General features: G+C 42.1%; 1 protein-coding gene across 1 annotated transcript; it reads right to left on the bottom strand.

Moving 5' to 3' along the window:
* Positions 1-273: 273 nt before the first annotated feature.
* SALL4 (spalt like transcription factor 4) lies at positions 274-19,207 on the bottom strand. The gene is made up of 4 exons (XM_065414574.1): positions 19,126-19,207; positions 3,060-5,585; positions 2,095-2,402; positions 274-696 (listed from the first exon to the last, which is right to left on the bottom strand). The coding sequence occupies exons 1-4, from the start codon at positions 19,205-19,207 to the stop codon at positions 274-276; spliced, it is 3,339 nt and encodes a 1,112-aa protein (XP_065270646.1).
* Positions 19,208-60,948: the final 41,741 nt, after the last annotated feature.

The following is a 60,948-nucleotide window of genomic DNA, read 5'->3' as shown; positions in this document are numbered from 1 at the left end:
ATTTCTGTAAGGCTGTACACATTAAAGTCACACATAACAAGGAATACTTTGCAAGACCCGCATCTTTCCAAATAAGAGGATTTTTTTTTTTTTTTATTACTACTACTTTTGCAAAGCAACATCATGATTGTACTGTGGGCAACTCTTACAAAGACAACCATAAAATCATTTGCATGTCAATAGGAAAATAGGAGGTCGAGATGGAATCTCTTAAAAATATATGTTTGTATATATATTTGCTCTTTCTGCATTTCACCTTCACAAAGAGTTTTTCTAACTAACAGCAATTTTGTTCTCCTCCATGAAGTGAGGGAACTGGTGTTTTGGCACATTGTCTGCAGCAGCACCACCAGCTTTCTCCATATCCGAGCTAATTCCAGACTGGGACCCATCTATCTTGGAGACTGTTGCAGTATTTATTGCAGAACCACCCCCGATGGTGACAGGAAGAGAAGGTATGCCACCACTCTGGATCACTGAAATCTCATTATTCTTCATTGCCAAGCCATTGCTGAGTACCGCAGCATACTGGTTCCATACTGTGGGATCAATGTTCACTGAAGGAGGCACTATATCCTTTGGAAACATTTCAGATACCTTCTTTGGATCATTCCCCAACAGAGCCATGGGATTATCAATGGATAATCTTCTTCCACGCCTGGCAGAGTTATTCCACATGTGAGTTCCAACATGGACCTTGCAGAAGAGGGGGTAGGAGAAGTTAGAAGATGAGAGCTATCATAATTCTGAGCTCCTGTCCTAGTCTATCCAAGTTCTTATACCTCACCAGCACTATGGTATCTGAGCCTCAAGATAAAGTAAAGCCAAACATTCAGAGGAACATTTATGTAGTTTTGTACTCAAACTACAGCAAAATCTTTGTTTAGATCTTTGTTACTGTAGAATGGCTTATATGCCCTACATGTTCTTGTTTACTTTCACCTGAAGTAGAACAAAAAAGAGGGAAAGCAAGAACAGAAGTAGTCAGTTACTTAGTGCATGGGAAAAGTTTATTTTTTCCTCTACACAATTTAAGATACATTGGTTCTTAAGAATAGGCTACAGGGAATATTGGCAAGTGGTGCTGAATTAAGGCAAGGCAGGGACTTTAGAAATGGTTTTACAAAAAGTCTAGCATTAATAGAATTTTGGCAGCTAACACACTCCCGTGTAGTTGGAAAAAAACACAAATAGCATATTACTGCACAAACATAGAACCTCCCGAAAGACCACCCACCTACAAACAAGCAGCTATCCGCACCCCAGTCTTCATTTTATTTTCTAAGTTTGAGCATCTCTTTTCTCTCTCCTCCTCCACTCTGATCCCTCCTTATAGAGTGCTTATGCAAAGACTGTTAGAGAGGAATAGTCTTGAAGCTCTACAGTGTCAAACCATAGTGTGGGTGGGGGAAGCTAAGTGTTCCTTAAAAGACGATTAATCTGATAACAAACAGGAGCACAAGGGGCAATTTTTTGTGCTTAACTGAAATCCCTGAACATTGTTTGGTGCAGAACTTTGCTCCAGTGACAGCCATTTCAACAGGGGACTCTCAATGTGCTCCAAGCAATAGTGGAGTCTAGAACATGTTCCAGTAAGGTGAACAATGATCATTGCTTAAAAGTGTTGGGTTTGAAAGAATCAGATTAAATACAGTTTTGTTTTTTTAAACAGGGGTTTTTCCCTGCGTGCTGAGGTATCATCTAGATATGGGCTTCAGCTACTAAATTCAGATCCCAAACCCACACCATGGTTCAGGAGCATTTGGAGGTAGGGTTGCTAAACAAAGCAGTTAAAAGTTACAGTTCTTCCCCTACAGTTTTTTTTTTTTTTTTTTTTTAAGTGGATTTAGGCTGATCTCGAGGCCTACTAGAGAGTTGAATGTATGATCCTTGCATATTGAGAAACTATAAGAAACTGTCTTAAATGACCACCCAGAGGGCCAGGAGAAATTATTAGTGGTCAACTTTAAAGTCTGGATGATTATATTAGAAGGAATAGAAGCATTTTAGAGGGGTTGTTTAAGAGACTTTCCTAGTGAAGGTGATTCCAAAGGCAGGCATCGGTATACCTCAGCCCCCTTAAGAATTGCTTACCTTCAGGTTTCCTTTTGTGGTAAAGGCTCTCCCACAGATGGTGCATGCAAATGGCTTTTCACCAGTATGGGTCCGTTCATGAATCTGAAGAGCACTTGCAGAGGAGAAGTTCTTCCCACACGTAGTGCAGATGTGCTGTTTAGCTGGACGGCAAAGCTTAGGCCGTGGCACCAGGAGAGGGGGAACACCAGGTGATAAAGTTGGTGGGCCAATAAAATGGCTAGTGCCAATAGGACGCTCACTAGACATTTCCACTTTTATGAGGGCTGGTGGTGCCCTGACAAAAGCAGCATGAATGCTGCTGCGACCTGAAGAGAAAGAACACACACATTAGGCTACCACCACTACACGTTTCAGCTCTGTTTAAACTTTGGAAGCAAGATATTGGGTCCAGATTTTTGAAGGTGCATAAGCCCAGCACCCAGTGCACATGCAAGCTGTAATTTGCAGGCACACAGACAACCCATTAGCACCTGTTTGAGGCGAGAGGGAGACGGGGTTCTTCAAATATGTCCCTTTGCATTCAGGATTTAACAACTTTCTCCCTGATCCAAAAAGCTCAGACACAGCATTCGCTATGCTAGCTTTACACTTCATATACTAGTGCTGAACAGTCTGTTCCATGGTTTATCAGCATTGAAGTGTCTGGTTTAGAGAGCTAATTAATAACTTTAGGACAAAATGCAAGATCCTGAGCACAACTCCCATTGAAGTAAATGGGATGAGTGTGTGATCACTTGGCAGCAGGAGGCTACAACTTGAAAACTTATCCATTCTGTGTGTATGACTTTACCTTCAAATGGGAATTTGAAATTAGGAAGGAGATTTTCAGTGGCTTGCAGAGCAACAAGCACCATGTTCCTTTTGAAAAGGAACCAAACCAGCAGGATAAGTGTCTTACTCCCACTGGTCCCTCTAGAGGGATTTGTTAGTTGTGGGGACTGCAGCTACTGGTTATAACTCACCATACTCTCCATTTGGGAAGTGTAACCCAGGTTCTTCTTTGATGACCTTTCGACCAATATTGCCGTAAGTTAGATCCAAAGCGCCAGCCCCTTCCATCTCTGCAAGATGGTTTTCAGGGCCCTCAGCTTTATTTCCCATGCCAGCATCTTCCTGACTATTGAAACCTGGTGACTTTGACCTAATGCTTTCAGATTGGCTATTGGTTGGGGACAATGCCTGGAATGAAGCAGATTCAGAGGCGGCAGGACTCCTGCCATTTTGATAATCTGGATCACCTGCCACAGAGGAAGAATCATTCGTCATGCCATCACTTTCTGCCGAGCCATTGTCACTAGACTTCAGGCTGCTTTGCCGTTGCAAGTTCAAAGCTGAATTTACCATTTTCATTTGGTTCTCCAGAGCTGCAATCCCAGAAAGTGCTGTGCCTGGAGATTCTGACTGTGCATCATATGGAATTGGTGGTTTCAAAGAGCTGCTAGGGCCATCCTGAGAGTCTAGGTCTTCTTCCATCTCTATGCTTTCCATGTTCTCACCTGGGCGAGTCAGGTCTCCATTCTTCTCGGTCACAGTAGGATCCACATCAGTATTATCACAAGTGTTTTCCGGCATAGGTGTATTGGGAATTTGTCCCCCCATATGCATGCGAATATGCTGCTGCAATACAACTGCATTTGTAAACTTCTTCTGACAAATTGGACAGGAATGTTGCATCTTTAGGGGGGTGTTTGCCCGGTGGACACCATAATGAGTCTTAAGGTTACCTTTTGTTGAGAAGGCACGGCCACAAATTTTACACTTGAATGGCCTTTCTCCAGTGTGAGTACGGTAATGCATTTTGAGTGAACTCTGGCAGCTCAGCACTCTGTGACAGATGAGGCACTCATTGGGGTCTGTGGTGGACTTGTCAATATTCTCAACCAATTGCTGTAGCTTAGATGTTTCTGAACCTTGCTCACTTGCTCCGCTTACATGGAAGACACTCACACTGCAGCTAGCTTGCGGTGAGCTCAGGCTCTGCTCAGTTCCCGACTCATGACTCGCTGCTCCTGATGAGGAAGAACCACCTTCGCTTTCTGGAGAAGGCCTTGGCTGCATGTCACTTGAAAATGTGCTGGCAAGAGACTCCTTGATGCATGCTAGATTGGAGATATTCTGAGGCAAGCCAGTGCCTACTGAGGTAGGCAGTGATGTCAGAATAGGCTTGCTGTCCACAATTAGGTTAGACTCATCCAGTGGTACAGACATCCCATATGGGATTCCACTGCTAGTGGGCACATTGTCCAGATGCTCAGGTACTGGATAGGGATTCATTTTAATGTGAGGGTACTTATCTTTATGACGCTGAAAATGCACTTTAAGGTTTCCTTTGGTTGTAAATCTGTTACCGCAAATGTTACACTTGTAGGGTCTTTCACCAGTGTGGGAGCGGAGGTGTATCTGCAAAGCACTATCGTTGCCGAAGACCTTGCCGCAGAACTTGCACTTATGTTTAAAGAAAGGTTCTTCAGCATTTGGTTTGCTTTCAGACACGCTGATATTGGGGGGCTTCCCTTTCCCTTTCTTTGAGGGATCAATCACTGAAGAAACTGCAGAGAGTGGGTTTTGGAAGATGACCGAGCTGGATGATTGAGGTAGTAAAGGGTTTGGAAAACGAGACATAGAACTTGGGAGGCTTCTGTTTGCTTCAGGCTTCAGGGAGAAGGAAGAAGAAAGCCCACTGGCTACCGAGCCAGCAGTTGGAATGACCATGTTAGAATGAGGTAGTTTTCCATGCTTCAAGGATTCCAGTGATAGGCTTTGGCTTCCAGCTTTTTGTCCAATTAAAGCAACAGCAGCAGACAGCTGTTGAGACATCTGAGCACCCAAAGCTTTTAGTGGATCAGTAGCAGCTACTATTGAAGGATGTAGGGCATGAGGAGCCATCATGGCAATTTGGATGCGGATTTGCTCTGTGAGCTGAATTTGCTGGAGTTGCTGCTGCTGCAAGCACACGAGCTGTTCAAGGATCATTGGAATAGCATTAAAACTGGCTGCTGAGGAAGAGATGGGGTCAGAAGTACGCTGATTCACAGCCACTTTAGTGCCACGTATTGTCTGCAAAGTCACATTAGTGTTTGGTACTTTGGATTTTGGTAAATAGCTTAGCCCATGAGTTGCAGGAGTAACAGGAGGTTCTGTTTTTAGATACATTCCTCCCACTACTTCAGTCTCAACTTTCCCCTCTCTCTTCTCCACAGAACCAGTGCAACTCTTTGACTGACTGTCCTTGGCTGCCTGGCTATCCTGTCGATCATTTGGAAAGCTCTCTGTAGAGGCTCCAGGGAAGTCTTCAGGGGGTATTGTTCCTTCACTATCATTCATGATTAGGACAGGTGGATTTTTAGTGCAATTTTTCTTATGCTCAAGAAATTCAGAGAGATCAAAGAACTCTGCACAACATTTCTCACAGATGTTGGTTTCCTCTGTTCGGCACCTTTTGGAACTCATTTCACCATCTCCATCACCTGGGGCGTTTTGTGGACTCCCTAAGTGGGGAGAAAAATAGAAAAGTCAAATATTCCCTATGTATACATAGATCTAGAACATGGGTAAGTTTTTTTCAGGTTAAGGCTGTAAGTAAGCCAAAAATTTGAAAGATATAAATGCAAGATAATGGGATCTTAGACACATGGACCAAATGCAAACCTTGGAGACACGATTCCAAAGTCCTACCCCTAGCTCTGCTACTGATTCACTTTGTAGCTTGCTCAAAGTCACACTACATCTCTATTCATTTGTCTGTAAAGGTGGTATACTTTCCTACCCTCAGCCTTGTGAGGGAAAGAGGAATGGTGTTTTCCCCATTTGAATTAGGAGGTAACTAGTTCACTACAAGTCTCTTTACACATGTAAAAATAGAAATGAGTGTTCTAACTACTCAAAAGGCAAGAAAGTGATGGAGGGCATAGAGGATTGTTTACTTCATATTTAAAAAATGTATAATTAAGTTGTTATTTAGAGGGTCAATGGCCAAATTCTAGCAAAGCCATATGAAGCTGTGAATCACTAGAGTTAACACATCGTAACTGCCTTCCATTTGATAAAGATTCCACTGAAGCACATAACCACTGCAGATAGAAACAATGAAACTGCAATTATTCTCCCATATTACAGTATACTAGGTAGCTTATGAAAAGGGTTGATAGAATGAATAAGCCTGGTGTTATAGTCCATATACTAGAAATCAATGAAGAACTAACCATGTTAAGTAGATTACAGCTCTTCTAATAAGACTTTTGAAACCACTTCCTTTCAAGCAAATCAGACTGTATAAACACAAGACAAACCTTTGTGTGAATACTAGTTTGTTTAATGTAATGCTACTTTTAAAGGACTAATAAAGCCTACATTTTTAACAGTCATGTGGAACAACTTTAAAGCTTCATCTTGTTCTAAGAAAGAGCATAATGACGTTCTTTAAAAAAAAAGAAATGCAAAAATATACTATTTTAGCAGTCAGCATATACCAGGAGTTGCCAAACTGCGGCTCTTTTATAGTTAAAGTGTGGCTCGCAGAGCCTGCCCCCTCGCCCCTCCCATTCTCCACCTACCAGACTGGGGGGCAAACGCTGGGCTTCTGCCCTGCAGTGGGGTGGTGGGGCTAGGGGCTTCTGCGCAGTGGGGAGGGGGCTAAGGGTTTCTGCCCTCCAGGAGGTACCTGCTGGGGCTCAGGGCTTCCGCCCTGCTCTTGTTGAAACCCTTTGCACCAGCAGATACCTCCCACAGGGCTGAAGCCCTGAGCCCCACCACCCTACTGCAGGGCAGAAGCCTGGAGCAGGTGCACCCGGCTCTCGAATTTCTGAAGATCATCATATGCGGCTCGGAGGATCAGAGAGTGTAGGCCAGGGGTGGCCAAACCTTAATAGAAAGGGGAAGAAGTATAATAATTTATTGCCTGGATTCGAAACTGTTAATTTAACACTTAGAGATCTAGAGTGGGCAACTCACTACAAGATGGATTTGCAGTGTTGTTGGAACTATGCTGGCCTCAGATCATTGGTGAGACAAGGTGGGTGTTCAGTGTCAAATTCTTTCAACTTTTACGACAACTCTCAGGAGATTTGGTATATACAGTGTAGTTGTAGCCGTGTTGATCCCGAGATATTAGAGACACAAGGTGGGGAGGTAATATCTTGTATTGGACAAACTTCTGTTGGTGAAAGAGACAAGCTTTTGAGCTAGACAGAGCTCTTTTCCCACCTTGTCTCTGTACAAGGTGGGTTGCAAGATAAGCATTCTACTGTAAACTACACTCACTTTGGGATTTATGCAACAGCACTCGCCTGTCAGACAGAGTCTGTGGGGAGCAGGAAGCAGAAAGATTATGTTTTGTAAATTAGACAAGAACCCAAGTGTAACCACTTCCCCCTTCAACGTGTCAAAAGCTGAAGAGGAATTTTCCTGTTTTTCCAGACTTTTCTGGTTCCCCTCCCCCCCAAAACTACATAAAGTTTTAAAAATTCTGCAGAAAGATTTGAGAGGAAATTTTTACCTTGGTCTGAAAAAGGTGACCAAATGACCCTGATTTAGAGCCTTAAGCTCCTTAGGTCAGCGGACACCCAGGAGCCACTCATCATCAACTCACCATTGATGAGTTATGTCACGTTTATTATCCCAACTTTAACAAGAGATCCCACAGTAATCGTATATGTCCATCAGTTGTGTTTTCACCTCAGAAGGCGGCAGCCCTATTTTATTCGTTAACAAGTTCCCCTTTCCTGCCACCACCTATACACACAGCATTCAAGACATTCTATCTTCTTCCAGGAAACTATAAAGTGCCCTCTGGCCACACACTGTGTGACCCTTTGATCATAGAGGCACTTTGTTTGAGTTCCATCTTTATAGGTCAATGGTGTGGAGGCCTGACACATTATGGCTTCAGTGGGAGTTCAGGGTGTTCAGCACTTCACAAGATCAGGTCCAATAATGCCAATAACCCAGGGAGCTGAGTTATTTCAGTAGTATCAGACGCTGCATTTTTATTAACTAGACTATAGAGTAAATGGTTATGATCATCAGATATTGTTATAAGCTTAATTTTCCAGCTTACTTTAAAAAGGGTTCAACTACAAAATAATTACAGCCCCTATACTAGAGATATACATGTTACCAGGCTGCACAGCGTACATCTTGTGCATGCAAGTAGAGGATTTGCATGGACAGACATTTTTACACCTACAACTCAGGTGAGTGTATATAGTTTGGACCAGAATAATTTCATGGGGGAGGATATGGCAAACCTTGACATTTGGCTCAAGTAACAGAGTCTCACACACACTTTTCTCAGCAATGAAAATGCAAAAGTGTTTAGTGTTGAAATTTGTAGTTGCCCACAGAAAGGCTTTGAAGGAGTTTCCTTAAGGTAGGTCAGGTTAAGAAACATTCACAGCAACATTATAGTGGAGAGAGATATAATCTCTGCCTTACAATAGCTACCAAAACAAGGCCTGTATAAGAGCAACTAAAGTAATATGTGCCTCAGTGTAAGGGGGCTGAAGGGGCATATAGACTAGGAGGTGACCTCTTGGGTGCCTTCCAGCCCTACATTTCTGATGAGCAGAACTGCACATCAAACACTGAGGCCAGGTCTACACTACAGACCTACATTGGTATAATAATGTCCCTTAGGGGTGTGAAAAATCCACACCCCTGAGTGACAGTTATACCAACCTAATCCCCCATCTAGACAGCACTATGTAAACAGGAGAAGCAGCTACTGCCTCTCCGGGAGGTGGATTAACTACCCTGAGGGAAGAGTTCCTGTTAGTATAGAAGTGTCTTCATTTAAGCAGTACAGCTGCACTGATGCAGCATTAAGTGTAAACCTGCCCCGAAATACACAAAACAGAGCCCCCCCTCCCAAAAAAAGAAAAAACACAAACCACCACACAAAGCATCCCCCCCCAGCAACTCTCAAATCATTTTTTAAACCTAGTGATATATAGCCAAGCAGTCCCCTAAGCAAAAGGTAAAGTGCTAGATCACGGTGACCAACTCTCAGTGCTGCACCCAGTACATACAATCGGAACTCCAAAATAAGAAATAAACCACTGTAGCTAAAAACCCATTTTTCATTGAAAAAAATTTCACTCGGAAATAGAAGTCTCCTAAAATAGTATACGAGGCCCAACTTGATTCAGGACTCTGTCAACAGAAATGGACCAACTGAGGTCAAACATGGAAATTTTAGGAGTACTTGTGGCACCTTAGAGACTAACAAATTTATTTGAGCATAAGCTTTCGTGGACTCAAATAAATTTGTTAGTCTCTAAGGTGCCACAAGTACTCCTGTTCTTTTTGCAGATACAGACTAACACGGCTGCTACTCTGAAACATGGAAATTTTAGAACTCCATAAAGTGGGCGTTTAGTTCTACCCTTATCAATGATGAGGGAGAGTAAAATTGAGGTTTTGTTTGTTAATTAGAAAAAAAACCCACTTTCCTTCCTGGAACTTTAAAGTGCATGCTGACTCAAAAGGCTTTTTAGGCTCAAAGTTTCACAGGAACGAACTCACTCCCATCCAATACATAACCCACAAAGTTGCAGGTTAAAACACCACAGCCTTTGTTCCAAATACTTGCAAATTTGGGATTAAGGCAGTGAGGTTTTTTTTGCGCCTTCAAAAAAAAACAAAAAACCAGAACACCTCCCCCCCAAAAAGCCTCAAAGTTTACTGATTTAACTCTACTGGTTTAGAAAGATAAATTGGAATGGGAGTATCCCCCTTGTATTGATAGTAGACTCATTTTGGCAGATGAGTGCCTTGCATCAATTGAAATTAAACTGGTAAACAATGAGAACCTATGGGCCTAATCTGTAAACCCCCTCACACATATCCCAAAAGGTGGAACAAAAACATTGAGATCAAATTTTTTCACAAAATGGGAGATCTTGGTTTCTGGCCAGCCCTAGTTAGCATCCCTCCCGTAGCCATCTGATATTCTTGTTGTCCCATATTGTTCATTTGTTTCCCTATTTTTGACAATCTCACATTCACTGGGTCTCAAAAGATCTGAATTCAATTCCCAATATAGACTCCTGTGTAACCCTGGGGAAAATAGTGAAGCACAGCTTCCCCCCACCCCCATCCCCAATCTCCTCCTAACTGTGAAACTGAGACTACTTCTCTGCCTCACAGGGGCAGAGAGTTGAGTATAAATGAATCAATATTGGCAAGTTGCGGGACATAATGTCTTTTTTTGGACCAACTTCTGTTGGTGAGAGAGAGACCAGCTTTTGAGCGCACACAAAGCTCTTCTCCAGGTCTGGGAAACTTAGGGCTAGTCTACACTGACAGTGCTAAAGCGCTGCCGTGGTGGCAGCGCTGTAACGTGCCTTGTGTGGTCGCGGCGCAGCGCTGGGAGAGCACTCTCTCAGCCCTCTTTTTTTTTTTTATTATTAAAAAAAAAAAAAAAAAAAACCAAACACAACAACACCACAAACAAACAAACAAACAAACCCCCCCCCCCCACACACACACACACCCCTCTCCACGAGGAGCATGGCTCCCAGCACTGGGGCACTGTTTACATTGGTGCTTTACAGTGCAGCAATTTCTGTACTATGGGGAGTGTTTTTTCACACCCCTGAGCAAGAAAGTTGCAGCGCTGTTAATTGCCAGTGTAGACAAGCCCTTAGGCCAGGTGTACATCACACAGGGGTGTGGCGGGGAAAAAAAAAAAAAAATCTACCCCCGAGAGACATAAGGCTATGTCTACACTGCGCAGCTTTTAGCGACATGGCTGTGCCGCTACAGCCGTGCTGCTAAAAGGCGCAGTGCAGTGTACCCGCAGTTTGTCAGCAGGAGAGAGCTCTCTTACCGACAAAAAACTTCCACCCCCAATGAGCAGCGTTGTCTGCAGGAGATCAGTCCTGCCAGCTGTTCACACCGGTGCTTGTTGTCAACAAAACTTGTGTCTTTTGGGTGTGTATGTGGGGTGTTTGTTTGTTTTTTAAAAACACTGTTGAATAACATAACATGTCTTTCACTTGCCAGTGTAGACAAAACCATAGTTATACCAACCTACCTCCCAGTGTACACAGTACTACAGTAACTCCTCACCTAACATTGTAGTTATATTCCCAAAAAGTGCTACTTTAAGCAAAAATGATGTTAAGCAAACCAAATTTCCCCATAAGAATTCATGTAAATAGGGAGGGACAGGTTCCAGGGAGATTTTTTTCACCAGACAAAAGATATTATATACATATACAGTACCAAGTTTTAAATAATTTTAAACAATGTAATACTGTACTCACCAATGATGTTTGTGAAGTTTGGTTGAGGCAGGGGTGTAGCAGGGCTTGACCCATTCTTCCCGCCCAGCGCACCTGTCAGGGAGTGGAGTCGGGGGCCCCCCGCTCCCCGGCTGGAACGCTAGGCAGAGAGGGGCAAGCCAAACAATCTTATAATGGAACGTAACGCAACTTTAAATGAGTATGTTCTCTAATAGATCAGCAACCTAACAACAAAACAATGTTAACCAGGATGACTAAGTGAGGAGTTACTGTATGCCAGGAGACCATCAATATAGCTACTGCCTCTCGGGTGCAGTGGATTAACTGCGCCAACAGGAGGTCAGCGTAATAGGGCTTGTCTACGCTGGCAATTTACAGCACTGCAACTTGCTTGCAAAAACACCTCCCTGAGCGCAGCAAGTTTCAGCACTGTAAAGCTGCACTCCCGGAGCTGGTAGCTAAGCCCCTCATAGGGGTAGTTTTTTTAGAGCGCTGCAATCACATAAGCCCAACCACATAAGCCATGTTAAAGTGCTGCTGCGGCAGCACTTTAGCGTTGCCAGTGTAGACTAGCCCATAGTGTCTTCACTAAACACCTTGCATCATGGTGTCACGTATCCGTGTTAGTCTGTATCCACAAAAACAACAAGGAGTCCAGTGGCACCTTAAAGACTAACAGATTTGTTTGTGCGAAAGCACCAGACTCCTTGTTGTTTTCACTAAACACTGCTGCAGTGGAGCAGCTGTGCATTGTATGGGAAGACAAGCCCTTACTCAGAGTGTCACTGCTAAATGCAAGGTATAAGATTGTTTAGCATAAGTAGTCCACACATTTCAAGGGACCATTTATGGTAAAGTGGCCCATTAAACACCCCTCCAGTCATAGGGAGGAAGGGGGTGGAGTGTTAGTGGATTATAGATTGTTGTAATAAGCCATAAATCCAATGTCTCTATTCAGTCCATGGTTTTTAATATTTAGCAAAGTTATGAATTTAAGCTCCCAGGCTTGTCTTTTGAAAGTATTGTGTATCCTGGGACCGACACAGTGACAATGGTGCATTCAATAGTGGTAAAACAGTTGAGTACTATAGGTACTGAGACCAGAGAAAGATGAAGAGTGATGAGCATCTCTCTCACCAACAGAAGTTGGTCCAATAAAAGATATTACCTCCCCCATCTTGTCTCTCTATTATCCTGGAATCAACATGGCTACAACACCAACACCACAAACATTTGAGATCCTAGACAGAGACAGGGGGGGGAAATCTGAACTATATCTTTAAAAAAAAAAAAAAAGATTCACCAGAGATCCTTGTTTTGATTTCTAGCTGCCACCTCCTCTTCCCTGTCTTGTAGGAACACTCAAGTGATTGCAATCAGACCACCCCATTTACCAAAACAACATGCCTTGCTCTACACCTACCCACCCTAGAAACAGTTATCAGTGACACATACTTAAGAGTCTTAAAGAAGTAAATGTAAGTTTACTTCTGTGCAAAGAAAGCTCACCATGCATGTCTACATCTGTGGAGAACTCTGTCCAAATACTGTAACAGTATTTGTCAAGTAGCAAGGGAGATCTGTTAGAACAGTTACTCATGCACTTAAGTTAACCCCCTCAAAAATGCTTCACAGGGATCGAACCTCTACCATTTTCTATTCCCCCCTCCCCACCTCCGAATTTCAGGAATGTTATCTCTCAGCATCTAGTTATCCAATAAGTTAGAAGAATGCAGTAAACCCAGCAGGGGTTTTAGATTCAATCACTGCCAAATGGATTTTTTTTGGGGGGGAAGGTCCACTATTGTGTAGGATAAGGTGGTAATTTACAATAAGGTCTGATGAAATCTTTAGACTGAAATTTAAGTTTTAAAAAAAAGTTTCCTAAAGACAATTAATAAAATACCCCACACCTTTTACCTGATTTAATTTGATTTAGTGGGGAGCTATTGGAAAGAAGAAAGAGGTGAGGAGGGTGGTTGGTCAGAGACCATTAAACTAAAAACAAAAACACCCACACTCCACATTTTAAAGGGTCTACTTCACAGTAACTGAAGTTAATACCCAGTGAGGCTTCTTAATTTTTTACAGAAATTTGATCAGTTTATCTATTCTCAGTCACTTTCCCAATAGTCACTGTTAAGAAAAGGGTGTATGATTATGTTACTTGCTATCAGAAATGATTAATTTTAAATAATCAGTTTAGTAATTTCTAGTTTTGAAGGCCTCAACTAGCATTTAAAAAAATTAGACTAGGTACTTTGTTTGCAAGTCTAGCAATGTCTGCAACAAACTCAAAGTGTGCTATTTTAAGCCTATCAAGAAAAAAGAAAAAAATCACAAGCACTGCAAAGAAAAATAGGATTGAATAAATGTGTCAAAACAGCTAACTACCAAGATCCATCTGCTTTAGTAAATAAGTTTGGCTCCCTTCTCAATTTTAAGAAATGCAGGTGTTTTATTTTAAAACATTTGAAATTTCCAATAATGATTGCAGACAATGTAATTAAATCTCTCACAAAAGAATTCAGTCAATACCAGTTTCCAACTCAAGAATAGCCAGACAAGAGACTTGTTGTGTCTCATGATAATAATTCACAACCTATAAACAAAGTGTCTTCCAAGGTTTTAAGCTAACCTTGTTAACAACAAACCTTTAAGAGTACTAATTATGTTAACCCAGAATATATTAAAGTTTCACAAAAATTGCTTTGAAAATCTAAAGGTGCCAAATCATTTAGACAAATTTAAGACTCTAGCTATCCTCACAATAAAAGTAGGATTTTTGTAAAAACAGAGATAGCAACTCTTAAAAAGTCTTAAGACTAGACCTCTAAATTCCACGTCCTTGCATGATTAACCTTCTGGTGTACTTTCAAAGGGCTTTAAAAACAAAGTTGCTGAATGCCATGACAAACCCCTTTAAAATGTCTGCAGTTACCTGCTGAGGCTCAAAACTGAAAGCTTTAGCAAACACATGTTCTGATGCTGCTATTAACAACTGAGCTTAAAAGGCCGAACAGTGGAGGGCACTCATGTATTCCGGGAAGGCAGTTTAGCTAGATCAAAAATTACAAAAACCTTCTACTTTCTCCAGAACAAGAGATTGCAATTTAAAACAGCAGTAGCGACAAACATACAACTAAAATTCATTCGTTATTGGTGGCTGGAAGAACGACTAACAAATTAATCATTCCCTAAGGACATGTAAATAAGTAGGTTACCATCTGCCCCCAAACTATGTTAATATAAAAACAGAGGTCGAAAAGTGCAGTGCTTAAAATAGGCTACAAAAGCTACCAACATTTTTGATTACAAGTTGCAGATAAACCCGAATTCTTGGGTTTGCGGAGCGAAGAACATTTCTGAACCTAAGTTTAAGGCAGACAGACAGAGAGAAAGAGTTACTGCAACACCTAGTTATTTAATTTTCCCAGTGTGGAAAGAGCAGAACAGGAGACTCCAAAAGCCAATGAAACCTGCCTGGATGCAACACCTCAGAGCGGAGGAAAGTCTTTTGCTCTACTTGACCCACCACTGTTTCTTCCTCAGCGCTCAATTACTTCCACCAGCAAGTCCTTCGTCCATAAACAAGGCGGCCCTAGACCACACTTAACACTAGTACAGTGTTTAAGACCAAGCTAACCGGCGCAAACCCCGCTGCCAAGGTCAATTGCATGAGAGTCCTAATTGTAAGCTTGACATCAACTTACCACCCACAGCAGGCAGGAGGAGGCAAAGGTTAGAGCAGCAGCTCTGTCAAAACGTCACATGCTGCAGGGTTTAGCAAGAGGACTTGATCAGTACAACCAATATAATGTTTCACTTACGTAAAAGGGAAAAAACAAGCAAGATATTTCCCCCCTTCCAGTCCGTCAGCCTGCCTTACATGCTTCACCCAATGGCTAGAATTTACAGCTCTGCAAAGGTTAGCCAGCACTAGCACACCCCACAGCGAATAGTGTCATCCCTGGATGCAGTCACGTTGAATGAGCCACCGTAGAGCTTCGTTCAATTCAAACAGCACTAACTAGCTGTTAATTTAAACCGCAGCAACGGGCCACTGAAGGCGTGTTCAATTCTCAAGTTGGGCCGCACTGTTGATACAATAATATTTCCCTCAAATATAATCTGACCCGTCTCTGAGCACCTCACACCGATTCAATGGACAACTTTTGTAGCATACATCATGTTTGCACAAGGAGTTCTGGAATCGGGCTCACATTTTTAAGGGCTCGTTAACTGACTGTTTCCTGCACGAAACTCATTGTTTTGAGAAGCTACAATTTAGGAATACCTCCTTGATAGCAGCATGAGCTGAGAAAATATATTTTGATGATTATTAGAGAGCCCAATTGTTGGGGCCCCAATTTGAATGGATGCCCAAATACAGTATACAACGTCAATTCTTACCCTGGAAAGAATTTTTTTTATTTAAGAGTGGTATACTGCATTTTAAGAACCCTACACTTTAATGGCTGTAATCCAGTACAATGGGCATTTTAAACCCTTTTGTGAAAATGCTAATTTTCAGTACGTGGTATTATTCTCAAGTGACCACCTGCTGATTTTTTTGACCTGTTAATCGATCACCAGGTTAGCAAAACCATTTTCTAGCCCACTGCATTGTTCTCAGAGGTGGGTCTCGGATTGCTTTGCAAATGTTCTCTTGCAAAAGAGCGAGATAAGGGCTTGATTTTATTATTGCAATTATGCATATATTTGATCATTTCTCAGGCAATCTGGCTGGAATTTTAACTTTCTAATGGAGCTTCATCTCTTGGTATTTATTTATGGACACACCTAGGTCGGAGAATATCTAGGTTATTCTGAAGAGGAGAGATAAACTATGGTTAATCCGGAGTCCAGATTTTTTTTAATCATGTCAAGGCTGTTTTATTTAGCTAAGGGGTTCATGGAGATGGTTTAACTCCCACCCACTTCTTCTGATCGTTATCACGAACAGCAGCGGAGAGATTTCTGCAACGGTTTCTAGAACTTTGTTCCAAGCTGGTACTGTAGGAGTGGAGAAAGAGCAACAACAGTCAGGTAGCTCTGGCTCAGGATGGGCGGCCCACTAGCCCCATTCTGCGGGGGTGAGAGGAAGGTTAAGAATAGAGGGAAATCTGCTCAGAGATTCACCAGCAGGGCTCCTGAATACTACAAAGTTTGGGCGGGGCACTGGGGGAGGGAGGCAACCCGTCTGTCCACAAGTCCTTCAAGAGCAGGAGCAGTAATTCCCAGCCCTGAACACCATGTTATGCGTCTATGGGCGAAGGGGAAGCTACCGTCCAACTTCAAAAGACCGTTGGGGAAAATGTACAAAGTTTTCTTTACAGCTTGCCTAGTACTGCCAGTGACCCCTGGGTGGCGCAAGAAAGCAATGAAAGTTCCCCAATAAATTAAAGTCAAGCAATGCGCTAGATTGTGGATACCGGGCTAATTTTGTCTGTTACCGATTGACACGCACCCCCTTCCCCCCCAAAAAAATGCCCATCGAACCTGAGGTACGGTAGCCAAAGCAAAAAAGTTAGGACTCTACAAGGATTAAAAACAAAAAAACAAAAACAAAAAAAACACTCCACCCCAATCTTGGGTATTTAATAGACAGACATGCACACCACCCACCAGGCAGGTTCCAAAGATGGTGCTTTAAATTGCTGTCCTTCCAGAACTTGCAAAATCATTTAAAAAAGCCCTGATGATACCGGTTACTCTAAAGGATGAGAAAAATCCCTCTCTTCTCCCTCCCCCACTCCCTCCGGAGTAACTCTGCAGCTTCAGGAGAGTTATTAACCCTTTTGTTTCAGCACAGCCCCCGGAGGTGACTCTCCAGCAGTGGGCAGAGATTTACATGTGGAAACATCACCTCCATCCCCCCAGCCTAACCATATGCACAAAGGAAAACAGTCATGCATTAAACATGGGATTTATTGCCTTCTGGCCAGCTTGCTGTTTCTTAAGTCACCATTAACCGGACCCAACAATTGGACATTTCGGCTCAAAGAAAGAAGGGGGGGGAATAAGAACCCGAATCTCCTGCGGTTTGGGAATAGGCGGCTCCTGTTATATACATTGTTATTGATCATTTTTACCTATGGGGGGAAAAAGTGACCAAGCATTCAATTTTGGGAGCTCTTTGAATATTTGACCTTTAAAGGCATAAAAGCCGACCCACAGAATTACAGAGTCCAGGTTGCTTAGGGTTAGTAAAGTCCTGCGGACCCTCCCACCCCAAATATCTCGAGTCAGTTGGTGCTTTAATAATAATAAAATAATCTGAACTATTTGCAAAACCCACCTTCATCTCTCTTGGGGAGGATACTGAAACTGATGATTCCTAATTGAGACCAGAGAAATTCATTGATCTACATAACCAGGAAAATGCAGTTCTAATACCACCATCCCCAAGAAGTTGCAGAGGTTGCTATCCAGTCTGTCAATAGGAATTATGGGGCGAGTGGCATTAGATCCGCACCGATTTTTTTTTTTAAAGTGTAGGTTGAAATTTAAACTGAGAATTAACATTGAAGGAATCGGCCCATGTAGTAGTCTACAAGTGCTACAAATTCTCCCCAGTTTAGCGATGCACCAACAGAAAAACCCTGGGAACATATGAGAAGATGCTGCACAGTATCGATGAAACTTTCACAGAGGATCCAGGAATTACAACGCTGCCCAATTCGTTTCTAGTGGCAAACTAACCGCACTTATACTGGGTGATCAATTCCCTCCCCCCCCCTCTCGATTGCCCCCTCTGCGCACCCCGCTCCCACAGATCTGTGATAACTTCATTGCAAATGTAATTTTCTTTTCCCTTTAAAACACAAAGCTCCAGAGCATGTAACAGTGGCTCCCGATATTAAAAGCCCCACACCCCCCAAATACAAAACACACGCGCGCACACACCACGTTAGCTCACCGGAGTTATTTTAGGAAGTCGGAAATCAAAGATGGCTGGAGGTCAGGCTACAAAAGGTCCAGGGCGATTGTGATCTCCAACCAAACTAGCCAAAGCAGTTTTTTTTTAGAAATCCCCCACCAAAAAAAGAAAAAAACCTCAAAGGAAATATATCCAGAGAAACAAAACTAAAGCCTTCCCTCATGTCTGCGCTAAAGAGATGGTTTGCAACTCCTTTCTCTGTCTTCCCCCCCCCCCCCAAATCCTTTCCGGCTGGGTAGGGTTTGGGGGTTCACCTTGCATTAGGCTACAACAAAACTGGCTGTACTAAGACACGTAGCAGATCGCATCCTGCTCCCCTGGCGTGAGAAGGTAGAGAGCCCGGATCCCCCTCCAGAGCCAGCACACGTTAAACTTTAAGGGGGATGGGGAGGAAAGGCTCTCTCACACACCCAACGGGGACGGCAAAGCAACACACGGAGAGATTTCTGCTGCGATCCGAGTGGTCAGCAAAGAGCAGCCATGGGGCTGGAGCTCTGGGCAGAGCCACGGGACAGTTTTAAGGGGAAGAAAAAGAAAAAGAAAAAAAAAGATCCCGTTGCGATCTCAGAAGAAAAAGGAGGATCAGGCCCGATATCAGTCGAACAATGATTGAAGATAAGTGAGGGGTTGTTTTTTTGGGAGGGGGGGGCACATTATGGGAATAAATGGTACAAACAACGAGTGGTCAGTGTGGGGTCATGATCTCGAGCCGAGTCCAGTGTGTGGGGGGGGGAGGGGACTGAAAAAGCCACACACGCACCCACACAAAACCCCTTATTCCCTGGCTGATTTCTTTGCACATCAATTAAAGTTGGTAATTGGCGAGCCTCAGTCTCTTACTTTGCGCCTTACCACTTGCAGCATCTGGGGGCTCCTCCTCGGAGTTGATGTGCTGGGGTTTCGCCTGCTTGCGTCTCGACATGGTGCACAAGCATCGGGAGCAAAATAGTAGCAATTATTTTCTTCTTCACAACAAATTCCTAGAGTTGGGAAATTACCCCCCTTGGGCGGAATGCGCATGTCAGAGTAATTATGATTATCAATAATGCATTGCGATTTATCATGGGTCCCTGACAGCTGATTGGCCTGAGTCCAAGGGCTCACAGATTATTCAAATAAGGTCCATTGATCAGGGAGCAGAGGGGAACGCTGGGCATTGTAGTTTTCCCACTGCTGCTCCGTCCCATGCATGTGACAAAAGCGTGTGCTCCTAACACAGCTCTGGGGGAGCCAGTCTCATCATTTCCTACTACCTGATTGGATCATATTTCCTTTAAGGGGAGGGGGGCGAAAGAAGAGCATGAATCCATCTTTGAGAGTAAACAAACAATCTGGCAGCCCGATTTTCTGTGCTATCCGGGGGACAAAACCTTTGTTATCTCACCTGTCCTTTTTATTGTCTATTCATGGCTTAAAGATTATTTTTAAGTAAGCAGAACCTTGAAACAATGAAATGTGGAGGGCTAATTCTTCCGTTTGTCATTAGATATGATGGGAAAAGCAAGGCGCATGATCATGTGATTGCCCAACTGGATAAATTGGATGACAATATTATGGTATGGGAGGGATGGTATGAGGCGTGGGAGGGGAGGATTAAAAAAGCAAAACCCAGCATACAGAATAATGTGTATGTAAACTATTGGCACATTGTTTTATTTTCTTTCAAATACCTTATTCAAGACTCACTTTCTTCTGGGAGGGTCACCAAAAATGGGTCAGTCATGATAATTATTAAATAATTACAATACTGCAAAAAGTAGAGTAGGTAACAAAAATAAAAAAAAATTGGAATTTGAAAAACTACCAACAGAGAACAAAAACCTCTTTCAAAGGATATGCATTTGCCCAAGTATAATCTCTCTGCTGTTTATTTCTACCACTTATTACATCACATCTAAAGAGAGGCACTGGTCTTGCAAACAGATCCATACCAGCAGACCTGCTGGAACCATTTAGAGTCCCACTGAAATCAATGTCCCTATGTGTGGATTTGGTCACAGGATTGGACCCCCTAGTTGGAGCCCCATAGAAGTAAATTGGAGCCTTAGTTACTGATCCTACAAAGTGTTCTCATGAGTGGAGGTTGGCTGTGCCCACTCTGAACCCCACTGTCAGTGGCAGCAGGGATCTGCACAGGGGTAGAAGCTTCTGATGCAGAACTCCTTGCATGACTAAAGGCTTAAAATAGATGATAAACTCTTTAGGGCAGGGGCCCTGCCTTTCTGTTTGCGCTGCAAAGCATTCAGAACCCTTTGAGTCCCATAACCATGATGAATAACAATATTGTTATTGCTTAAAGTATTTTATTTTATAATTTGAGAGGTGGAAAGATAACCTAGTAGGTAGGGCCCTGGACTAGTACTCACACAATCTGGCATCAGTTCCTGGCTTTGCTACAGACTCTTTGCATGAGAGTGGGCAAGTCACTTAATCTATTGTGTGCCTCAGTTTCCTACCTGTAAAACAGGGATGGGACTTCCTTACCTTGCAGGGACATTGTGAGGATAAAAATCCATTGATGATTGTGAGGGGCTCAGGCCAACGTTCTCAGAGGAATTAAGGTACCTAAATCCCTTTGAGGATGTGGGTCTCAGATACTATGGTGATGAATGCCATACAATTTATAGATAGGAGAGGCAATATATATAAGAAACAATGATATATAAAGATACAAGAAAAATTATTACAGACCATTGTACAACATTAGGGTCATTTTAATAGTTCCTTTACAATAAAACCTGCAAATTTGTTTATTTCAAAACATCTTTTAGTAATACAATATAGCATTTGTTATAGTCAAAGGTTTATTATTCAAAATTTATTCACCAAAAATATGACCTACTGTACACCAGTGAACTCTTTGTGATATTTCTAGAAAGTGGAGTGTGTGTGGGACAGTCACATAAAGATTTTGACTCAGCAGACCAAGGTACACAGTGCATCATGATGATCTAATTATCTATTTATTATCTTAGGTTTTTCTTACAGTGTTTCTTACTGGGATCTTGTCTAGCATTTAGCAAAAGGTAATGGAAACCACAGAAGTAGGTTGTTGCACACAGGGCCGGCTCCAGGCACCAGCTTAACAAGCAGGTGCTTGGGGCGGCCAAGGGAGAGGGGCGGCACCTGCGGCAATTCGGGGGCGGCAGGTCCCTCGCTCCCTCTGGGAGCGAAAGACCTGCCGCTGAACTGCCGCCACCGATCGCGGCTTTTTTTTTTTTTCCAATTGCCCTGCCGCCGATCGCGATCGCGGCTTTTTTTTTTTTCCAATTGCCCCGCCGCCGATCGCGATCGCGGCTTTTTTTTTTTTTTTGCTTGGGGCGGCAGAAATGCTGGAGCCGGCCCTGGTTGCACACATTGTAACTTCCGAAGGCTGAGCCTATTACACACTCCAAAGGCTACTGCATCACTCCATTCCACCGTTCTCTCACCCTGTGGGGGGTTAGTGAACATGTAGAATCAGGGAACAGATTTTGATTTTTAGGGTGAGCAGCAGGGTTATTTTGTGTGATGTCTCCCTGACAAATAAATAATTGCTGTACACCATCCTGATCCTGACACAACAGGATCTCAGGTTCTCTGTATAATAATGTAAATATAAAATCACTTATCAGAAACACCATATATACTGATATATAACAAAAGAGATTAACTCAGATTTAAAGTTATTCTGATCAGAAAGAATCGTCGTGGAGCATTTATTCCAGTCCTGTGTAGTTGTACAAACAGAAGCTTTAGTTTCAGCCAATTTTATATTTTTAACTAACAGTTTGAAATGCTCTTAGTTTGCAAAGTGTGTCCAGAGAAAATAGATTGTTAAACAAAATTTAGATAGATAGATTAGATATTTACACTGGTGAATTTTATTCTCCCTATATATTTTTTGTTCATTACATAGAGGTGACATTACATGTAACACCACTGAGCCAAGTGACAACATATTAAACACACTATTTTATGTACCAAACTGGGGGGGGGGCGGGGATAGCTCAGTGGTTTGAGCATTGGCCTGCTAAACCCAGGGTTGTAAATTCAATCTGGGGCAAAAGTCAATACTGGGTCCTGCTAGTGAAGGCAGGGGGCTGGACTCAATGACCTTTCAAGGTCCCTTCCAGTTCTATGAGATAGGTATATCTCCATATATTATTTATTTTTATTATATTTTAAGGAAAGGCAAACTTTTGTAGTCAATCCACTGTTTAAGATAGGCAATTTATATGAAAGGATTTGTTATAAGCTTTAAAAAAAAAATGGGTGAAATCCTTATGAGCATGTGGAACTCATTGCTACAAGTTAACATTGTCAGAGACAGGATACTGAACTAGATGATTCACAGTTTTGGTCTAAGCAGGAAATTATTATGGTCCTAAAAGGCCACCTAAAAATGAAATTGATCAGGACACAGACAAACTTGACAAGTGTGCTGAACCGATGACCTCATGGGAAAAAATATATTTCCACCACTATAAACAAATATTGTCCTGTATTCTCTGCTGTTCTACTATGAACAGCTCTGCTCATTGCTGAGTAGAAAATGGTTAAAAAATATTTTTGTTGAAATCTTGAATTTCAATAATAAAATAAAATAATAATGATAAATAGGAAACAACATTTTAATGAAAAAATTTATTGGGGTAAGTTGCACTAGTGTTAGTCCCATTACACATCAGCGCAGCATGTTTACATTAGAGGTTTGCACCAGTGGAGCCATATCAGATTCACTATACTAATGCACATTTTCCCTGACGTGGATAGTCCATAAGGGAGTAATCTACACAGACACTGGTGTAATCTGCACATTGAGGGTCCTGGAGGGTAAAATGGTTTACATCTAGTGACATCTTCCTGCAGGGGCGCTGGAACAATTTGTATAGTGGGGGTGCTGGGAGCCATTGAACCAAACTGTAAACCCTATATATGGTGGAAACCACTTCAAGCCAGGGGGTGCAGCACCCCCAGCACCTATGTCTTCCTGTTACTTTTCCTGTTACCTTCCTCTCCCTAGCATGGCAACATATACATTGCTGCAACTTACTTGCTAGGTAAATGACCCCAGTCCAGACTCCTTGGGCTTACTTCCACTACACTATGTTCTGTTACCCTTTTTTGAACATGGCTGGGAAGACTCAAGTTAGCGGATATGATGCTAGCCATGACTTTGTAGTCAATGTAAACAAGGATAAATTATGTCAGCACTGAGCCAGTTGCACAAGATTAAGTCTTGAGATTTAGCCTGCCCCTCACTGAAAAATGGGTGGCTTCCAACCCAAGTTAAAATGGAGTCTAGGTTCTAACCCCCAACCCCAGATGAGTAAGCTAGCCTGGACTTAAATGCACCCCCAAACCCTGGTCAGAGGTTTTACTGTGTAGACAGGAGGGGGTTAAGGCTAAAACTCTGGCATTAGCACAGGGTAACTTGCAGTGTAGGCATACCCACAGAGGTTCAATTTCAGAAGTGGTTAGTGAGTAGGGTAAATTGCATATTGGTAAATACATGTAGCTCTAAAGAAATCGAAATCTAACTGAATCTAATGGCTTGTATACACAGGAACATTTTACCTGCTATACCGGTATAATTATACCAGTGTAGTTAACCCAACATGATTATACCAGTATAAATCCCTATGTGAACACTCTTATTCTGGTATAGGAATATTGTTGTTTTTTTGTTTAGCTCAACTACTCTGAAAAAGGCCAGAATAAGAGTGTTCACAAGGGGGTTATAACCATATCAGTTTAAATTAATACCTTAGCTTATACCTGTATAACATTCCCATGTAAACAAGCCATAAGGGAATGGATGAAAGTCCAGCTGGATGTAACTTATATAAGGAGGACACTGAAGGAAGGCATATATATCCAATTTTGCACTAGTAGGTTAGGGGGTGTGATTTTTTTTTTTTACTGATTCCAGTACAATCCTTAGTGTGGATGCAGTTATATTGGTATAAAGGTACTGCCTTATAGCAGTATAACTTATTCCCCTTTCCTATGGACCTAGTTATACCTATTTCACTGTGCTCACACTCAGGGGCGGCTCTATGTTTTTTGCCGCCTCAAGCACGGCAGTCAGGCGGCTTTCGGCGGCACCTAACTATCTTAGGAACTTTTGAAAATCCGAGACTAAAATATTTCAGATGTAAAATATTTAACAAGTCAAGTAATCAAGAGTTGCCAAATATTTAGTGGTAACTATCCTCCATATTCTTCCCATGTCACCTAATAAATGTAACACAGCTGATGTAACCGAATCATTCAAGTACATAAGAACATAAGAATGGCCATATTGAGTCAGACCAATGGTCCATTTAGCCCAGTATCCTGTCTCTGACAGTGGACAGTGCCAGATGCTTCAAAGTGAATGAACAGAACAGGGAAATTCATCCCTTTTGTCCAGTCTCAGCTTTTTGGCAGTCAGAGGTTTAGGGACACCTAGAGCATGGGGCTGCATCCCTGACCAGCTTGGGTAATAGCTATTGATGGACCTACTGTCCATGAACTAACTAATTGTTTTTTGAATCCAGTTACACTTCTGGCCTTCACAACATCCCCTGGCAACAAGTTCCACAGGTTGACTGTGTGTTGCATGAAGAAGTACTTCCTGGTATTTGTTATAAACCTGCTGCCTATTAATTTCATTGGGTAACCCTGGGTTCCTGTGTTATATGAAGGGGTCAATAACACTTCCTTCACATCATTCATTTTACAGATCTCTATCATCTCCCCCCTTAGTCTTCTTTTTTCTGAACTGAACAGTCCCAGTCTTTTTAATCTCTTCTCCTATAGAAGCAGTTCCATACCCCTAATCATATTTGTTGCCCTGCAGTGTACCTTTCCCATTTCTACTATATCTTTTTTTGAGATGAGATGACCAGCATTTCACACAGTATTCAAGGTGAGGGTGTGTCATGGATTTATATAGTGGCATGATATTTTTTGTCTTATTGTCTATCCTTTTCCTAATGGTTTCTAACATGCTGTTAGCTTTTTTGACTGCCACTGCCATAAGCACTATCGATTTATAACTAGTTGTTGTTAAATGTGAGCAGCTCTGATTTCATTGATTAAAGCTTTTTGATAAGAGATGGCTCAGTTGCTTGGTAATCAGGACTCTGTACAGTTATGCAAGAGCCCCAGATTTCATGTCCACCCCTGCTTCATAAACTGGGGTGTGTGAAGTGGGATCACATCATGCTGCAGTTACAATTTAGAAGTGGGGTTGACGTGGCTCCTGTGGGAGTCATGCCCCACTCTGCTTAGCCATCAAATTGACGACCACGTGATTCAGCCGCTTGAGAGGCAAGGAAGGGGTCTAAAATGGGGGGGATCTTCAGAATTCCATTAGGGACATGGAGATAAACATGGTAAACTGGGGAGAGCTTCTACACAAGGATGATATAGAATCAAAGAACTATAGGGTTACAAGAGTAAGTTAAACTGTTGGCTAAAATTCCTAGTTATCCTCTTAGCTCTTTTCTTACCACTCTCTCCTATATTCAAAGCAAACAACTCCTCAGATACTAAAACATTATTTTTATAACTGCAAGTAGCAGACCGTGTTTATTCTGGGTCATGTCTGTTCAGTTACACCTGGGATGAATTTGACCCATGACGTCTAAGACAGGAAAGGGTAAGTTAGGAGCTCTAGGGTTTCCATTTAAGTAAACTAAAGAGTAGCATAGGAATTGTAATATTTTGAAAGACACTCCAACTGGCTCCACAGCCAAGAGGAATGAGAAGCATGTGGGCTAGGCAGGTAAACAAACAAATCTGTGGATGTTTGTTAAAATGCTCAAGTGTTTCATCTAGGCAAGAGTAAACATTATCAGCTCTATTTCTTAGAGAATGAAAAGTCACCTAGTGCAATGTCTTCGATCAGATGGATGACGTGATTTAGATAAAGTTTAGACCCAACTCCAACCAAAACTTTACATGAGTTTGTTTTTTTTGTTTTTTTTAAATCTGGTTAACATCTTTCCCCCCCCTCCATTATTTTTCATTCTCCAGCACCTCTTTCTTAATTTCCAAGTTACTGGTGAGATTGGAGGGAAAATACTAACATGCCGCAAGTAAGGCTGGTTTATAGTATTTCAGGACCAACTGGAACCTGGCAGGAAGTCATGGGAACTTTGTGAGAAAACCTTTTTCCCACAATGTACATTGCACTTTACAGGATTGAGCCCCAATTAATGAAGCCTCACTATCCCCTTATGCAGTAAATAACGGTTATCCCCATTTTATAGGTGAGGAAATGTAGGGACAGAGGGTTATAGGAGTCATCCAAATTCACAGAGTAAGTCTGTTAAAGAAGTAGGAATAGGTATGTCTACACTGCAATTAGACACCTGCAACCTGAATTGGGCTCATGAGGCTTGGCTAAAGGGCTGTTTATTTGTGGTGTAGACATTGGGGCTGAACCTACAGTGGAGCTCTGGGACCCTCTCATCTCACAGGGTCCAAGAGCCCGGGCTCCAGACCGAGCCTGAACATCTACACCACAGTTAAAGAGCCCCTTAGTCCGAGCCCAGTGAGCCCGAATCAGCTGGCACAGGCCAGCTGCGGGTTTTTAGTTGCAGTGTAGACATACCCTAAGGGGCTTTGACTGAAAGCCTTGTCTACACTGCAAAGATGTACCATGTTTGAATGGGATTGTGAACTATTTGTTAGATAACATAATGCTGAACACAAATTAGCAGTCAATGGAGACTAAGACAAACCTGGTTCCTCCTCCTAATAGTATTTAGTATCATAGTTCAACTAAAATAATCCTTGAAGCTTGTTTTCACAGGGAAATATAATGATACCACTATAGGTAAATGGCTACAACTCCCCAAGTGGGCACTGTTATTTTTATAGCTAGAGCAGTATAATTATCCCAGTATGGTTCTACTAGTAAATTTCTCCATATAGACAAGTCCTAAGTCAGATATTTTAGTGCTAAGGTGCTTCAACTTGAGCCTACCTGAACATTGTCTGCAGTACAGCTTGCCCTGTTGCTACCCCCACAATAGCGGTGAATTACAAGCCCATTTTGGGCAATATAGACAAGGCTCAGCAGTTCTGCCTAAAGAATGAAAATTACTTGTAAGGTGTAATGTGACTTGGAAGAGCTTGAAAAGCCTGTATGGTTCAGGTCTGGCTAATTCTTACTTGCTGGGATGGATGAATGCTCTATGTGACCAATCAGCATTTCTGTGATTTATAGTAACATTATGTAGCATATGTGTCATCGAATAAAAAGTAATGTGAAAGAGAGAAGTCGAACATGAGTAATAGAAGAATAGTTTCTGGTTAGCAAGAAACAGAGTTCTTTTATCCATAGAACACTGGTGTTTTCCAGATGGCTAGCAAAACGATGCTTTGGCAGATGTTTCTGCTGACATTAATGTACATTCTCCAAAGGTTAATATATTTGCAATGAAAAAAAAAATCTGTCAATTTTTCTCTACAAGGAGTTTTTAAATCTACTCATCATTAAGCTATCTAAAGTCTCAGCTACACTACAAGTGAATTCATGTTTGGGGACCTCATTAAAACATGGATGTCTCCCCACATGATTCATGCACAGTTCAGTACCAGCCAAAATCTGGCTTCCACACAATTATAAAAGCAAGGTTATGTCCCATCTACACTGCAAAATGGTGTTGGTGGACAAATGTGTTGGAACTGGGACAAAGTTGAATTTGTAGCAAAGTTGGTACTATAGGCCTAGTCTAAAAGAGCCTGACAATTGAATTTAAAAATCTGTTTTCAGACATGGTTTATATACAGTTTTGGCCAAACAGGGCCCTGATGCTGTTTGATCAGCTACTGCTGATGGTGCCAAACAGTGTTAAAGCAGATTTCAAAGCCTATGCTTTACCATGTCTAAAGCTTGGCTGTTCAGATCTAGCACAATCCATACTGGCGGACTGCACTGTGTTAGAATCTCACTGGGCCACAGCCAAGTTTGAAAGATGGTTGGTCAGCTAGTATCAAAAGGAGTCAAGGTTCTTAGCATCCTACAATGACTGTGGCTGCAGGCATTTTCATTGGTGCAGCTCTATCTGCAAAGCTGCCACATTATCCTCTTTTGAATCTCTCTTAAAATCTCTCTCTGCCGTTATGCCTACAAAATACTTGACAAAGGTTAGGCAATCAGTGTGCTGTGACTGCTGCTTATTGCGCTAATCATAACGGTCTCACTGTCACAATGTGCTCCCTTATCTATCTCTTGTATTCAACTATTGTCTCATTAACTACTTAGATTGTAAATTGTTTGAGGCAGAGAATTTTATTTTCTCTATATATATGTACAGTGCCCAGGACAGTGGGAACTTGATCCCTGATTGGAACCTGTAGGTGATACCACAATACAAATAAATAGACAAGATTCTGGCAGCTGCAGCTATTTTAGCCAGCTGCTCAAAGCAAAGCTAGATGACATACTTGTAAAAATATTGTTGGCTGATGGCACCTTGTCTATGCTAGTGCTTGCACCATTGCTAGCAATGGTGGAAAATTTTAGCGGGTGAGAAATAAAATTCAACACCTTGAACTTTAGTTTAGTTATGTACAGTTAAGGTCCAGCTACGCTTGTAACTAGATTAAGGGACAACTGAGTTGTCACCAAGTTCCCTTATCATCTCATTTACACCACAGAAAGGCTCGAATTCTTTTTGGATTCCCAACTTGGGACTCCTTGAAAGAGACAGGTTTTCAGAGGATGGGTGCTGAAAAACACTAGTCCCTTTTGAAAATCCTGACCCTGTTTCCCAACATGGCTGCAGCTAGCCTTGGTTAAAGTTTCATGCAGACAGGGATCTTTTTAGACAATTCCACCAGGAGAATCTACACTATAGACTCCCCTCTTCGAAAATGAATAGCATGGTTTCTTAATACCATTGTAACATGGTTTTAACCAGGCTGGGTGTGAGCTGAAACCAGGATACAGCCATATGAGGCAGTAACTGTGTTTGAAATAGAGTTTTAAAATGCAGTTACAAGTCTTTAGTATGGACTAATAGGTCTCATGTTTTATTGTGCGACATAAGCTGAGAGCCACAGTTTAAGCCAAGAATTCCTTTTGCTGACATAGCTTTTGTATCCATTTACATTTGAAAAGGGCAGTTGGTTGAACAATACTCTCAATACTGGGTGGCGTAAAGAATCTGTTCAGTGCTTGACACCTTTCAGCATGTAAAGGACAAAAGCTTGAAAAACATTTTTTCATATAATATCTTTTCCTGTTTGTGGCCTTTAGTCTTTAGAATGCTGTGAGGCTGGAGCCGCCAGTGATCTTGCTAAGTAGGTCACACCATAAACAGGCTTATCAGAAAAATAGCATGTTGCGTAATGTGAGAAGGAAAAATATATAGAATGGGCTGAAAAACAAATCTATGGTTCCCTTAAGTGACCAACTGTCTCTCTCTCTTTCTCTCACAGACATACACACACATGCGCGCCTTCAAAAATGTTTATTCCTATTTTAATGCTATTTTATGTAACAATCTCAATATTATCCAAATAATGGCCCAGATTCTCCATTCTGGCTGGTGAAGGAAGGAAGGAAGGGGACACAAAAGTGGCTTTAAGTAACTTTTGTGCCTTTTGTGTTCTTGGCCCTCCCCATTGTCCAGTGTAAATTAATGTAACCTCAAAAGCTCTCTCGTGTAAACAAGCTGATGTAAGGTGAGCGGTTCTGCAAAGGTTAAACGCTCTCAGGGAAGAAGAAAATGGGAGAATTGGGCTGAGTAACATACTTTCTGATTTATGCACATTTTTCATACAGGAGAAACTCAACAGGGTCAGTGAGATTCCTAGACAAGGCAAACTTCGGATGCCTTGTAGCTTACTAGCCCTCTCCAGGTGTAGATTTGCAATAAAATATCTCCTTGGCATAGATGGTTTTCTACTAGAAACCTGGAAAAATTGTTCCATCTTCCAATCTGGGATCTCTAGCAGATGAACATCCTCCAAATCTCCCAAGGGCTGAAGTAGTAGTAGTAGATGGCTCTGAACCCCTACCAACCAGACACAAACATTTCTCAGTTGTTTAAAAATAACTGAAATATGAAATACTTATCATAGTCTCTGTGGCTGTAACCTGGGATGCAGCTGCTTCTGAACAGAGGAACACGTAAAGATGATCTAAAGGCATACTCCAAATAGATACAAGTTTCCAATTGTGACCTTGCTGTGATACAGAATGTAAAAGAAGAGATACATTTTTTCTTTCTTTCTATGGACAAATATATACTATGCTTTTTCATTGCCTTGCCTTCCATCTCTGCTGGGCTGAGGCAGCCTCTCAGGTCTGGTGGGGGGGGAAAAAAAAAAAGATCAGGACAACCTGCTGCAAGAAATGCTTAATGACTTTGTATACAAGTTGGATTGGCATCTTGGATTCCAGAAGGAGCAACTGGGGTGGGACAGGAAGAGGAGGGACAGACTGGTGGTGGAGTACCAGAACACAACTAGAAGATGACGGAGCAGGACTGGCAGCAACAGAAGGAGCTGCTTGAGTGGATGCTCTCCCCGATGGACAGCAGGATGCAAACCTGTTGCAGCAGCACCTGCACCAGTGGATTCCCCTCCATGCTACCACAGTCTGCAACCCATACAGCCATTGGACATTTCTGGGATGGGGTGGGCTATGAGTCAGTCCATACACTCCTGGATGGAAGTTCCTTGTTCACTCGATCCTGTGACTGCGTGGGGTAAGGAGAACAGGTACACTGATGCTGTGCATACTATTACCAGTGACACTGCACTGATTGGCGTCTCTGGCAGTTTTCACTGCACATAGCACTTTTCAATTCTATTAGTGTTTCACAGTATGCTTTTATTACTTGCAAATTTTTTAATAACGTTTCTTTGGTTGTATACTACATTGGTTGTGGATGTTTGGGAAACAAAGAAGAGGCAGGAAGTTTTATCCAAAGCTTTTAATGGGTCACTTAAAAGCAATGACAAATTGATAAAATGGTATGAGTACCACAACACTGCACAGCATCACATTTACCCATGCAACACCTCGGCAAGGCAAGGCTGTGTACACAGAAGGCATTCCTTGTTCTTCTAGACCTAGCCCCAGTGATGACAGGTGCACTTCCTGGTTGCCTATGCCAAGCCTGCAAACCTGCAATATCTTGAGGCCACTCCTGGCAAAAGCTCTCCCCCTTATCTTCATAAATGTTGGGCAGTGTACAGCCCGGCCCATTAATATGAATGGCATTGGGCACATTGCTATCCAAACAGGTTTGTAGGCAGTGCCATCTTGCTTTCAGCAGCCACATGAGCATTCTACTACCATCATGTAGCTACTCAGTGTGTAATTAAATTGTATCCAAAACTTTATTCTTCGTCCAGGTGCTCTTTATTTTTCTGCCAGGCTTCTTGAGTCAGGGAGGTAGAGGTTAGGCTGGCTCCTCTAAAAAACAGTAGGCAGATACTTCATTAATAACCATATTATTTGGAGGAAGTACGTCCCTTCTTGTCCAAATAGGTCATTACCAGTATCTCTTGAATGCTCCGAGTCACGCACCCTACTGGTGCAACTCACATTGGCGTTCATGAACCTGCCTTTGTAGTTGACCAAAATCTGCCCAATGGGCAAATACTATCCTTTCCGATTGACACAGTCATGTGTTCCTTGTGGTGGGCAGACAATGGGCATGTGTGCGCCATTGACAGGTCCAGTGCAGTTCAGGAACCCCATTCTCTCAAAGCCAGGAATGTTAGCAATATCCACCACCAGTGGGTAAACCACAAAAATTGCCTGACAAAACTCCACCACAGCACCAATGCAATGACTTGCCAATGCTACACTGATTAGTCACTGATCTGTAGCAGTATGGGGTAGCCAACTTCCAGATGGAAATAGCAACCTACTTCTGGACTGATGTGGCCTCTCTCATACGCATGTCCTGGAGCTGGAGGGTTGAAGCAACTAAGCTCCTCACACAACTCTAGGAAAGTGGCCGTCTGCATGCAGAAGTTCTGGAGCCACTGCTGGTCGTCTCAGCTCTGCATATTGATTTAGTCCCATCACTCCATGCTTGTGGTTCTGCATCTGATGGGGGAATCCACAGAGATTGCAACCAGCATAATCTGTCTCCATTCTGCCATGTCAGCATCCAGCCTGCATGATCTCCTCGCCAAGACTGGCCACCACCTTCTGAGGACCACAAGCCACTGCTGAAATGCCTTCCACCATGTCTTATACCTGCCTCATCCTGCATTAACAGCGCAGCCAAAAGCAGGAACAGTTCATTGACCTGGCTGGATCCATTCCTTGGCACTGGTTGGGACAGACAGAAGTGAGAAGCATGCTGAGCTGAGAGGGCTTTAGTTAACTGTGTTGGTGGGCTAAGAATACTTCTGCACAGGGGCTTGGGAAGGACCGACAAAGTTGCTCCACAATAAATGCAAAAAAAAAAAAAGGCTCAATTTAACTAACACCAAGAACCCTGGAATATGCCCTCAGAAATCCTAGAGCCCTGCCTGCGTTACTACAGCACCAGCATGGACATGGCTACACAAGTATGCATTGCGTGGTTATGTGGATGCAGCTATCTCAAGGGCTGTAATTGGGGCAAATCCCCAGCATAGACAAGGCTTAAACCCAGATCACTAGTTACTGAAAGTCATTGCAATCTATTCAGAAACTACTGGGTCCCTGTACATTAAGGGCACATTCAGCCGGAGGCCGTACTAAAGTGATGTAACTTCCAGCATCACTGTACCTCTTTCAGGTGCATCTTTGGCTTCTGGCACTGAAAAAAATCTGAATTTCCAGTTTTTTCCAAGTTACATTTAATGATCCTTCTTCATTGTGACTCTAACAAACACTTTTTTGCTGGCAATGGACAAGGGGGAAGGGTCAATAGGTAGTGGAAGTTTGCATCTGTATTTGAAGCTTGCCCTGTAATGGGCAAACCAAAACCACGACTTCACAGATTCATAGCTAAACATTACAGCTCAGGAGCATCCAGGAGGAAGTGTGTTTAACAACACAAACACAGGAGACCAAATAGGGTGGCCTAAGCAAATCTGTAGCTCCTTGAGCCATTCTGTCAAGACATGCAAAATCCTGATTATCTGCAACAAAAAACAACTTTAGCAAAAACAGGAGGTCCCACCTTGCTGGAATTCCAATTATTAGAAGATAACACTGGGAGCTGCATGCCTATAATTCCCCACGCCCCTTTGCTGATCATTTAGCTCTTAATGTTACCTGCCTTTAAAGGTAACTTGACTCTCCAGAAATAACTGGCTCCTGATTTATTTATTTTTTCTAAATCATAATGTTTATGTAGTTTCCCGGAATGACAACATGAATAAATCACCCAATGCATCAAGTTGTTCTTGTGATACAGGAGCAACTAGAGATCAAATTAAATGAAATTAGACAATCAAATATATGTTTGCCATAACAGTATGTGACAATAAAATAGTAGGTTAAATAGTAATTTTGTTCCAAGTTACTGAGCTCTCTCATTAAAGTCATGCACTCAACGTACATTCAATAGCTAAAATATACAACTAACAAATACTAATCATTTTTAATTATTACTATTTTTATTAATGGACCAAATCTTAAATTCCTTACTTGGAGTTTATTCTGTCCTTATTCAGACAGATACACACTGAATTCAATTGGAGTAAGGAGCTGAGGATTAGGCCCATTGTTATTTGATACACATACTCTGCCTGAAATATGTGAAATTCTTTTCACACAAATAAGGAGACAAAGGACAAAATTCTGCCCCCATTGCAGTTAATGGGACTTTCACCTTGTCAGTAGTGCCAAGATTCTACCCAAGGTCCCTGCCCCAAAGAACTTATAGTTTAAACAAAACAGTGAGCACATGACGGATGGGGCATCAGATGCAACAACAAATCATTACAAGAAAAATGATTAATTTCCCTGGTGAGGAGGAGCCATGGGGAGGAGGTTGCCTTGCCATTGGAAGAAACCAGGGGCTCCACCAAAATCTGTCATTCTCAGGGGATTTTCTGGAGGGTAGAGTCATTGACATGCAACCCTTTGCCTCTGCACTGGTGCTCTGTCCAAATGGGCCCCAGATAGCGTAGTGCTAGCAGGAGATGCATTACCAAGAACGCTCTTAAATGCCAGCTGTACACAGAAGCCCTCTCAAGAGGAAGAGTTACAGTGTGCAGTTACTTATTCTGATTTGTGCTGTGGGCTTGCAGGGACTGGACTTGGCTGACCCCGCCTACCCTCCGCCTTTCTGCCTCCTCCATTTAAATCCATAGAGTTGGGAGCCCACAGAGAGGTACTCATAGTAAGGAAAAGCATGCATTGGAGATGGCACTCCTCCATGTCCATGTCCCTACAGCCATAAGGCAGGGACTTCCCTCCACACAAGGAACATAGGAAACTTATTAACTCTTGAATACTGCATATAATAAAATACCAAATATTTAGGGCCCAATTATAAAAGGGTGGCGCTTTAAAAAAAAAAAAGCCATTTGCACCCAGTTTGTGCTTGCAATGCACTCACTGGTGCAAATCCAAGTAGTTGTGCCTCTTCCTTACAGTGAGTGCAAATCAGGTAGTTAGAAACCCCCAGATTTCATTTTGTACCCACCGTTCATTTTTTTCAGGTTAAAAAACCTCCATGCAAATTTTGTAGATGACACTTGTGCCTGCAAAAAGAGAAGATGGGCCCCAGCCCCTGAAAGCTCACCCCTTCCGTGACCTCTTACTCATTTTAATTAAAGTGATTATTCAATGGACTCCAGATGCTACAAAAAGGCCCCATCTTGTTAGGTTTAGAAGCGCAAATTCTCTCAAATTTGCACATCATAAGAGTAAAACGTATCCAACAATCCATCTGTAGCTGAAAAGTTAACCTTTTCTCAATGTTTTTCCAATTCTCAAGCCTGGTTTGCTGTGATGACTTTAGCATGAGCAACCTTTATCTCTTGGGTAGTTAATTAAGAGAGGTCAGATTACCTTGAGGAGCCAATCACTTTGGGCATGGGGGTTGTTTAGGTTGTAATTTAGGACAGCAGGGATTTTGACTTCTAAAACTTGCTTCTCTAACTTTTTTTTCCCCCCCATGCCTGAGTTCAAAACTTTTTTATTTTGCTTGAAAAACCAGAAGAGTGGAAGAGATTGGTAGTCACCTTGAGTATACAAAAGACTGACCAAAGAGGGGGGGAAAATTGCAATTTCCTTTATTTACTAAGCTTGCTCCATTCCCTGTTTGTGTATGACTTGGCAATGATATATTGATTTTTCAGAGGTTTCTTTTTACAATTACAAAAGAAAACGAAATTACTGATTGGGAAGGAAAACTTCTTTGTATCTGTTTTGTAAAAGAAACAGCTTTGTGTATGTGTGTGTGTAAGAAATAGAAATGCATTAAAAGAAGAAAAAAAGGAAGAGGAAGATGATGATGATCCAGAGATCAATACAGAGAATTAGCTGAAATAGAACATCTTGTATGTTTTTTTAGAAAATCATTTTTTATATACTAAATACATTTGAGGACTTTGTTCCTAGCAAACCTTTTCAAGTTGTAATTTGAGTCCAAGCCACAGGTCTTCGTGCAGATTTTAAATGACTGAGAAATCATCTTTGATTTTGAGCAGGGTAAAAGATTAGAGAGAACTTGGTCTTTGGAGATTTTCTGAAGCTAACTTAAAAACAAAATTCAGCCCTCAGCCATGTCACAAAGGAAGTAAGATTATTGCCTGAGGGCTGAAGGATTTGGTCATGTGTCATCATTTTACAGGATGTTACCTCAAAATGACATAATTATAGAAAAATCCAATGCAGAAATGGCACATCCACCTACTCACTGTATACAAAATTTTGAACACTGATTCTCCTAGACATGCTTTACAAGTAAGCATTTGTCTGGGCTGAATACGAGTAATGGTAAAATCAGGTTGAATCACTTGGATTTTGAATGCTAATGAAGCTTTCAGTACCAGTAATGCCATCTACAATAATCAGCTTTCATATGAACAACGAGGAGTCCTTGTGGCACCTTAGCAGTGTTTCTCAAACTGGGGTCGCCGCTTGTGTAGGGAAAGCCCCTGGTGGGCCGAGCCGGTTTGTTTACCTGCCCCGTCTGCAGGTCTGGCCGATCGCGGCTCCCACTGGCCGCGGTTCGCTGCTCCAGGCCAATGGGAGCTGCTGGAAGCAGCGCGGGCCGAGGGACTTACTGGCCGCCGCTTCCAGCAGCCCCCATTGGCCTGTAGCAGCGAACCGCGGCCAGTGGGAGCCACGATCGGCCAGACCTGCGGACGGGGCAGGTAAACAAACCGGCCCAGCCCACCAGGGGCTTTCCCTACAAAAGCGGCGACCCCAGTTTGAGAAACACTGCCTTAGAGACTAACAAATTTATTTGGGCATAAGCTTTCGTGGGCTAAAACCCACTTCATCAGATACTCTGATGAAGTGGGTTTTAGCCCACGAAAGCTTATGCCCAAATAAATTTGTTAGTCTCTAAGGTGCCACAAGGACTCCTCGTTGTTTTTGCTGATACAGACTAACACAGCTACCTCTCTGAAAGCTTTCACATGGTCATCCTCGTTATTTTTCTGCTAGTTATTTGGAGCAGTCAGTGTACACAGTTCTGCATCAAAACAGAAAAAAACAAGGTCCCTGCCTCAAGGTGCTTACAATCAAAACAAGATGAGCAAATGAATATAAGAGAATGAAAAAAAATCATCTTAATTCCTTAGCACTATATGGGCCCCGATATTCAACAGTGGGTCCTGATTGTAGAAGCCCACGGTTGCGTGGGCAGCTGATCGGATATACACAGTGGACGAGCACCCATTTGGCACACCCATAGGGTAACCAGATAGCAAGTGTGAAAAATCGGGACGGGGGTGGGGGGTAATAAGTGCCTATATAAGATAAAGCCATGAATATAGGGATTGTCCCTATAAAATTGGTACATCTGGTCACCCTACATACCCAGCCACTTCACTTGCATGTGCATACTGAGCAGCTCCTTACATTTCTGTTGCCAACTCCTGCTATTTTGTCACAAGTCTCATGGTATTTGACATTTTACTTAAAGCCCCAGCACCTGGAGACAAATGAGTATGTCAGTTGTTATTTTTTGTAAGCTTCTAGCACTTCTGGTTGCAAAAAAAAAAAAAAAAAAAAAAAGAAGCTTGTAAATGTGACCTGAGTGCACCCTAAAGACTCAAAATCCCATTAAGTAAACATAAAAAGAACCCAGAATGGATTGTTTGTGAAATTGCATGATTTTAAAGTCAATTTTGTGATTTTAAGGAGGGACCTGACTCATGATTTTTGGGGTTGGTATTACTGCACTTTGCTCACCTAAATATGGAATTTGCATATGCAAACCAAGTGCATATCCAGTTTTGCAGACACAATTAATGGTGTATATGGAAAAGGGGTTCAGAAAATCAGAGTTCAGCTTCAGCCTGACTGGAAATATGACTCTCAAAGTCTCCACAAGTTCTGGTTTAAATCTGACATTCACAACTGGTAAATGAAGCATATTGCACATAGATACACATCAATTTGCACTGGCACAGCTTGCAGGGGGAATTAAAAAAAGGGAAAAGAAAATCTCAAGGGAGATGACGCCAGGAAGTGAAGTAATGACTGAATAATAATAATTTAAAAAAGGCATTCTAACCCCCTAAGAGAATGGCGATCTATTGGCTCAAAGTGACAGATTCTTCGCTGGTAGATAGATTCCTCAGCAACACTATATATGTGGATCCAAGTTGGGCCTCCTGACATCAAACTGATTTGCCAGATTGCCTTAGATTCATTATATTCATGAGTTTTAAAAGCGTTGAAAATATTTTTACACAGATTTTGCAGAACATAGTAAACATAAACAACATAGGAGATGGGCAAGTTCAACATTGCAGCAGCTGCATAAAGGCCCAAGCCGCACCCACCAGAATTCTGATTAACAGGGCATTAAGGACCTGATTCCATACACATTATGGAGGTCATACTGTAAGGAACAGTCACATGCTCTAGGGAACAATCCTCCATTGGCCTGGATGAGCTATCTAGGCATTTATTATTATTTATTATTGGTATTACAGTAGCGTCTAGGACCCCTAGTCATGGACCAGGATTCCATTGTGTGAGATGCTATACAAGCAGAACACAAAAATATACACTGTATTAATCACTGTAATATCGGAGCACCCAACCTTACTATATTCTTTGATTCTAGGAACATAAAAATTGCCATACTGTATCAGACCTGATGTCTCTGATGGTAGCCAGAAGGTGTAAGATGGTTAGTAGAAGGTGTAAGATAGTGGGTGAAAAGTGCAAGAAGGTATAAGAACCTTGCAATAGGCAGCTGTGGGATAATCAGCCTGTTAGTCAGATCCTAATATCTAATAATTAGAAACTGACTTAAAACCCTAAAGCATTGGGTTTAATATTCCTTCCAACATTTTTGTTACCAATAACAATTATAACTGCATATTCCTGCTATCCATATAAATATTCAACCCCTTTCTGAAACTTGCAAAGTTCGTAACCTTGACAACTTCATGTGGCAAGGAGTTCCACAGTCTAGTTATGCACTATATGAAAAAAATATTTCCTTTAATTGATCTTTGAATGTCCCATTATTCTTGTGTTATGAGACAGGAAAAACTAAAGCACCTGAATTACCTTGTCTGCATAATTCGCTCTTTTACATACTTTTATTATGTCCCATTTTAGGGGTTTTCTACACAGTAAAACTATTGTGAAATAAACTAGGGTGTAAATTTAAAGTGCAATAACCATTCCACAATAGCTTCCCATGTAGACACTCTTAGGCCATGTCTACAGTACAAGATTATGTTGACCTAACTTCCATCAGCATACAGTCACCGCAGTTATTAAATCCCTTGAGTGTGTACACACTTGGCTTCTTGTGTCAGAGGTGCGCATACTCACCAGGAGCACTTGTATCGTCAGTATGGGACATTGTGGGATGGCTCCTGAAAGCCAGTAACAGTCAACATAAGCAACGCAGAGTCTACACTGACATTGTGTCGATCTAATTACATTGACCATGAGTCTACGCCACTCAAGGAGGCGGTGTTACTAAATCGGTGTAGAGAGGCACTTATGTCAGCAGGAGCCAAATTTAAGTGAAGACTCTTTCACAGCTAGATCGACGCAAGGCAGCATCTCTTGACTTAACCACTAGTGTAGGCCAGGCCACAGTCTGCATTAAGAGTGCTTTCCAAAGTGCATTAAGTTAACCACACAAAGGCACTCAGTGCAGAATAAATTAATCCACACAGGGAACTAGTGTGGAATAACTATTCCACAACAGCTATTCTGGGCTATTTCCCCATTAGACAAGCCCTTATTCATCCCCATTCAATTGTAAACTATCTTAATTCCCACTGTAGTGAGATTACAGCATAAAGAAATCAATCCCCATGCAAGAGCCTGGGACCCAATTTTCAGAAGTGCTGAGTCAAAGACAGCTGTAAAGGCTCAGCACCTTATAAGATCAAGACACTAGTTTTTTAACCCTTACTCACTTGAACAGCCCCATTAAAGTCATTGGGCCTGATTCCCCACTGTCTGGCATCCTGTGCAGCCATTTATACCTCTGCAAATTGAGTACAGAGTGAGAGTAAAATGATATTCTTCTGCTTTGTAGCACTTTGCACCCACTTTACACAAGTGACTACACAATTAGCAGGGCAGTGTCAGATCAGGTCTATGGGACCATCTGTGTGAGTAAGGGTGACAGGATCACTCCCTAACAAGTTCAGGAAATTAAAAACAAAAAATAAAGAAACAAAAATTTGGGGCTAATAATTTATCTTCTGGAGTCCTAACAAGTATTTAACCTTTTGCAGGATAATTACTGCTTGAAACTATGTCAGCAATAACAAAACAAGACTGGTGGAGAATCCATACATTTATAACTGTTGGGTCATACTATAGTAATGTGGGTGGGCTGAATTTAAAAAAAAGATACGTAGTGGGAGATAGCCAGAGTGCATTTAAACTAGCCTACAGAAATGAGACTGTTCTGTATCTGAATGTACTCAATGGAAGAAAAATATTTTGCTTATAAAGAATTTTCATAAACATTTCTGAGGATGGGTATGTCATAGGATGTGCATTAAGAGTAAGTTAAACAAGATGGTATAAACACAGAAATGGTCTGTAATAGGAGAATAAATAGCCTGCCTTTGCTTCCGCCAGAAGCCATTGTTCAGATAGTGCATTCTGTGAAAACACAGCCATGCTGGCACATTGGTCTTTAATTAGAACACAACAACATACTGCAAGAGATCAATCTCTGGGACTGCAAATAAAATCTTTAGCTGCAAATAAAAATAAAGTGGACACGTTTTCTACTATCACAACCCCTTCCTAAGCAGATTCTTCAGTGCCTAAAATATCTTAAATATATACAGAGGCACTGGGAGGAACAATTGAAAAATAGCAAGAAGCTAGGCCATTACAATGGGACTGCTCATCGGATTAAAGTTAAGCATGTATTTAAGAACTTTGCTGGTTAGGAACAAAGGGCTAGATTTTCAAATGTGTTTAGGTGCCTAAAGATGCAGATAGACATGGGATTTCAAAAGTGCCTAAGCAAGTTAGGCACCTAAGTCCTACTGAAATCAAGAAATAGGTGCCAACCTGATTAGATGCTTTTGAAAATTCCACTATGCACTTATCTGCATCTTTGGGCACCTAAATTTAGGCACTTTGAAAATCTGGTCCAATGTGCTTAGTACATATAGGATTAAACCCTCCTTTTTTACTCAGCTCTTACTCTGGCACATTTCCTGCAGACCTCAGTTTGAGCTATTGGGTACTCAGCACTTCAGATCTGTCAGATGCCTAAATATGGATTTAAATGCCTAACTTTAGGCTCCAATTTTTGAAAATCTCAGCCTAACTCTGTTACCACATCCAACATATATGAGGCATACTGAACAGTAATAATTGAATTCAAAGGCGCTTGTCCAGATTAAGTGCAGCAATAGATTAAAAATGCACATGGAGTTTTGGAGCCTGGTTGGAAAATGGGAGTTATCTAGTTTGTTGTATTAAGCGCTAATTATATGTTCATGGTATCCATCACACTAATATGTTTCCTGTGTGATGTGAAAAACATATGGTAAAGAGGAAATTATCTGTGCATTTTATAGGATTGAACTAGTGTTTCTAATATTTGAAGGGAAATTGCAAGAATAATTTAAAAAGTGCCACCACCAATATCTAGTATATTGGAACCTAAAGAGATTAAAAGTAAATAACATGTGGACTAAAATTCACCATAGCCAGTATAGCTAGATCAGTTAGAGGTGTGATATTTTGCCAACATGGCTGTACTGGCAAAAGCCCTAGTGTAGATGCAAAAAAAAAAAAAAAAAAAAAAAAGGGCTTTTTGGCAGTATAGCTTATTTTGCTTGGGGAACTGGTATAAGCAATACCAGTAAAAGGGCTTTTTTTGGCCAGTATAAATTGCAGCTTCGCTAGGAGTGTTTGCTAGTATAGCCAAGGGCCACATCTACACTAGGAGCTCTTTTTTGGTCTAGGAATACTAGTATACCATCAAACCACTCCTAGTCTGGACACAGCTATACCAGCAAAACTATGCTTTGCACCGATATAGCAAAACAAACTATGCTATATCTGTAAAAGCACAGCTTTGCTGGTATAACCGAATCTACACGAGGGATTTCTGATGGCAAAGCTATGTCAGGCATCTCTTCACATCCCTGACCAACATAACTAGACCAGCAGAAGTCTGTAGTGTGGATTGCTTCATTACTCAAACTATCCAAACCTTCCATTTGAATGCCATCAGATATATTATATGACATATGTTTAAAGTCTCAGATCATGTTCATACTTGTAACTCCATTGTCCTAAATTTTCAAAAGTGACCAGTGGTGATTTCAGGTGCCTAATTTTTTGTTTGCCCAACATGACACATGGTAAAGGGACCTGGTTTTCTGAAAGTGGTGCATACTTCATCTTCTGAAAATCAGGCCTCTTTAAGGCATCATGAGATTGCGCGTCCAAATTCAATAGTCACTTTTGAAAATGTAGGCCATTGATTTCAATTAAGTTACACCACTGATAAATATAGTCCTTATTCCTTCCCCATACTACTCAGCATCTTCTTCAGATCTGAATTAATGTCATTGCCACATCAGTAAAGTCTTCAGGGCAACAAATGGCATAAACACATTAGAATATGCGTCTTTTATTTATTTATTTTTTTTTTAAAAGAGTTTGTTTCCTCAGCGCAGTAGTTAACTCAGATGTTGTTTTTTAAATTGTTGCTGTGCTGTGTTTTCTGTCTGTGGATAGGTGTTACATTATTCCTGTGAGAATGTTGACTGAGGGTGGGTGCAGCAACAGCTGTGGAAACCATTCTCAATCTAATAACACTGCCGTGGCATCTCCAATGAAAGCAAAGTGATGCTTTGCCACCTAATGAGCAGAGACAATTTCCATGTTAATAGTAAACAGGAATATCTGTGTGAGATGTGGTAGCTTTACTGTTGTCCAGTCTTTCTTCCACCCCTTCCCCTGTTTGTCTTGGGGCCCTAGTCCGATTAAGTTCTTTTTTGTGTGTTTCTGCTCAGTTCCACAAGCTGCATCACTAACAAGTCAGTGCTATTTAGTTTTATTTGCTCTTAAAATGAGAAGCCATTCTTAGGCTGTGTTGGATGATACAACTATTTTGCTACTTCCCCTGGATAATAAACAGTTTGGAAATTAGTTATTTATAACAGTTTGGTGTTTATGTGACAGAAACTAGGACAAGGAGCTTGATTCTGATCCCACTCATGCTAGTTTAACTCTATGTAATTGTGTCAAGCCACTTCTGAGTTGCATTGATTCAAGTGAGATCAGAATCAAGTCCAATATATATCCTTCAGCATTTCAATTTAAATGTAATAGCTTGCTAATAACCAATAACAATCAGATAAAGTTACAGCTTTCCCCCCATCTTACATGAAGAAAGAATGAAATATACATAAACCTTGAGCTCTACTAGTGAAGCACAAATTTGCATGGCTAAGTCCAAGAATGTCTCACTTCTAGGCATAAACAAACTGCTCTCCTATTAAACACTGTACCAGCTCCTTGCATAATACTGCTGGACACTGTCCTGGTATGGAGCAACTCTTCATCCACAGACTTCCGGCATCAGAGTGGTAGCCGTGTTAGTCTGTATCAGCCAAAAGAACATGAGTACTTGTGGCACCGTAGAGATGAACAAATTTATTTGGGCTTAAGCTTTCGTGGGCTAGAACCCACTTCATCAAATGCATGCAGTGGAAAATACAGTAGGAAGATATATACACACAGAGAACATGAAAAAATGGGTGTTGCCATACCAACTATAACAAGACTTCCACTCTAAGGTTAGAGTCTAAGGCCTGGTCTACACTAGGAGGTTATGTCGAATTTAGCAGCGTTAAATCGAATTAACCCTGCACCCGTCCACACAACGAAGCTATTTAGTTCGACATAGTGCTCTTTAAATCGATTTCTGTACTCCTCCCTGACGAGGGGAGTAGCGCTAAATTCGACATGGCCATGTCGAATTAGGGTAGGTGTGGATGGAATTTGACGCTAATAGCTCCGGGAGCTATCCCACAGTGCACCACTCCGTTGACGCTCTGGACAGCAGTCTGAGCTCGGATGTTCTGACCAGCCACACAGGAAATGCCCCGGGAAAATTTGAATTCCTTTTCCTGTCTGGCCAGTTTGAATCTCATTTCCTGTTTGGACATCGTGGTGAACTCAGCAGCACTGGCAACGATGCAGAGCTCTCCAGCAGAGGTGACCATGCAATCGCAGAATAGAAAGAGGGCCCCAGCATGGACTGATCGGGAAGTCTTGGATCTGATCACTGTGTGGGGCGATGAGTCCGTGGTTTCAGAGCTGCGATCGAAAAAACGGAATGCGAAGATCTACGAGAAGATCTCAAAAGCCATGACGGAGAGAGGATATAGCCGGGATGCAACGCAGTGCCGCATGAAAATCAAGGACCTGAGACAAGGCTACCAGAAGACCAAAGCGGCAAACGGACGCTCTGGATCCCAGCCCCAGACATGCTGTTCTACGAGGCACTGCATTCCATTCTAGGTGCGGCCACCACCACTACCCCACCACTGACCGTGGACTCTGACGATGGGGTATTGTCGACGGCCGCTTCCTCGGAGATGTTCGCGGACAGGGAAGATGAGGAAGGAGATGAGGAGGGCGAGGCAGTCGACAGCGCTTACAACGCTGATTTCCCCAACAGCCAGGATCTCTTCATCACCCTCATGGAGATCCCCTACCAACCCTCCCAAGGCGTTAACCGTGACCCTGAATCAGGGGAAGGATCAGTCGGTAAGTGTTTTAAACATGTAAATATTTATTTTGAACAGAACAGGAATGGAATATTAACAATGGGTTTTTCATGATTACTTTGCCCTAGGTGCTTAACTTTTTAGTCCTTGCCAGTGCAACTACTGCAAAAGTATCTCAAAATGTCCGGGGATAGAGCAGAAATCCTCCTGGGACATCTCCACGAAGCTCTCCTGGAGGTAATTTGAAAGCCTTTGCATCAGGTTCCTGGGGAGAGCGGCCTTATTGCGTCCTCCATGGTAGGAAACTTTTCCACGCCAGGCTAGCAGCAAGTACTCCGGGATCAGTGCCTCGCACAGCATGGCGGCATACGGCCCTGGTTTTTGCTGGCATTCACGCAGCATGTGGTCTTTCTCTGTGTCCGAAATCCTCATCAGAGTGATATCACTCATGGTGACCTGCTTTAAATTAGGGGAATGTTAGTATTGGGACTGATTGCCTGTTCCTTTACATAACTGTAACCGGCGGTTTACAGCCACGCGGTGGAGGCGGGACAGGGGCAGCATACAGGGATTTTTCCCGGAGACGGCCGCGAGGGGGGTGGGACAGGGGCAGAGTTCATGCTGGCCGGATTGCCGGCAGCAGGAACTGGCCAACGCTAGGGGCATAGCTTTGAACGTGAAAGGAGGGCACTGCTATAAATTAAGCTTTCAGCAGCCAAAAGTCTACAGCTTACCATGTCCGCCTGCTACCCGAATTCCGCTGTCCTGCCCCGCTTGTGTGATCTGTACTCCAAGACCCCAGGCACTGAATGGGAAGGCCAAAAATTCGACCTTGTCCTGAGTGCGCATGTGATAGGTGCTGTGCATGGTCTTGTTCACAGAGAAAGACTATGTTCATTGTTCATAAAAATGTATCTTTGTGAGGAATTCACTCCCTTTTTCCCATCCCACAGCTGCGAGTGTCGCCCAACATACCCTGGCATCCCCCTCCCAGAGGCTGGTGCAGATTAGGCGGCGAAAGAGAAGGACATGGGACAAGATGTTCTCAGAACTTATGGGCTGCTCCTGAGCCGAGGCGGCACAGCAGACCCAGTGGAGGGAGAACATGTCGCAATACCAGCGATCACACAGCGAACAGGAGGACAGGTGGCGGCAGGAAGACCAGCAGGCGACTCAAACACTGCTTGGACTAATGAGGTAGCAAACGGACACGCTCCGGCGCCTTGTAGATGTTCTGCAGGACCGGAGGCAGGAGGACAGAGCCCCGCTGCAGTCTATCTCTAACCGCCCTCCCCCGCCACAAAGTCCCATCCCCCCCTCACCCAAAGTCCCAAGAAGGAGGGGCGGCAGGGGCTGTGAAAACAGTCACTCCACCCCTGCAGACTGCTCAAGTACCAGAAGGCTCTCATTCCCAAAGATTTGATAAGTCCTTTCCTTCACTCCAAAAGCACCTCACCCAAGCCCCCGTCCCAGTGTCATCCCCTAACTGTCTAGTTGTTAATAAAAAATACGTTTCTGTTAATTACTGTTTCCATCAGGTTCTTTTAGAGGACAGTGTGTTTGAAGGCGGGAGCGGGGGTTGGTAATTGGAGAGGACAGTCACCTTTACCAGGGAACAGACACGGGGGCAGGTTCAGCAGCAGGTCACACACACATTGCAGTCACTAGGCACCCTGGTCAGTCTGGGAGGTGGTTTTCATGTTCTGTGTGTGGGGGCTATGTGAGTTTGTGGCGGGGGAGGGTGGTTACAGATCTTATGCAGCGGTCCTTAGCCTGGATGACAGAGCCACGCAGCAGGGGATCTGTAACCGTCCTCCCCCGCCACAAAGTCACATAGCCCCCACACACAGAGTCCCGAAAAGGAGGGGTGGCAGGCTCCGTTGAAACAACCAGTCCACCACTGCGGACCGCTCTAGGAGCAGGAGCCTGTCATTCCTAGAGTTTCAATCCTTTACCACAAAACCCTTAATAAAGAAAACGGTGTTAATGAACAAAGTTCCATTTATTTAATTTTTAAAGGTGTGTTGGAAGGGGGGCAACAGGGTGAAGGGGGTATGTAACTGGAGAGGATAGTCAACGTTAAGTGGGTAAAGAAACGGGGGCAGGTTCAGCTTCTCTTTAAACAAACTTAAAAGTCACAGGTTACCCTGCTCACTGTGGAACCTAGCTTTCAAAGCCTCCCGGATGCACAGCGTGTCCCGCTGGGCTCTTCTAATTGCCCGGCTGTCTGGCTGGGCGTAATCAGCAGCCAGGCGATGTGCCTCAACCTCCCACCCCGCCATAAACGTCTCCCCCTTGCTCTCACTGAGATTGTGGAGCACACAGCAAGCTGCAATAACAATGGGGATATTGGTTTCGCTGAGATCAGAGCGAGTCAGTAAGCTTCTCCATCTCCCCTTGAGACGTCCAAAAGCACACTCCACCACCATTCTGCACTTGCTCAGCCGGTAGTTGAAGAGTTCTTTTTCACTGTCCAGGGCGCCTGTATAGGGCTTCATGAGCCAGGGCATTAGCGGGTAGGCTGGGTCCCCGAGGATCACTATAGGCATCTCCACATCCCCAACAGTTATTTTGTGGTCCGGGAAGTAAATACCTTCCTGCAGCCGTCTAAACAGACCAGAGTTCCTGAAAACACAAGCGTCATGAACCTTGCCCGGCCATCCGACGTTGATGTTGGTAAAACGTCCCCTATGGTCCACCAGTGCTTGCAGCACCATTGAAAAGTAGCCCTTTCTGTTAATGTACTGGCTGGCCTGGTGCTCCGGTCCCAGGATAGGGATGTGAGTTCCATCTATAGCCTCACCGCAGTTTGGGAATCCCATCGCGGCGAAGCCATCTATGATGACCTGCACGTTTCCCAGGGTCACTACCTTTGAGAGCAGTAGCTCAACGATTGCGTTGGCTACTTGCATCACAGCAACCCCCACGGTAGATTTGCCCACGCCAAAGTGGTTCGCGACTGACCGGTAGCTGTCTGGCGTTGCAAGCTTCCAGAGGGCTATGGCCACTCGCTTCTGGACAGTCAGGGCTGCTCGCATCCGGGTGTCCTTGCGCTTCAGGGCAGGGGACAGCAACTCACAAAGTTCCAGGAAAGTTCCCTTACGCATGCGAAAGTTTCGCAGCCACTGTGATTCATCCCAGACCTGCAGCACTATGCAGTCCCACCAGTCCGTACTTGTTTCCTGGGCCCAGAATCGCCATTCCACAGCATCAACATGACCCATTGCCACCATGATGTCCATGGCGCGGGGTCCCGTGCTTTGCGAGAGGTCTGTGCCCCTCTCAGTCCTCACCGCGCTGCCGTAGCCTCCTCGCCCGATTTCTCAGCATCTGCCTCTGAAAAAGGTGGATGATAAGGTGCGAGGTGTTGACAACGGCCATAACTGCAGCGATGATCGCAGCGGGGGGCTCCATGCTCGCAGTGCTGTGGTGTCCGCGCTGTTACTCACCAGAAAAGTGCGCGAACTGATTGCCCGCCGGCGCTTTCAGGGAGGGAGGGCGGGAGTGACGGTTGAATGACGACAGTTACCCAAAACCACCGTCGACACATTTTTTTCCCCAGCAGGCATTGGGGGCTCGACCCAGAATTCCAATAGGCAGCGGGGACTGCGGGAACTGTGGGATAGCTGCCCACAGTGCACCGCTTCCAATGTCGACGCTTGCCCCATTAGTGTGGACTCACAAAGTCGAATTACTGTTCGTAGTGTGGATACACACGTTCGACTTTGTAATATCGGTTCCACTAACTCAATTTAAGAAAAATTGAACTACTCTCGTAGTGTAGACATACCCTAAGGTGCCACAAGTACTCCTCATTCTTTAGATTTCAGGCTGTGACTTAGGGCAGGTCTTCACTACGGGGGGGGGGGGGTCGATTTAAGATACGCAAATTCAGCTACGCTATTCGACGTATCGGAGCCGACTTACCCCGCTGTGAGGACGGCGGCAAAATTGACCTCCGCGGCTCCCCGTCAACGGCGCTTACTCCCACCTCCGCTGGTGGAGTAAGAGCGTCGATTCGGGGATCGATTGTCACGTCCCGACGAGACGCGATAATTCGATCCCCGAGAGATCGATTTCTACCTGCCGATTCAGGCGGGTAGTGTAGACCTAGCCTTAGATGCCTCAATGTGGTTTTTATATTTCAGCTCCAAAGAGCAGGTACTGTATCTTGTTCTGTGATGAGCACACTGTGGGTACTTAGGAATTAGCACTTAATCATGTTTTATCTTTAAGCACATCAAGTGAAATGAAAAAAAAGAAAAAGTGGACACATTGAAGTCATGATGGGACTACTCACATGCTTAAAGTTAATCACATGGGTAAGTGGAATGGCCCAAGCGCTCAGCGCATTGCAGGACATATCATTTAAGGCCTGGTCCAGCCCCCATTGAAGTAAACAAGAGTCTTTTCATTTACGTCAATTAGCATTGGATCAGGCCCTTAAACAATAATGATCAACAGTGAATAAATCCAGCAACAATTTCTGAAATCACTCCTAACATTAAGACTCCTGTTCTAGCTGAAATCTGAAACGACTCCTGTTCCATCTTTGCATCTGGATCAGTATCACTAAAAATTCAACCCAAGTGGAAACTCTGGAAAATAATCCTCACTCTTAAACACTCCACTCTTTACATGGTACAAGTATAATTCCACATGGCATCCTCCTGGGAGGCAGTGCCATTTCAGTGTCGAGTAGGCTAGCTATATGTAGATAAATAACCAAACAATGGCCTTTTGTAAAAGGGATCAGGAGTGAGTCCAATATAATTTAACATACAATGGAACAGTCTAAGAGATGTGCAAATCTAAACAACCGCCAACATTCTTTGGTTTTTAAATTGCATGATAGGATCACATAGCCCAAAGTTAGACATCAGGACAGAGATGAAGGACCAGATGCTCAGCTAGTGTGAATTGGTGTAGCTCTATAGAAGCGAACTGCTGAGCATCGGCCTTGACATCTTTAAAATGCTCACAGTATCATGGGTCAACGACTACATCAAAGATACCAATAACACAGGATCTTACATATTTGAGTCAGAGGGAAACTTCATGGTCTCTCTCTCTCTCTCTCTGGGATTATTAGCCATTAGATTTGCTGCCCTATGTAGTGCTTGTCTAGTTTATGGAACTTTTAAGAGTTTTAAGAGCTGAGTAAGATTAAGGGGTCCCTGAATAGTGGCCGTCTTGTGCCATCTGCCCCAGAGGTGGCTGAATTTTAGTGGTGATGTATAGAAGTAGTTTGCAAAGTGGTTTGCAAAGCTGAAGGTTTTTATGGAAACATGATTCATTATTACTATTTTGCCTAAAAGATGAATGCTGAAAGCTGGATCCCAATGAAATGGGCATGTTTGCAGCCAGCACCAATTTAATATCCAGTGAAACTTGCTTTAATAAAACACCCATAACTATTTCCTAATTTTAAAAGCCTTTAAGGCTTCAAAGGTTGCATCTCCAATCAAGTTTCAATTTGCTTTAGGGTCACTACTGACACTGGCGCCAGCGGGATGTGTTTCATCTATTATTTCGTACAAAGAAGTCAAATATTGCACAGCTGTGTGTAGTATCATTGTGAGGAATGCAAGATGGCTTCGTCTGAACTCCATACTGAAGTGAGCCACACAACTGTGTAATACTGTGCCCCGACGCACACACTTAAGCATGTGCATAACTTTATACATGGACAGTTTAATTAAAGTCAGGTACAGCAATGGGACTACACTTGAATTTTGAATAATATATGTGAGTAAGTGCTTCACTGGATCAGGCCCTTAATATGTGTAATTTTCCTGATGTCAAGGGGGATGAGGGTTGACCTGCAAAAGATTAATCAATTCCGTTTTGATGCTTAGCGGAACTTATCCAAACTATTTTTTTGTTTGGCTAGAGTTCTGGCTGGACACCATATGGAACAAGCTTTTCAATGAGAAATCCAGAACTTCTTTTTCTCTATTTGGGTCAGATTTAAAATGGGAACATATTTACGCTAAATTTCCTGAGTGAAATCCTGACTTCATTGAAGTCAATAGAAAAACTCCGAATGATTTCAATAGGGCCAGAATGTCAACTTCCACATTATGAAATTGGATCTGGTTGCAAAATCCTCCAGATTTGGAATTCTTCTGCTTTGGGGTTTTGCTTTGGCCATAACTGAATGAATGGTCAGCCATAAAGTTTGGATCTTTGATCAGAAATCCTCCAAAGCTGTAGGGTGTTCTGATCCAGCATTTTGTTTTGTCCCATTATTCCCTCCCTCCCTCCCTCCCCACCCCCGCCTTTTTTTTTTTAAACCCACGTTTTGGCATTTCCAGCACTAGCTGAAACCAAGAATTGAAGAGAAATTCACAAAAGTTTATTTAAAAAAATAAAATAAAAAGTCAACCAGATTTTCTTGATCCTCAGAAAAAGCTGGCATTTTGGGGCAGATGTTCAGGTTAGCTCCCATTTCCAAATGAGTTCAGCTAACCTGAGTTCAGAATTCAGAAAAGGCAATAGAAACTTTCAATATCCTAGAAATCACTGAGGCCACAAAAACTCCCCTTAAACCTCTGTCTTCGGAAGACACCCAAAGAAGATGAAGGAGGAGTCAAACTTCTCAGTAAAAGATCTGCACAGCAATAAGGTAAGAAAATAACTCAATGGCATGTATGATAAATTGTAATGTGGAATGCACAGAAAGATATTTACCATGGGGCATTGTCTTAAATTTCCTCTACATGTACTACGTTACAGAGTTGATTCCAATAAGCCTATTCTTTGGTGCATAATATACACTATCATCACCTGATTAAGGCTTGGTTGAGCATTGTATGTTTAGTGATGGTATAAAGGAGGTGTAAGATAAGAAACTGTTTATACATGACAGAGAAAACACATTTTAAAAGACGGTGAGATGGAATTATAACAGGAAAATGCAAAGAGGGGTGAAATTATTCAGTATAAACGATGGAAGAATTTTATTACCAATCTGACTGTGTTATAAATCAAGTACTCTGTAAATGCAATAAAACAATTGTTTAGTCTGCATGATTCATACCACAAACCTCAGTATTCTGTGTTTTGATCTTATTGCAGCAATAAACTGTCTAGACAGCAATTAACAAACTGTTTTTCCTTCAGATGTTTGGAGTGCCATTGCCGCCTGATCAGCACTCAGAATACAGGGCTTTCTCTTCTATTCCTATTAATTATCAGGTTGAGTGGGGGGTATGGTTAGTCATTCTCTGTAATTGTACAACATATCTCCTTAAGTGACCTGCTATAGGAAAAATACAAATAATATTGTTTTTAATTAATTGGGAGTATATATGATTACAATTTATTTTACAACTATACACTAGAATGTAAAGTAGAACACATACAGATAAATAATATGGAGATTTAGGCCCTGATGCAGAAAAGTACTTGAGCATGTGCCTAACTTTAAGCATGTGAGCAGTCCTGGGACAACTCCTGTTTAAAGGTAGGCATGTGCTCAAGTACCTAGCAGTGGATAAAAAAAAAAAAAAAAAAAACCACAACCAAAAAAACCTGATCAATCAGTTCTAGCTATCCCTTAGTTTGTTTCTTTTACAGCACAATTATAGTGGCTGCCATGTTGCCATCAAGCCCTGAACATAGCTACGTATCAGTAGGAGGTGAAGTAAAGTGATTCCTATGATTTGCTATTTTGGAAGAAGCTTTGATGCTTGTGAAGGCACTATTGAAACTATTATTCAATCATTTCCAATGCCCTAATTTTAAGTGCATGACGCAGCCAATATCCTCAATGAAGCCTCACATGCTGTTGGTAAAGTATTGCTATCCTTATTTTACAAATGGGGAAACTGAGACTCAGAAAGGTCAGGGACAATTCCTAATTTGGGGTACGTCTACTCTGCAACTAAACACCCACGACTGCCTGTGTTAGCTGACTCACGCTGGGGCTGCTGGGCTTTAAAACTGCTGTGCAGATATTTAGGCTGAGTGCTGCCCTTCCTGGATTGTCAACTTGAGCCATGAGGAGGCTGATTTTCAGGGGTGCAAAGCACCCATAACCCTCATCTGAAGTTAGTGGTAACAGCCATGTCTCACTTTTATGGAATGTAGGGCATTTATACAATATATTTGTTCACAGCAAATACTGAGAGGGGGTGTGTGTGTACATATCTATAAAAGCAGGGAAGTGTCTCATCATCTTGAAAAAGAAGTAGAGGTTTCCCTTGAATAGCTTCTTATTGCTGACAACTCGTAATATTTACAGGGCATGGATACAAACAGGTCTAGATCCTCAGTTGGGGTAAGTCAGCACAGCTCCACTTCATTGACTTCATTGGAACTATGCCAATTTATACCAGCTGAGGATTTAGTTTCAGGTGCCTGAATCTGGATTTTCTGAAAATCTGGCCCTTTTATTTTGTTTTGTTTTATATTCTTGCTGGACAGCTCCCCAGTTCAGAGAGACAACGTGGGTGAGGTAACAGCTTTTACTGAACCAACTTCTATAGGTGAAAGAGACAAGTTTTGAGCAATACCGCTACAACAGCAGCTCCCTAGTTTCTCCTTTTTTTATTCTGCATGAAATTGACCTGAGATTTGTTGCAGATGACCAGCTTACGGCTTTGGGCTGGGAAGCATGACACACATTCCAATGCATGAAAAGAATATTTAAGTTTTGCTGTTGTGAAATTAAATCCCTATCCAGGCATGCTCCTCCAACTGTGGGTTTGACCCTGCTTCCATTGAAGTCAGTGGGAACTTTGCAATGATGATTGCTTAGATACATAGACAAATAGGGAACTATACAGGAATTGCTAAAGGAGTATGCTGAGCTGACATCTTTCTTTAGTTTCCAGAAAAACTCTAGAATGGCCTAGTTGTAAAACAAACAAACAAAAATCACAAAAAATTCAAAAAACACTTACATTTTGAAGTTTTGGAAAGAACAGATTTTGTGTTTGTGAATTTGCTTTTACCAAAATGTGGGGTTTTAAAATGGTTTTGTGTTTCTTCTTTTTTTCTGTTTTCTATTTTGAGACTGACAAGGGGGAAAAAAAGAGGGATAAAAGTGGTAAACAAGAAAAAACAAAACACATGGGCCTGATTTTCAATGATCAAAGACTCAATTTATGCACCTGAATGTGTAGTTATGTCTTCTATACAGAAATAACTGATTTGCCTACATAATTTAAGCAAGATGCACAATTACACATGCAAAATGGACACACAAACTGTATATGAATCCTCATCTTGTGCTGATACCTAGATACTAGAGGTAGCTGGAAAACAAACAAAACCAAAAAAGCCCAGTAAAATCATCAAGAATAATTTTCATCGTTTTTACTGTTTTTTCAAAATTCCAGGCTGTTGATGACATTTTTCAAAAATGGAAACATTTTCATCAGCTCCTGCTGCTTCAAAAACTGGAAAAGAAAGGGGGAAGGGGAAGGAAGAGTCCAGGAGGGAAGGGGGGAAGGGAGGGGTTTGTCAAAATATAAATAAAAATGCAAACAAACAAAAACAAAACAAACCTGCTCCAATAGGTACTGGGCATTGAAGGGTACATTTAAAATGCACTGCACAGTTAAGCCAGGTGATTGGCATCTGGTTCTGAGCACCTAAGTTAGTTTAGCCCAAGTGCAAGTGTCTCTACAACAAAGCCCTACCTGCATTACTGTTTCCTCAGAGTTTCTGTACTCACCCATGTGTGTCTGGGGGCATATCCCATGGTTCTTTGTACTGAGCTGCTCTAGGATTCTTTCCTGTTCTACTGTGAGAGAACTTGTCTGTCCTTAGGGGGGAACTGTGGGAAGGGCACTGGAGGACTATCGAACTCAAGTTCTTTTGTCTGCATCCCCACTGCAAAGCTTGCCCAAGGTAATCTGGAGCCTGGGTTCTAATATATGCCCCCAGCTGTGTAAACTACCCTGGATTTAAAGCACCTACAAACCCAGGTGAGAGGGTTTTCCATGTGGGAGGTGGCTGAGTTGGGCTAAAATAGAGGTAAGAGCCTGGGTGAACTGTGCAGTGAAGCCACATCCAGAGAGACACACCTTGCTGAAGGCACCAGAGATGTGATGCTTTATTAGGATTCTCTTTTATCTGTCTATAAAATAATCTAATTATTTTAGTTACTTCTCTTTTTTTGTCATGTTAAAGTTTTTTTTTTTTAAATCAGCATTTACCATCAGGGTAGGTAAATTTGCAGTTGAGGTTGTGGTATTTCCCACTCTAGGCAAAGATCATTTCTTTCTTATTTGGAGGTACCACTGCTCACACTGAACAGTTCTCTACTGAACAATCAGCCCTAATGATTTCAGTGGGGCTACTTAGCTGATATATGATGTAAGGATTGTAGGTGCTCTCTTTTAGTAAAATATTCAGATCATATATATGATATATAAGATATATGTCTTTCACTCTCCATCAGCACTTACCTTTGTCATTTCCTAGGCCAGAAATGCTAGATACGTAGTAGGGTTGGTCTGATTCTGTTTCATGAGGCAATGTCTATTAAGAACTTGAAAATGGCGCCATGTTTAGTTTTCATTATGCTATAGCAATTAATTTCTGCATAGCTAGTAGCCAAGACTGAAGTTGTTTATGGCAAAATAAATAAATAAATAAATAAAATAAAAAAATCTATCCAGCCACAGTCTTTGCATGAACACATCTAACAAGTTATTGATTGAATAACTGATAAATTCAGCACATGCTAATTACAGAGGACATGTCTGGATCTCAGGGCTTGACCTTTATACCCAGAGGGGGTGGAGAAGATATGGAAGTAGTCTGTATATGTGGAAGAAGGAGATCAGAAGTGTGGGAACTTCTGTAAACATCAATCAACGCTCTATAGTCTGCTGACAAATGCTGTGTTAATGTTTGTTTATTTCAAAGGCTTATGGTCAAAGTGTTTTACATAACTTTTAAAAATATCCTGTTTATTCAGTTGCTTTATTAAGATCACCCCTTTTGGAAGCGCGAGAAAGAAATCTGTTCTCTTTCTGATTTGCTTTCCCTCCATTGTGTATGAACACTAGTTCGTTTTTGCAGGGCTTCTCATGAAGCCTGAGCTGCTGATGGCATTGATTTTTTTTTAGAGAAAAATCTTTGTTTGGTTTGAAAGAAAAAAAAACATATAAAGAATTGCACAGACTTTGTAAACAAATATAAGAAAAAACACATATGGTTGGTCAAATCAAATTTTGGGCCTAATAACCTTGATGGTGCCCTTTTAAATTAACTTTGTAATCAGGGAACGTCCTCAGAGAATGTTTTTAAAGAATTTATATATCCTAAAGGAATCAGACAAAACTTTAATTTACTGAGCATCTGGCTACGAGCTCTAGACAAGAATGTAAGTAGTTGGGAGCATTTGACTGGAAATGCAAAATCTTAGGGCTATTTGTATCAGTATTTTTCCATTAGGTGGGGCATAAAGGATCATTGTGATTGTTTTTCATATGGAGTGTAGAGAAGCTTTTACTGAAAATTCACCTACTTGGTATATTTTCTTGATCTTACATTAGTATTTAACAATGTCACATTTCCTCACGTTGTGTTGGACGGCTGTGCAGGACATTCCCTGAGGAACGTTTGTACATATATGATTAGTCTTTTCTAAATTATTTCCTTGGTCCTCATGAGAAGGAATTAAGTTCAGGGCAAGGTTCTATTGAGGGGGAAATCTTTCATACTTCTGGAATTCTAAATAGCTAGTGTTCACTTGTATAGATTTGTAGCTGTGCTATGTGTGTCTATCAGTGTTTGCTGTGCCTATAATTTTACTTCTCATTCAAATGTTGATAAAAATAATCTGAGACATGTTCATCTGCCTCACACATCTCTTTAAAGTCACCCATTGCCAGCACAGATTAGAGAATTCATTACTTTGCTCTTCTGAAGTTCACTCTAATTGAAACCACCAGTTGTGCTGTATTGATCATGCCATATCAGAGAACCAATACACTAACCCCAGTACTCTTAACTCAGAACATGATGTTTGGGTGACTTTAGGGAAGTCACTACATACTTACTGCTTTAGGATTTATTTCTTCCATTCAGCAAACAGATTCCTCCAAGAGATTCAGGCTCTTTTTTTTTTTTCTTGTTGTGGAGGAAAGAGAACTATATCAAATAGTTGCTTCAGGTTCTTTCATTGTTCAAGCTACTAGGCTGCTATAACTCAGCTAAGATAAAGGGAGAAGCTGATATTCAAATGCAGGTTTCCTAACAGGAACATTTTGCTCTACGAATATTGCAAATCTAAAATGCAAATATCCCTGTGAAGTGAATAATCCTGTTACTTGGGTGTTAATTACCTGTCTGGGTAGTTCTGCTGTTACTACAAACTGGTTACAATCCTGGCCAATGACTTTCAGTGTGGAGCACCCTGCCTATAGCCATTAAATAACTTTGGTGCCTGTGTGGATGGGGAAAATAGTAGTGAAAAATTCATGTGGGTTTAAATGCATGGCCATTGAGCTATGTGCTCTCCTTGCTCTTCAGGGGCTGTGAAAGTGTCTTAAATGCAATAGTCAAAGCCTAATACGAGGCAGAAGATCCACAACCCTCATCCCCACCGCCTCCATCCCCATGAAACCCTGGCCATGTACAGGGAGGGCACCTTCCACCATAATTCATCCAGCTCTCCCCTTCATCCCTTCCCATTAATTACAGCATGGGCAGTAGACCTAACATTCTGTTTTTGGCTTCTGGGCCTCCACAGTGCTTGGTGACCTCGCCAATGGAAATCAGAGGCCTTGTCTTCACTGCTAAAAATGTGCATTTTTTATCTTGGGGTAACTGATGTGCATGAACTATCCCATGGTAAACAACACAGTAAAGACTAGGCACTTCAGAGTTACTGTGAAGTAAAACCAGTCCTATACCTCTTCCAGTGATTGATCTCAGTGAATTTACAATGTGGGGGAAAAAACGGCCCAGTCTTCATGGTGTTTTTACCTTGGTTTAGCTTGCATACGTTAGTTATCGTTAGGCAAAAATACGTTTTTTAAGCACTGAAAACAAGGGCATAGACTGCAGAGGGTTTAGTTCATGGAACTGGTCTGAGTAGCCTGAATGAATCCATTGATTTTATTTGTTTAGACTGCAAAGAGGGGAGCACACGCTGATTTGATGCGTTATTCGTCTCCTTCTTTGACACACATCTCTTGTGGCTTTTCCATGCTTTTGCCTCTCCTTAAACTACACAGAAGGAGGAACCCAGGTGCTGTAGACACCACCAAACACACATAAAATAAGGGAGGGATACTGAGATGTATAGCCCTTACCTTACACTTGTGAGCATACAATTTTGCACGTGCACAAACTTATGCCTGTGTAACACCGACAGACCCCGGTCGTTGGTGGGCTGGATCGAACCTGGGACCTTTGCAGCTTAGTGCATGAGCCAAAAGCCAACTGGCTGTAGAGCAGACTCATTTTATCTCTCTCTTTAAGTGGTCTCGGTGCCACTACATAGGACACAACACCACACCCAGGAGGCATGTGGGTTACATACTTCCCCTAGCTGAGGAAGTGTGTCCCGAGCTTCAGAGACTTCCCAGTTGAAATCCCGGACAAGCCCCCACTTGTAACACCGACAGACCCTGGTCGTCAGTGGGCAGGATTGAACCTGGGACCTCTGGAACTAAATGTATGAGCCTCTCCCACATGAGCTAAAAGCCAACTGGCTAAGCTAAGGCTGTAGAGCTGACTCATTTTATCTCTCTCTCGCTAAGTGGTCTTGGTGCCACTACATGGGACACAACACCACACCCAGAAGGCATGTGGGTTACACCTACACTTATGCCTGGTGCAAACTTCTGTTGCAAATTTTTCCATGCACCCTTTAAATAGCTTAATGGCTGCGAACACACAAGTGACAGCACTGGCCCATAATACCCACTAAGGCCAAATCTGAATCCTGATATTAGCATGCATTTGGGTGTTAGCCATAGTCTAAACTACAGAGTTAGGTCGATGCAAGACAGCTTACGTCGGTCTAACTCTAAGTGTCTACACTAAAATTTCACTCCCGCTAACATAACTCACCCGCTACATTGACTTACTAACTCCACCTCCACGACCGGCACAGAGTCAATGTCAATGGTGTAGTTAGGTTGATGCAGTGTCAGTATAGACACTGTGTTGCTTACATCGACTATTGCTGACTTTCAGAAACCATCCCCCAATGCCCCACACGGAGAGTTCAATTGGTGTAAGTTCTCCTGGTGAGGACATGTACTGCCGACACAAGAAACAAAGTGTAAACATGCACAAGCGATGTAATTACTGTGATGGTTATATGCTGATGTAAGTTAAGTCAACTTTATTTTGTAGTGTAGATGTGCCCTTAGACTATTTGAAAGTTGTTTGCACCCATGAAGTTCAGGCACAAGTAGATGCCAGGTAGGAGCCTGGCTGAAATTATACCCCCCAATGTGTTTTATACCTCATTTTCTAAGACCAATCTGTGAATACTAAGTGACAATTGGACTGTAACCATTGCTAGATACTATGTTAAGAGTTAAGTCACATACTTGTACTATGGCTTTCTGATAGGATTTTAGGCCCCTTTATTCACTAATCAGGGGCAATTAACATGGCATCAGCTATACATGAAACCAACATTATCTTCAGAGTAGAGACAATACCTTCTTAAAGAAACAGACAGTCCAATGCATTTTAGATCCAGTTCTCCTGTTGTCATAAAGAAAAACAAGTATTTTTAATTACACTTTTTTCCTCATTTGTATTTAAATGCAATCTTGGTTTGAAAAAACCTATCTTTACAGCTCACTCTTATTATAAGCTAGCACTTTTTTTGTGCAACAGAAAACAAAGGTTAAGGATTATACTGAAGGAAGTTAAAGGAAGGTGGGTGGGTGAAAGATTTGGCATGTCTTTTGTGCTGCTGTGTTGATATTGCTATGGGTATGCTATGCTCATTGTACTGTCAAGCAGCAGAATGGTTTAGTTACAACTCGATTACTAAAAATCAGGCAGGTCTCAGTTGAGTGTTACACAACTTTATTTGTTGCTTTGTTTTTCTAGAAAAGCTAAACCATTTTTTTTTACAGATAACCAAAAAAACAAAAACAAAAAACAAACCCTCTATTTTTAAGGCTCTTATGGAAGCACATTGGAGGTGGAATGAGATACTGCCAACACTGTTCTTGGAACACTCACCTTAATATTCTCTGCCAAACAGCATGCAGCTGTTTGTGAGGTTTACTTTTTATTTTTTCTTTTAACTTTCCTTACTATTATTTCTTCTTTATACCAGTGACCAAAAGCATGATGGTCACTTCACAGAACAAATAAAAGACATGGGCCAGAGCTTACAATGTTATTTTAGAAAAGATTCATATTATATGTGGGTGGCAGAGGAGGAAGTACTGCTCTATGTTCAACGGAAATATCACTTGGGCCATACAAAATGTTGAACTCAAAACGTATTACACAAACCTCACCTGATTTATTCAAAATTCAGAGCAGGTTCTTCAAACAGTAACCTGTCAAAATTCAGGGGCCTTTTGATAAAATTTGGGATGAGTTTTGAGAAAATATAGGTCACAATGCAAAAGAATCCAGGGTGACCCAAAGCTTTATAGCAAAATAAAGTGAAAATATAGTTTTACATGACTTTGACTCAAAATCAGGTAAAGCTCATTTATTTCAGCTGACCTTCACTTCAAAATTTTAGGTTTATTTGAATCTCAGAGGGGGTGAAAAACCACATGGGTCAAAGTCAGATAAAATGTTCACACAAATCCCTATAATTCTCAAATCACTATGTTTTACACTGCTGTAAATATGCCCTTTAATTGAGAAAACAAAACAAATAAAAAATCCTTAATGAATGCAAATGTTGCAAATGCATTTTGTTAAACTTTAAAATGAAGAAGCCAAATAGTGAATCTAATTAACTGGACACAGGTGAGCCTTTATGAATGGAATGTAACATAAGCACACAAAGTAATCTCGTTACATTAAAACAAGAGGTTAAATACCATTTCCTGCTAGGTAGTCGCTGTTAAGTATAGTATTGATGAAAAATATGCTAACAACACCTTCTGAAACGCATAGTTTAGTTCTCATTAGCTAATCTCTTGAAGCTATTTTGTCCCCTTAGGTTGTATTATACATAATATCACATGCACACCAAGCAAAATGATTCAATACACTCATCACAATATGACAAAGTATGTAGTTTGATTCTAAAGAAGATTTTTAAAAAAAATCAGACTAATAACCATGGTTTCTTTGGTTTGCCTTTTAGCTGGTCTCATCTAAAGAATCTCAAAATAAATGGACAAATCCAGATTTGCCATGGACATTGTT

The sequence above is a fragment of the Emys orbicularis genome, chromosome 12, assembly GCF_028017835.1.
Source record: "Emys orbicularis isolate rEmyOrb1 chromosome 12, rEmyOrb1.hap1, whole genome shotgun sequence".
NCBI lineage: Eukaryota > Metazoa > Chordata > Testudines > Emydidae > Emys > Emys orbicularis.
The sequence above is the reverse complement of the archived record's forward strand: the minus strand, read 5'-3'. Positions and strand labels throughout refer to the sequence as shown.

Excerpts from the sequence above, each read along its gene's own strand:
- SALL4 (XM_065414574.1), bottom strand. The coding sequence starts at position 19,207 with ATGTCGAGACGCAAGCAGGCGAAACCCCAGCACATCAACTCCGAGGAG. Across the intron at positions 5,586-19,125 it reads TGCAAGTGGTAAGGCGCAAA|GGAGTCCACAAAACGCCCCA; the intron begins GTAAGAGACTGA and ends CTCCCCACTTAG. Across the intron at positions 2,403-3,059 it reads CTTCCCAAATGGAGAGTATG|GTCGCAGCAGCATTCATGCT; the intron begins GTGAGTTATAAC and ends CTTTCTCTTCAG.